The sequence below is a fragment of the Spea bombifrons genome, chromosome 2 (assembly GCF_027358695.1).
Source record: "Spea bombifrons isolate aSpeBom1 chromosome 2, aSpeBom1.2.pri, whole genome shotgun sequence".
Lineage (NCBI taxonomy): Eukaryota > Metazoa > Chordata > Amphibia > Anura > Pelobatidae > Spea > Spea bombifrons.
The window spans coordinates 60084513-60156601 of NC_071088.1; the positions used below are offsets into that span (position 1 = coordinate 60084513).

Consider the following 72089-nt stretch of genomic DNA (forward strand, 5'->3'; position numbering starts at 1 on the left):
TTTATGTATCTATGCAAGTGTGTTATAGCATATATGTGGATGTGTAACTGGGGAGGGAGGAAAGATAGCACAGACAAGATGTTTGGGTACAAAGGTTGCACAAATATGCTGTTTGGGGACAAAGATGGCAAGTCCTATGCATCGGATCTGGGTGTTGGGGGGGTCCTGTGGATGCAATCTGGGGGCAAGGACAGGCCTTCGAGGTGTGTGACATGTGATATATGTCTGCAAGTTAGGGTTTACATTAACTTCTTATTTGATCTATACCTAGGCGGACCTAAGCATTTGTGATAACATAATGAATTATTCAATGCTGCTGCTGTTATACCAATGATATTCTGCACTTTAGTTACTTTTTCATTTAATTTTACCCATCACAAGATTATTCTGTTTTACATATCTGCACCTAAATTAACAGTGCCATACATGGTTAGTAATACTGTTGTAGTGGTATAAAAAAAGTTTATTTGAAAAACAAAAGTATACATTGGAAGATCGCTACTGCTTCTAGCATATTTTGACAAGCAGAACTATGACAGATAAATTGCTTATTTGAGCCACGATATTAAGAAATATGGCTACAACCAGTACATTTGTAGGTTTAACAGAAAACTCAACCTTTCATATAAATGGTTTATGGTTGTAATTTTTTTGGTGTGTATGGGTTTAAGTATTTCCTTTAGCCAACTTCTGTTGGAACATACAACCTTTACGATTACCATGAAAGTTGATGGCCGCAACCCCACTACTGTTCACAAAAATGGCACCTGTCCTCTCTGACAGAAAGAATCCAAGCATTTATGCTGGCAATTAAATGGTTAATGTAGCTAGGGCCTAACATAGCTTTCTATATCTGTTTACACTGAGAAGTAATCAACTAAAGACTTAAAACCTTGTCTTTCAGACTGATTTAGATGTGTTTCCCCCCCATTAAATATATTTTCCTCCATTAATGGAAGCATGTTTCTTATTTGCAATGAGATGTATAAAAATGGCTGGGCAGTGTCATAAAAAAATAAAATATCAGTTCTTAAAATTGATTGATGAACAATTTCCTGGCTTAAAAATAAACATTTAAAACATGATCCAATATTCATAGACCAGGAGATGATGATGATACACTTAATCTGTAAAAGAAAAAGGAAAAAAACACTTTAAAATCCATGATTATCTTTTTAAAATGAAAACAGACGTGCCAATATTTATAATGAAAAACTACGATTGTTCTAGATATGGAACAATCACCATGGAAACTGACTATTCTAGGTTAGTGAGACATTTAGAACTACAGAAGCAAGCCATGATGAACTTTAACCAGGGTGATCTATAAGCTTATCAGAGCCAAAGACACAATTGAGCAGATTCTAAGGCTTCTTGATGCCACAGCAGAGATTGTTTGGACTAATTGAGATTGAGCAGACTGACCAATAGACAGAAAGACATGGGTGGTCCATTAGAAAAGCCTCCCTCTAAGGGCATTTATGCGTGCTAAGGGACAGTGCAGGTTCACACACTGCCCATTATGTATGCATCACGGCAGAAGAAACCTCACTATATACCGTATGTTCTCTGTAATCTCTTGCAGAGGCTTTATTGAGAACCCTGGAAAACTACCTCAAGTCCAGTAACTGGCACAGAAGATGCCATAGAAGAAACTTTGCCACTAAGATGTTGTGTTAAGGACACTTTGTGCTATACCACCTATTCCTAAGTAGGGAACAGATCACTGTCAGAGACCGTTGCAGGCTGATCTTCAGCTTGCCTAGAGACTACTCATCATTGACAACCTTGATGAGAGGGGTTAATTCCCAGCCCTGATCCCCCAACCCTTGGACTTTTGTCATACCCCACCCTGAATCCTCAGGTGTTATTCCGCAAAGCCCCTATTTCTGCACCCCTGGAACTGTTCTTTTTTTATTGTATGATGTGATTACTGTTGCTTCTCTGTTTTTGTTTGCATGACTTTCGGTTTCAGGTATACTGTTAGTTATTAACGGTATACCAATGCTATCACTGTATTGTACTGTTCTCTGCTGTGTTGCAGTTTACTTGTATGTAATATATGATCAGTTCTTGAATAAATTACCTTGTATACATATAGGTCAAGGTGTAACTGGAAAATCAATAGCATCTATCCCTAAATAAAAAGTAAATTAAAAAGGCTGATGGATAGACCCACTTACCTATCTATAATACTGTTGTTTTGCTCCAACTCGTATGTCACAGCTTTCATTTCGTCCCTGAGTTGTAAAATTCTGTAATAAATGTATTGAACAAGAATTATTTCTAATAAATAAAACTACTCTTAGCCAATGTAAAGAGCTGAATATTTTGTAATATGAGGCAAAACTAGTATAAGCGTGATGTCTTTCCATTCACCCCTGTATGCCTCCCAACTTTCACGCTTTATGAGGGACAGTCCTGATTTTTCCACTCTATCCTGCTGAGCTCTACCTCTGTCCCGCTTCTCTGGGCAGAGGTAGAGCTCAAAGGGGACAATGGAGAATGTATACTACTCATGTGCAGAATTGTGCGCATGCATGGACATTCTACCTCCCAAACACCACCCCCTGGCATCCTGATGACGGGGAGTAAAAGTCGGGAGGTATGCCAGTGTTTTAACAAGCTCTCTATTTAATATTATTCTTTTTCTCATCTTGAATTTTAGAAAATCCTAATTTTTGTTATGCTCTTCTCCTAATAGCTGCTCCTAATTAGGAGGTTGGATTATTTTCAAAGTTTTTATATGGCTCAACCATCAGCAGCAAAATGTGTATCTTGTGGCCATCTTAGTACCATGAGATGTGACGCCAGGGAATATTGCACAACAGGGATTATACCACAGAACTAGGATCTAGTTAACAGGAAGCATGCAGAGCTACCCCTGTTTGATGTAACGTACATTTGAAGAAAAAATAATGTATACCCCCATTGCAGTTAACCCATCAGGGTATAATATGAAGACATAACGGCTGTGTTTACCATAAAACTGGTTCCTACCTACCATGAATACTCTTAGTTTCTCAGCTTAGTGTTCATTGAAAGCACCCTCTATGTCTGATAGGCTCTTGTAGCGTTTTATGGGTTAGCTTATATAGGAATTAAATTGCTGATCGATCTTCCTGAGGTCGTCTGTCAATATGCGCTTTCCTGTATTAACTATGTCTCCTCTAATTATGGACTCACATGCTTTGCTATGACATATTCAGAAAAAAATAGTAAGAATAGTAAGATTTTGAGCAGAAAATACATACAAAATGATTGTAGGCACATAAAAAATCTTTCAGTCAGGCCAGATTGGGCAAGAATACGTTTGAAATGCTCTAAAACTTTTGAAGCTGAGGGACTTAAAATAGATGTGTCCAACTTAACTCAGAAAATGCTGCACTTGGACAAATGCTGCCCAGCTAATAATTCCATAATTCTCTAAATTTTTCCCTTCCTGTTGTAGAGTCAACGGTTAAATAAGGATCATGAGGGCATGAAGTTTTGAAGCAAGTTCAGAGAAGGGCTACTAAAATGGTAATGGTTTGTAGGATAAAAGTACATATGTAATCCTGTGTAAAGACATCCATAAACTGAACTAACCTAGCCGTCTTTGTAATGTTTTTTCCTAATGCTTCCATGGCCATCATATGTGAAAAATAAACTCTGATTATATATATATTTATCATGGCATTGTACAACAATGGCTGCATAGTAAACCTATTAGCTGAAAAGATGCATTTCACATTTTCCTCCACGTCAGCCCTAGTTTCTAGTAACTGAAATAAAGGATATGTGAGATGCACAGAATCCCACAGCTATAATCATTGGGTTACTGAAACATGCCGCTATATTTAACATCACTGTATATAAAAAAAGAAGAGAAATGCACATGGAAACGATATAAATAAAAGCTTTGTTGCCACTCTGTGTCTAATGCTGAGGTAACAGCCTCAGAACCACTGAGCGGCAATTTGGTGCAGCAATGAAATATGAGCATCAGTACAATCCTTGTTATATATTACAATCTTGCAAGAACATTTTCTCCTTCTATTCCAGTATGCCTTAATATAAGTCTGTTAATTTTCACAGTCTCCCTCTTTTAATAGTGTCATGGAATGTGCTGGTGCTTTATAGACAAATGTGACGTAAAGTCTTTGCAATGGAGTCTGTGTTAAATGGAGTAGTCCATATGCCTGAGAGGCGGTAGTTGGGCCCACCAGCTTGGTCTGGTAGCATACAGGTCTGCTGTATTGCATTTAGTTTTGATGAGTTATTTTATATAGGCTGGATAAAAAACCGGGACAAGTGACCAGTACGTGTAATGTTTTAGGACAAGCAAAACGCAGACATGACTACGCAGGTACACATGACACTCAACCAGGACCAGAAAAGTATAAGCAAAGGCTTGTAGCCTATCACAAGGAGATGAGATGATACGAAGTATGGGTAGTCTGTGGGACATGGTTTACCAATGTATTTAACAATCTGTACTGCTTTACTGAAATTCCCAGTTTGTAAGAACTTTTATCTTAGATGGCTCAATACAGGATCATACAATATATATCACATTTCTGTGATAGCATGGCATTGCTAACATGGGAGTGCCCTTGAACAGTATTCCTTTTACTAATCGATGGCTGTTCCCATTAATAAGTTGCCCTTCATTAGTGATAACATTTAACTGTTCATCAGGACCTGGAAAATAACAGTCATTATAACCTTGTAACCTTTCTTGCATATGTAATGCATTAAGCTAAATACATTGGTTGCAAAGCTGCTGAACAACAGCCATGACTTCCCTTATGTGAAGTAAAACAAAATAATAAACAGCCGCAATACAGAACCCATTATTGAATGTATATTTTGAATACATTTTTATAAAAATATAATACATTTACAGATTCCAAAAAGAATGCGTAATATCTCAAATATTTTGACTTTTTCACCTCCCACTGGTCTCAGTGTTCTCCACTATTGATCCTGTGCGTGACCTCGACTATTCTGTTTTCTTATCTCAGCTCTGATATAGGACTATCCTGAACTTGGCTCTGATGTCAACTACCCTCAACTCTGGCTTCCTGGCTACAGCTTGCCCTGACGATCTTCCGTGTGTACCCTTAAGGTTTGTCCCCAGTCTTGGAAAACCATCAGAAAGCCCTGAGGCCGCTGATGGTGGTGTCTTACCTACACAACCTAGGTTGACTGCCCTCACGGGAGGCCACTGCAGCTGGCAGTGGTTATGCATACTATTAGGCCTCTTATCTGCACATTAAGCCTTCTTCATGAGGAACAGGTGTTGTTTCATGTGATCCCGTCTATTCTGATTAACCTGGGCTTTCTGTAGTTCCATGCTCACAATACTGTCATCGACTGGAGCACCAGGCAAATAACATCCTGGGGATTCACAGTCTCATATCCTGGGGACTCGCGACACTGGCTACGTTAGCAGCGGCAACGTCTCCTGTTGTTCTGCATCAGCCATACAAACAGTACGCGGTTGCATTCGACAAGAAGGAGAGACTCCCACTCACAGACCCTATGACTGTCCCATAGACTTACTTCCTGGAACCGGGTCTCTCCCATTATGCGTCCCTGGCTAATGAAGCCAATGGATGCCTATATTGAGATGAACCTAAGAAGGTTCATCCGAGGTTCCACGTCACCCGTCCAATGGGGCAGCAGAGAGGGTAAACTAGCCCCGAGGCATTCAATTTGTCCCTTCTATGTGTCTCTGTTGAAGCCCTGGGTCTGCAGCTGCTTCACTGCTCTGGCTCTTGCTCCCGTTCAGGTGGAGGACGATGAGTAATACGTAGTTCAGTCTATCCTCTAAGCCTCCAGTACCTGATAAACTGGAGGGGGTTTGGTCCTGAGGAGCGTTCCTGTGTCTTGTTACAGCAGACATTTGCTTTAAAGGGATCCATGTATAAAGTGGATATGGATGCAAAAGGTGATCATTGTTAACCTTGTTTGCACAAGCTTACCCAGAATCCCTTGTAGTTGTGGCAGTACTACCAGGTTTCTGAGGGAAAAACAAGTCTTCTAACTTGTCTGGTGGGTATAGACTAGTGTTTAATAATGCCTCAGCTACCCTTGTAATTTGATTTTTATGACATTAAACAGAGGAAAGAACAAAATGAGACATATGCTAAGGTTTATTTGCTTAACATAGTAGAGTGTGTCAATGATTTTTCTGGAAAGTGGAACAGCACCTTTAATATTAACTCACCTAAGTGTAAGATCATCTTGGGTGTCATTAGGGTAAGAGGCTTGTGGACTATGGTTTGAGTGCACTGGATATACTTGCAGCATTCTTTCAGACAATCTATCCATAGCCTGTGAGAGGGAGAGGACGAACCACAGTCAATATGTTGCTTGCAAGTAATATAGCAGCACAAATAACAAAATAAATAACCACATTTATTTCATAACGTGAGCTAAGCAGGTATTCCTCGAAATTCTGGGCGGGTAGAAGGTTGGAAAATACCTTATTTACAGATTCCTCGTAACTTCGAAGTTCCCGAAAGCACTCTATCAGGTATCCATTTATAAGGCCTAAGTGGTTCTGAATCTCGTTAATTGCCCTAAAAAAAAAAAAAAAAAGTATAAAATGTACAAAATACGCACATTTCTAGTATTTTGAACATTACCAGAAATCAAATATATTTGCTTTTTTAATATAATACTACAGTTAACCAAGGTTAATGATGCAAGTTGTTGGTTCTATATATTTGCCACTAAGACAAACCAAATAATTGTTAAACATGACATATCTATGGTACTGTTCCGCATTTTCTACATCTGAATGTAAAAAAAAAAATTTGCAAATTATGAGTATGTTAACAAATGCCACTATGCATAAACCTTTAGAGGCATTACTGATGAGAAGCTTCTACTACCCTAGGTGATGAGATTCTCATGACACCATACATTGATTGGCGATTATTTGTGGGTGTGTCCTATGAACAAGGATGCATTTTCATGAGCCTTCTCACCTCATTTTGGCTGCATGTTCTGACAATGCTGTCTGATACATCAGTGCAACCTCATCTTGAAAAATAGATAGAACTTTTTTGGCCAGATTTCCTAGGTTAACCCTGTGGGCGTAGAGAATAAAAGCAATTACAAAACAAAACAGTCGCATCAGACAAGAGTGACAGAAAATTAGAACTCACACTTACTTGTCCAGTTTGTGAATTTGCTCTTCATTGTATCCAAGCCCTAAAAATAATAAAAAAATATTCTAAAACAGTCATACGTAGAGACAGGTATCCCTACCTGGGAACTTGGTAAGCTAAAGGGACCTCTCCATTTGTTGGGGGTGGCTTCATAAGGGGATAGGCTTGCTGGGCATTAAGGCAGGGATAGCCTTATGAGAGCAGGCAGCATGAGGGAGAGTGGGTGGAGTTTAGAGAAATTGAAGTATTGGGTATTAAATCTTAGTTTGTTTAACTAAGCAGTTTGTTTAAATGTAGAACATTAACATGTTAGTCAGCAAACATGTCAATTGCACAGGTAGGCTTCTATCCTGAACCAAGCCACTTAGGGTATGATGGTTCACTGATTCCAGAAGTACATTAAAAAAATCAGTAAATGGCCAATGCAAATGTTACAAAGGGAGAACAACAGCCATAACATTTGTCACAACCTATATTTTATATATATATACACACACACACACACACATATATATCATTTTCTTTGGAACTGGCAAACACAAAAACATGAAAGAGAACGGTTTACGTGTTTCTAAAAAAGTGTTTCCTGGAATGATCCACAATTTTTATCAACACTCCACATTTCGATACTATTTTTACACATATAAGGCTTTTGACTATAGGAGTTGTTTTTTGGCCAGAGATGGAAGGAATCAGTTGCATATCCTTTCTGGGAGTGCGGCAGCCGAAGAAAAAAGGGGATAAATTACATCTGCAGCATCCCTACATGATGTCTGCAAGTGTGAGAATGCAGCCATACTTTACCATGCCTGCAGAAACACGAACTATCAACAAGGCTTTACCAAAGCATTTTGGCCAAAGCGCAAAGAGCTCTTATACCATGCCAAAGCACTCGTCAAGAATCCAGTAGCCACCAGGCACCTGTAGTGTGGCTGGTTTTCCAGCCCACATTAATATATTTTATGAGAAGGAACAGACTTTATATACCTCACACACTAATCACTTTCAATTGGAGCCAGGAAGAGAGAAAGAGTGTACTACGCCGACTTAGTGTCAATATACTTTTCCAATTGTACAAAGTCTTTTTTTGCTATCTAGTGGCAGCACTGCAGGTTGTAATGCCCAAACATTCACGCGTACAGGTAGTGGGGATATGTACTCTCGATACATTCTGTCTTAGCAGCAGAATCATTGACGATCCAGCAGTTCGTTGACTAGGGAGGTAAACCTCATCCCCTTTATTCTACATGGATTGGCACCTGTAGCTTCCATGTGGGGAAATCCTGCCTTGTTAAATTTTTAGATGAGTATTTATAGCACTGAATTTGAATCTGAGACCATATCATTCAATTCACATAAGGCGGGATCTATGGAGAATAATTTGAGAATATTTATAGCACAGGCAATCTGAATTGCAGTGTAAAATGAATTATTCATGATCACCCTGTGACTGTTCCTTGAAATATATTAACATGTTTAATAACAGTTCACTACCTGGTTGGTCACACATCATACATAGTTACGTATGGAGACAGGGAGAAGGGTTCTTTACAAATCCTTGTTAAAACCACACATTTTCCTCATAATAGTGTACAGAATAGCTTGAGCGATGTGACTGCCTTTGTGCCACATGACAAATGTTCCTGGTTTGGGCATTTAACATTAATGCAAATTATGTTTCTAATTATACAGTCAGTGATATAAAAACTATTAAATCCAACAGATTATGTGGAATAGCACCTTTAAGAGGTAAATTTACCTTTTTTTTCCAAATTTCAACTTTTGTAACACAGGGAGAGCGGCTGTGAATGCACATTAAAAGGGACACTCCAGCCATTATATGCACTTTAATGCATTTGATAGATGTGTGGTCCCTTTAAATTTGTGTGGTATTGGTTTTGCAAATGCATTCCACAGGCATTCTACAGAATCATATGCATGTGCCACTTCCCCCACCGCTGACGTCAGCGGGACCGCCCACCGACAACAGTGGGACCGCCTACCGACGTCCCCAGGTATGCGGATTAAGGTCTGAGTCTTTACATCTGGAAAATGGCGGATTAGATGGGCTGAATGGTTCTTATCTGCCATCAAATTCCAAAGGGAACCTGCTTTCAAAATCTGCTTATACAGAAACTTGTGCTTACGTGGCTGCTGCCTCCTTTTCTTGAACTGTCTGAATATCAGTTGCATTTTCTGCAGACAATTTTCCATCCTATTGATACTGGATATAAAAAGACAGAAATGTAACACTAAGCAATAAGCATCACATGACAGCTTTAATGTATACTGACCATAACAGGTACAACTTTGGTGTTAACAAGTTAATGCCGCTACCCATCTTATGGTTTCTCAAATAAGTAACCTCCTTCTCTAAAGTAATTTCCCTTTCCTTCAACCATGAATTCTGTCAGAACCTCAGCAAAAAGTAATTGGGTAGCCTAATCACAATTAAAACAGGAAGTTAAGATGGCTGCTCCCATTGTATACATGAGTTACAATGAAGGTCTGTGGGCCAACAGCATACGTCTCCATTGATTTTAGCAGCAGATCTCCCATACTGGCACATGGCCACCGCTGCCCATAAAAGTGGGAGAGTGGGGCAGATATACAGGACAACAGGACAGCGTCTGAAGATCAGCACCGCCTCTCAAATATGGGAGATATGAGTACTGAACCGTGAAATGTAGGAAGTGACAGATCATCCTTAAAATCTAAAATGAAACCCAATTAAGGACCTTAAATCAATAGGTCCCTCATGCACCGAATGTTTTTTTTTTCTGGCCGTTTTACCTTGTGCCCATCCGAAACTGATCCTGCTCCTTCAGAACATCTAGCAATATCCGCCCAAGCATATTCTCTTTATCCAAACACTGGGAGAATCTGGACAGGATATTACCCATCTAAAGTGGAACAAGACAGCATGGTATTTTATGTAGTCACTTTTACAATCCTCTTTGTTAACCTCTCTAGGATTCGGCACACCATATTTTTTGATAATGCTATATGTTATACTGTAAGTAAAACTCATAATGATCTCTGAAAATGTATGGGATCAAGCACTGATAAGGTTATAATTATAAACCTGCACTGGCCCTTGCATCAGGCTCAGGCAGATGGTTGGTTCTAATTTTCCTTACTTTTGTCATCTGTTTATCTATAGATTACTTCATCTGTCATACCTCTGAGGTCAGCCAATCGCCTACCATTGTAGGTCTTACACTAGAAACTAAGAGGTATACAACCTGAACAATACTATATGTACATGATTACCCTCTGTTTTGAGGATTTGCGGCAAAGGTTTGTTTCACTCTGGCTTACAGTACATATTCTGTGCTTTGAAGGAGAGCTGTAATGGAGCTACGCAGCAAGCACTTGGGCACACAGAGTCACAGCAAGCAGAGATCAGTGGGCAGAAGAAGAAGGCTGTAGTAGCTAATAAATCCAAGCTGGGTACATAGACATATAAAGAGGTAGCTGTAAGAATAGATTCAGCTAATAACCACAATTATGTAGAAATTAGAGCTCTGAAGGGGGGTCAAATGTTCCAGTCCCAGCATTCTTAGCTTCTTAAAATAGGTATTTTAGCTACAAATAAAAATATCTATCTGGGGGCGTTTAAAACTATTACAGTATGTAATAAAAAACGCCCTCCAAATAAACATACATTGTGTTATTCCAACTTCCTGACACATATGTTCAAATTATTAACCTAAAAAAAACCATGTAAAGAAAACCCCTTTTTTACTTACAGAGTGCAACTTCCAATGACTCTCCCCTTGGTCATACATCTCTGTGGCTTCAGAATTTCCCTTCTTGCATCTGTAAAGTGGCAAAATGGTAATGTATATGCAAATACATACAGTAAATGGTAAATACATTTGACTATTGGTTTGATGATAAGATGGGGTTATTATGCTGTTTAGGACTTTTCTATATCCCTCAACCTACAATTCTGAGATCATTTACATTTCCCTCTATTTTTTTTCTCTTTGTTGGATACCTTTTTCACAAGCCAACTACAGTGGTGTCTGATAACATATTTTGTTTAGGTTTATGGAACTTTACATCATTCTCAATGTTGACCCAATAAAAGGCATGCACTTCAACTAAAGACTCATTTTTTCCAGGTTAAGACTCCATTTCAGCTGGGAGAACATCACACTGCCAAGGTAAGGGCTACCAAACTACTAGGCAAGCCAAGGCCAATGACAAAAGTCTTTATTCTCTAACCCTTACACATTCTAAATATGGGGTAACTCACAGTACATTTCAAGCAATTTGTGGGTGTTTGATTGGAATTGGATTGCAAGTCAGGACCACTCTCAGGGTTTTGCCCAGAGACTCAGAGTGAACCACTGCTTTACATGGGTCTCTGAGCCACCACAGTGAAATTCTGGGTTGCAGGAGCAGCTATGTGGCATGCCCCATTACCTCCCCTACAATAGCTTCTTCCTGCACTCCCCAATGTCAGCGCGACCCCCCCCCCACACACACACCTGTATCTCACAAGGGGAGAGCTCCGGGTAGCCAGCTATGTTGATAAACCTGCAGAGCCCGATTTGTCAGCAGCTAGATTCCCAGTAATTAAACACATATGCTTTGCCCATACTGCATTCTATAAATAGACTGTGTAGAAATCACAATAAGGAACTAAAGAATGGATCCAACCACAGTGGAATTTTAAAGTTGGAGAAAGGCCTTCTGGTAAAGTCCCCAAATTTCCATATTAGTGCTGACCAGAAGAAGATCTTTAGCAAACCCTGCTTACAGGCGTTGGGTCCTATTCTCTATGTTGGCCATGCAGTTTAGTATGGGTACCAGAGCTCCTTTCTTGTCTGCAATCCGTCTGTATTCTGTTTTCATGCTTTGACTGCAAAAGGAGAAAAAGCAGAATGTTTGCTGATTACTGCTATTGCCACTTCCCATTACAGTGTATATTAAGCAGTCTATGAGGTACATCTACATTTTTTATTAATTCAGATCTGTATTTTCTTAACATTTTACAGCACCGTTAAATAAATAAACATGTGCCATTTGTTTTATAGAATAAAATAAACATTAATGTATTAGAAGCCCACCCATGCATACCAAGGTAGCAGCCATCTTATCTTCACCTTCATTTGTCTTGCTAGGTCGGATATAAGCCTTTGGAAGTATTGGAGAATACATGTAGGGAAGAACACTACTGAACAGATAATGTATATGTATGAGGTCTGTAGATCTGTTTAAGGTGTTACCTAGGGTATGTTTGTGGTGAGGATTGTAGTTAGGGTTTTGCTGAAATATCAAAAGCCCTTTTTCCAATTATGTTTCTTCCCCTATTTGTTAATTTGCTCCTTGTTGTTGGTTTAGTCAGCCTTTGTAGGCAGGAAGAGAACTTCAGTAAGGAATTAGATATGCCAGCTTTGTCACCTTTTTCAAACTTTTCAACTAACTATTTACAGAATAGCCTGGCGGTAAAACAAAAAGTCCAAGCTATAGGTTGTTTGAATAAGATAAGCTAAAAGCTGCCATTGTGAACATTACGCTTTAACCCCTTCAGGACCGGGATTTTTAAGCTAGGGTGTCGCTAAAGGACCGGAGCCGTTTTTGTGTTTTTGCCATGTCTTTCTTCAACTGTAATTTCTCTCTTATCAATTGGTGCACCCACACAAATCATATATTGTTTTTTTCAGCACAAGTAGGGCTTTCATTTGAAACCATATTAAGCTGGGTAGTACATTGTTTTATTTGAAATAAACTGGAAAAAGTGGGGAAAAAAATGAAAAAAATGCATTTTTTTACAGTTTTGTATACATACAAATTGTACACACATTGAACCAATGGGAAAAAATTATCCCAAATATATTCATTAAGTTGTCCTGATTTGGAAACCACCCAACATGGCCAGGATTTTTATCTATTTTGACCAGTATAGGGGAAAATATTGCAAGGCATGCATTACGTTTTTGAAATGTAATTTTTTTCAAATTTGGCATGGTAGTCTAATAACTGCAATAGTTGTCACAGATACTGATTATCCCCCCAAAATTATATGTTTATGAACAGTAGATAAATCAAGGTGTACAACTAGGGTCATTTTGACACTTTTCAAACAGGGATTTTATCGCCAATTGCTGCCAAATTTTGAGGTATTTTTATATTTTTTTATTTTTTTTTGCATATGTTGCAATGTTGCTTTAGATTTTATATTATATTTTGTATAGAATATGTGCAACTGCAGAACAAAACACCAAATTGTGTTCACCAACATCCCCCGGTTCCAACAAGGCCTCACATGCATGGTTCATGCATTTTTTGAGGAAGCTATGAGGGCAAAACTGGAACATGTGCATTTTAGTTTTCACATTTGGAATTTTCAGAAATTGGTTTCCTGGGCCCATATCCCATTTGGGAGATTTTGGAAGCCCCCCAATGTAAATTACCCCATAAAAGTATACATTTATGAACAGTAGACAAGTCAAGGTGTTCAACTAGGGTAGTTTTGACAGTTTTCAGTTAGCCATTTCTTCACTGATGTCTGCCAAACTTCACAGGGAAATTATTTTATTGCGTTTTTAACGCATACATTTCAACGTTGCACTGAATTTCTTGCACACCATAAGTGCAACAGTGGAAGAAAGCACCACATTTTGTTCACCAACATCCCATGAGTCCAACAAGGCCTCACATGCATGGTTCATGCATTATTTGAGGAAGCTATGAGGGCAAAACTGGAACATGTGCATTTACATTTTTTTAAATATTTTTTATCAGATTACTTGTAAGTGACAGGTTTAGGCCGCTGACATCAATCAGGGAGACCGATCAATAATCAGCGACTTAAAATGTCACCGACAAGTGATCAGGTAATAATTATGATTTTTTCATTTATTAATAATTTGTTTTTTCATAATTACCCTAGATGACCCCTCTCTCTTTGTAGAGCAGGGTCATCCGTGGGCTGCCATAATGATCCGATCACTCCTATTGGCCAGGAGCGATCTGATCAGCCCAGCATTTGACCTGGAAGCACCCTGGACTTTCAGGTCAGTGCTGTTATTTATTTTATTATTATTATTATTTTATTAATTTTTTTTAAATTAATTTATTTTTTAAAAAAATTTTATTATTATTTTTTACATTTTTTTTTAACTCTTTCAATGCTGATGCTCCATTGAAGCACAGCATTGACTGGTATTTAGTCCCCACAAGCTTGTGGGGACTAATATTAACCCTTGCAATGCTGCGATGGGGGTCATACACAATCGCAGCATTGAAGGGGTTAATTGAGGAAGAGGAGGGTAGGGGTTAACTGAGGAAGGGTGAGGGTGGGGGGGCTGGTCTCCACACTCATGTGGAGACCAAAGAACCCTGTCTCCCTGTCCCTGAAGCTGCCTCTGGCAGCTGGGACACAATCTCCAACAGACTGGAGATTGTGGGAGAGGAGTCTCTCTGATCAGCCCTACAGGACTGATCAGAGGACTTCTGGGGGGTCGTTTTTGCTGTTGCTGGTCTGCCTGGGTTTCCAGGCAGACCACCAGCAGCAGAGCCCCCTACAAAACGGGAATTAACCCCTTCAATGCCGCGATCGCGGCATTCAATGCCGCGATTGCGGCATTGAAGGGGTTAACGCTGCACTGACGCTCTCATGGAGCGATCAGGCAGCAGGGGGGTGTTGGGTCAGGTCCCCACACTTGTGTGGGGACCCATTCAACACCCCCACCCCTTCCCTGAAGCTGCCTGTGGCAGCTGAAACCGCGATTGCAGATCTTTCTGCAATCGCTGTTTCTGCCTACAAAATCACTCCGTGGGAGTGATCGTAGGCATGGGGGCGGGCTTAGACAGGCTGTGCTGTCTGCCCAGGAGTCCTGGGCAGACAGTAGCAGCAGCGCCTCCACGATCACCGCGATCGTGGTGATGTGGGGGCGTTTTTTGGAGGAGACGTACCTGGTACGTCCCGGTCTACCGGTGACCAGTAACCAGGAAGTACCAGGTACGTCCCGGTGCTGAAGGGGTTAAAAGGTTTGTAGCAAGAATGTTATTACAAAGTCAAATCAGCTTCACCTAACAGAACAAGCTGTAACTGAAATGAGCCAATTATACTAGTAATAGAAGGAATGACGATGGCTCCAGTACCGGATTCAATGTTTTTTGTTTTTTTTTACCCTATATTCCATTAACTCACATTAGCCAGTATGTCCCACGGGGTATAAACTCTTGGCATCTTAAAAGCGACTTTGACACTCGTATTGTCTGGTAAACAGCAGCCAGGACATTCTGAAATGGAACAAATAATTATCAAAAGGCTTGGTTTTTTGGGGGTCAACACTTTTATTTGTTGTGTTTCTCACATCTTTTGTTTGGTATACTGAACTACATCTGGACTTCAGTGTTTTCTTCTAAATATGTTTCGCTTCTCATTTGGACCGTGCTGAAAGATAACATTTCCAATTTTGCCCTTGCATATTGCTCTTTACTGGTCCGCAGTCACTACTCATACTGCTGGCTCACTGGGGTTTTCCTTGGACTTTCCATCATATCACCGCTCATGTCTCTAGAGCGCGGTCACCTCACCTTCCTCCTTACTTTAATTTCCTTCTTACTATTTCCAAATAAAATGTGTCTTTTGCACCAGCTCAACATGTTCATCAAGCATAATTGTTATTGTTACTTTTTATGTTTGGTCAGTTTAATAAAAAATATTTATTAAAAAGGACACAAGGGTTAAGATTAGGACCAGTTAGTTCCACTCTGGCCCTCTAAAACTCAGCATTTTAAATACAACGCCATGGAGGGTTGACCGTTGGTGTGTTAACCTGATATTTTTAATAGAATTAGAGTTGGTGTATGGGTACCACATACTGTGGCCCTTGGATCATACCCCAGTCCGGCAACATGTTGACTTCAAAAGTATCAAAATGGTTCATATAGTGAAGCCAGAAGTTAAACATTTCCTAAGGAAACACAAACCTTTTGACTGAATAAAACGCGATCTGCGGATTAGTCAAAGTTCATTCTTTCAGTTCAGCTTTATTCTCACCTTTGCAATTGTGTAGTCCCCGACGACATTCACAGATGGCAGAAACCTGGGATAATCAGTGGCAGCTAAAAACAGAATAGAAAGAAAGAAAACAATCTGAAAAAAAGGTAGTTTGTCACAGCTGGAAGAAAGTTATGTGGGCAGGAATCCTTCCATATTGCTGCCCACCACCAATCAATACACTGTCCTAACCACAATTTTCACAAATGCATAGATATATTTAATTCTTTATTAAAAGCATGCGTGGTTATGCAAATATTCTAATGTTAAAAATAGCGTATTTTAAAAGGCCATGAATATGCAGCCTTAGCGATAATTTTGTGGAGTCTGCAATCGTGTTACCTGATTTTGAGAAACAGCTTTAGCTATTAAGACTAATATGGAGCTATTTTGGTGCAAAAGGCTATGTGGAGAATAAATTAAAGAACCATTGGAAACCTAAAAACACTGCCCTACTGCTGCAATCCCATCTTTAGAAATATGGCCCAAAATATTTACTGGAGAAACACATGTAAATGTTTGGTGTGCTTTTAAGAAGCAGTGAATTATATTTATGGATCAAAACTTACGATCTTTGTAGATGACAGATTTGGGTTCCTGAATTTCACTGCCAATTAGGATAAAAGGATTTTGCTCTGTAGTTGTAGACAAACTGCAGACCTCCATGGCGGGGTTTATGGGGAAGTGGTGGCCCTCATATAAATACCTCTGCCTTTCTGGAGGCACGAGGGTGTATATGGACACAATTTCCATGAATTTAGCCACACTGCAAGAAGAAGAGGCATATGCGAGATGAACATGAATAATCACTCCAAGATATTTTACATAAAGTGGGTTGTATATAATTACTCTATGACATGTATATGCAACAACTCTGCGTTGCTAGGGTAATGCATTAATGTAATGTAATTACATTAATGTAATTACGGTAGCACAGAATAAGGTTGCAGGTCATATATTGCTCTCATCTTTTCCATGCTCCGTAGCTGGTATTTGGTAACATTAACTATGCTACTGAACTGCACGTAATCTTGTTTTCTGTTGCACACAAAGAACTGCATGCCAAGACCCTACCACCACAATTGAAATGACTCATAGAAGCAGTCTGTAATGATATATATAGGCCATAAAGGGAAATGCAGTATGTTGTAGAGGACTGCATTGGCATTGGGATGCCACGGGTGCTGAGCTAAGGGCAGGTTGATCTTAGACACCCAGCCCGTTTTAGAGCAGGCCCAACTATCTGTAAATAAATGTATTGGAATAGAAGGTTGCAGGATTGAGCAGGAACGGACACCCATGTTGCGGGAGCGGGTGGTAATGGTCAGAAAGTCCGCGGGAGCGTGATTAAAATAACAGCCCCCTGCGGGGCTCTAGTATCTTGTACCCAAACAGCCTCACTATAAATAAATGCATACTAAGTAGTTAGTAACTATTTTTGCACATCAGTTTTGGCTGATTAAATTGAATTGAATTCAATGAGGCCACCAAGTGCCCATGCACGTGGGGGGAGAACCCCTAAAAGCTGACTACGTATGCATGCACACGGCTTAGCAGGGAGTGCATTCAATGAAAGGCAAAACATGTAGCTGGGGTGGGGAAATAGAACAAATGTGTAAAGAATACATATAATGGCTAGGGTGGACCTTTACTTTGCTAGCATTGCTACTCTACTTATTCTGTATAGTAGTTCCTTTTGCATATCCCCCCCTTGGCCATCCCTCCTCATCCTATTACATGTACCATGAACGACATACAGTATGATTGTTAAATAAATGCAGCACACATTTAGGGGAAGCATAGTTAATTTCAACTCTAAATTATGTGTAAAATGACAAATACTTTTTTAAAATGGTTATGCTACCCCCTTCTGTTCAGACATGGCATACAGCTACCTATTTCTTTCTGGGGCACATTGTAGAGTTTTCTGGTTCCATGCTTGTTAAAAACTTACGTGTCACATGGGTGTACATAGATCTTATGCATGTTGGCTTGTGGCAGGGAAAAAACATGGATTGCCATCCTTTCGAGTATTTTGTTTGTCTCTGAAAAGAACTTATCAAAGCCCCAGCATTTCTCTTGGTCAGCTTCAAGGATATTGGGAAGAATAGATTCCACATGCGTCTTTAGTGCACTGAAAAGTATATATGGGTGAGTATGGGAATAAAAAACACAGCCTACAGAGGAGCAGTGAATTGCTGGTATACAAAATAGGCATGTGCAAGCATGCCTTCAACCTTAATAACATGATAACTAAGCATTGGCCAAAACACTAGAACTATATACAGAAACACACTGTTCAAAAGTTTGAGGTCAGCTTAAATTTGTAGCTGTGCAACCATAATTGCAAAGAGGTTTTCTAATGATCAATTCGACTTTTAAACATAAACTTGGATTAGTGAACACAATGCGTCATGTGCCTCTATACTTCTATGAAGATATTCCATTAAAAAAAAACCAGCCTTTTCCAGCAACAAATAGTCATTTATTACGTTAACAACGTCTACACTTCATCTTATTTTAATGGACAAAAATGTCTTTATTTGGTATACATAAAGATGCTTTAAAGTGCAGTTAGTGAATGCTTACAAACAAATTACCGTATTTGCTCGATTATAAGACGACCCCCCAAAATGTAAATATTATTTAACGAAAAAAAGAAAAAGCCTGAATATAAGACTACCCTATAAGAAATACGTTTTACTAGTAAATATTAATTCCATGTAAACAATTTTTTCATATTTAATAAAAACTATCATTGAGAAAATAGTTTTTGTTTTGTTTTTTATTTCTTTTTATTTGCCCAGTTATGCACATCTGCCCCCCAGATATGCCACTCACCCTTCCTGATATGCCACTCTGCTGCCAGATATGCCTTATACCCCTATATGCCACTCTGCCTCTCAGATTTGCCTCTTGACCCCCTATTTGCCACTCTGCCCCCCAGATATGCCTTATATACCCCTATATGCCACTCTTGCTCCCTGATATTCCTTTAACCCCCTATATGCCACTCTGCCTCCCTGATATTAATTTTAACCCCTTATTTGCCACTCTGCCTCTAGAAAGCCCCTATACCTCCAATATGCCACTCTTACCCTCCCCCGACTTACCAGTGCTTCCCTAGACTTCTCCCCTGTGCTTCGGATTCCTTGGTGTCTAGTGGGGCAGCCGGTGGAGGTCTGTGTGCTGCACGCAGACAACCTCCGCTGCTGCTGCCAGCACTACGGCCTGGCTTCTACGAATGAGCACCGGAAGGTCATGTGACGCTGTCACTCCATTCTAGAAGTCCCGGCAGCAGCGGAGGTTGTCTGTGTGCATTGCACAGACCTCCACCGGCGGCCGGAGAGGAGGATCCAGGTCCCCTTCAGCAGCGGGGGAATCTGGATCTTAGTCTTGTAGTCAGACCTCTAGTTGAGGTCTGATTAGAAGATGGACGTTATTTTTCAGAGCATTTGCTCTGAAAAATACCTTGTCTTATAATCGAGCAAATACGGTACAATTTAAAAATTTAGGACTTCATTACATTAATTGGAACAAAATGCCTTCCCACCTATCTGTTCCATGTATATAAATCAAGCAAATTATTAATATTTATTGATTTATACATCACTATTCGGTTCTGCAGCTCTTTGCAATGGGAAGCATAGATAAATACATTATAGATTTTAGATGTGGCTACTTATGCTACTCGCTGCTTTAATTTTGAAAGAATAAATCAACAATTCTGCTGTCGATTGTTTTGTCACTACAGAATAAAGGTAGAACGCGAAGGGCATTATGCAACGGCACTGAACTGATCAAATATTTTTTCTAAAAAAAAAAAAAAAAAAAAAAATCACATTTGTTGACACACATTACAGGGCAGGTATTTTCTTACACAGACAGCTGGCAGTTAACTGGTAGTTCATAAATCCACTCAATAGCTCCATTCTCCTTCCTCTGCACCCCTGCAATGGTACCTGGTGGCTTCTCTGTAGTTATTTTATGCCTGTTAAATATAAATATGCATCAAGTACTTATGAAAAAGAATACCTTTCTGTTGTCTCAACTGCCTCTATCTTTCAGCACCTCCTGAAACCTTTATTTTAGTATTTAAACAGCGCTACGGAATTTGATGGCGCTATATAAAACAATAAATAATAATAATAAGCAATGGTGTGGTGGATTTACATAGAATACCAGCTATATGTATATATTACCACTTTGCCTACTTGCATCAGGTCCACCATCGGTACCCAAATGGGCACACAAAGAAACTAATAATATTCTGGGTTTAGCGTAATGACACATTAACAAAACATATTTAGGACTTCCTCAAAGAACTCACAACTATTGACTTGCTTTATGTGATGATTAATTAAAGGAAAGCACCAAATGACAGTACTTACAATAACAACCTATGTCGGTTAGTAGCTAATTGATTGGTACTAGGATGACAAGGTGGGTAAATATGGAGAAAACTGTAGTGTTTTTGGTAAAATTAATCAGAGCGTCTATATGAGAAGTAAAACCCTCCAGAACCTGAACAAATACAGTAAGTTACTCCTGTGTGGTTTGTTTAAGAATCCTTAAAATAAGCCAGACATAGAAACACAGAATTTGACAGCAGATAAGAATGATTCAGCCCATTTAGTCTGCCTATTTGTCCTTAATCCGTCCATGATAGCCATATGCCTATGCCACGCATATCTGGTTGCTTTTGCCTATGCAATAGAATATCCAAATATTTTGTATGTGCGATATGTATTCTCACATTGTCACCTTGTTCTTCCTAGGTCCACCAAATGGGATGAATGGGAGGTTGCCAGTAGCTGCATGGTAAAAGGTCACACCAATACTCCACAGGTCAACTGTCACACCATAACTCTTTTGCTGTGGTTTCCTTAACACTGCTCTCTCGTACATATCTGGGTGCTGGATGGAAGTGACAAATGAGGTTAACCCTAGCTTAGACAAGCAAAATACACTATATAGACAAAAGTATTGGGACACCTGACCAGTACATCAACAGGGACTTTGATGACACTGCATTCTAAATACATAGATATGAATATGTATTTGGTCTCCCCTTTTGCAGCTATAACAGCTTCCACACTTCTGGGAAGATGTCGAAGTGTTTCTGTGGGAATTCTTTCCCATTCATCCAGTAGAGCATTTGTGAGGTCAGCACTGATGTTGGACAAGAAGGTCTGTCTCTCAATCTCTGTTCCAGTTTTTCCAAAGGTATTCGATGGGGTTGAGGTTAGGGCTCTGTGCGGGCCAGTCAGGTTCTTCCAATCATGTCTTTATAGTCTAGTGGAGTCCACGCCTCAACGGGTCAGGGCTGTTTTGGCGGCAAAAGGGGAACCTACACAATATTAGGCAGGTGGTCATAATGTTATGGCTGATCGTTGTATGTATAAGTGTGTGTGAACATGGGTGTATGTGTAAGTGTGTTTGAGCATGTATGTGTAAACGTTTGTGTGTGTGTGGGCGCGGATTTGCATGTGGGCGTGGATGTGCATGTATGTAAGTGCATGTTAGCATGAAGCTGTATATGTGTTTTAGTGAACGTGTATGTGTATGTGTATTGGCTTGAAGTCTATGCCAATGTGAGAGTGTGTGTAAAAATGTCTTCCAGTCCATATGGGAGTTACCTGTGCAAGGAACTAATCAGCCATTAGCCCAGACCTCTGATGGAACTCTGAGGAGCGAAACATGTCAGGGGGCTATTTGTGTTTTTAATAAGCCCGTGTCACTGGTCATAATTCTATTATTCTTGTTGTTAGGACTGCAGCCATCAACAGTATATATGATGTGATACCATAAGTGTTATACGACTGTGGGCTTATGCCCTCATGTCACAGTGACTTATACCTTTTACGGTAGGACTGGTGACACTGGTGTTTTTAAACATCGTTTTTGGTTATACCTTTTAATAAACACGTTAATAAAAGTGATGTCTTAGGGTGGCTTAATAATAAGGGTATTTTTGATCCTGAGAACGGGATTGGTTGGTTTTAGAACTAATGGGGGAGTGCCAAATACCCTAGGTATACCCATGGCAACAGAGGAGAGAATAATAAAAGTGGAGATTAAAATACCTTTGCTTAATGTATATACATTAGGTGAGCTTTTACTACACACAGTATATTTTGATATGTTAACATCATTACATATGTTTATATATAGTTATACTGGTGTTTTTGTTGGGGGTGTGTGGGGGACTGACAGATTAACTTTAAATGGAGTGCAAGAAGCAAAGAGAGAGAGAGATGGATAACACCTACATACCAGGTACTCCTCTGTCCCATATATAGACTGGAACTTCTCATCATCATCCAGTTCTCGGGCAGCACCAAAATCTGTCAGCTTGTAAATGCTATGTCCATCTTCTCCTATTAAACGCATAATGTTCCCTGGTTTGATGTCCCGGTGCACTACCCCATTTTGCCGTAGGTGGTTCATTCCAGCAACTGGGAAAACAACAGAATAAGCTGACAAAATGCTAAATATGTATTATATATCACTTTTTACATTTGCCATTTATAATTTAAAATCTCCAAGACACCTGTTTGTTCTTCTCTTCTCAAATCTTCCCCAGTAGACCATAACGTATTCATAATCACCATCTTGATGGTACCTGATATTTTGGTCTTTGTTACTTCATCCAAAATCCAGTCTACCTCTAATTCATACTGCACCTACACTGGTTCCACCACTATAATTTACCTCTTGGGATTTAACTCCCAACCTTGTAAATAATTTATCCCAAAGAAAGCCCAACGGAGGGTGAAATGCATAGTGCGAGGAGTGGAGGAGCGTTTCTTTTGAGATTGATTTTGAGGACTCTTTTTATATGAACTCTGCATTCCAGATTTTAATAAATACAGCCACCTTAAGGGTCTCCACTAGCGCATTCTATGATCAGCTAGTGGCCATTATCTCAAATCATTGCAGCTCTTTATTTGATTTAAACATATTGTACTATATATTTGTTTCTGTTCTTTTTTTTTTTACATGTATATGGATCCTGCTTTATGAGACTGAAGGTGCCATTTTAATTTCTTTTGCACATTTTTGGTGTAATAAGCGCACAACTCACATGTTTATGCTCATTGTGCATTAAGGCCGCAGCCAAAATTGTTTGGAGAGAGCTATTGACCGCATTTAGTCCATAACAAATGTAAAGCATTTGAGAAAGATGGATAAAAACGGTATCACTGACCCAACAATACATATATAATTTAAAAAAAATCGAATCTAATAAACGTTGGCATTGTTGGTAACCACAAGATGTACTGACTGATGAAATAAATATCATTAGACAACAGCCACCATGTTTTTCCATACTTTCAAAAATTGTAACCGCTTTTTTGTGCCATAAAATCTCAGATATAATACACCCCCCACTTCAGGACTCTTGAAAAGGGGTAAATTATTATTACCCGAGATTATCTGGTAATTATCTTTTTTAAACTAAATAATCACAGCAACACTTGTATATAAAAATCCCAAACTTGCACCCCAAGAGGAACCTTGACACCTCTCAGTAACTAAGTTTGTTTCACTAATTAAATGTGAATGAGAACCAAGTTCCATTAAAACCACTGCTAAATAACACCCAGTAAATAAGTCAGTGAATAGTGCCAAGTACCTGGAGTCAGCAATAAACGCAAAGGCCCAAACACTGAAAATGCGATTATTATTCAACATAATTTAAATAATCAAGTGATAATTTAAGACTCTTGGGTTTTTGGTGTACTTAGGTATATATATGTATCATATAGGAAAAAGAAAGGCAAAAAAAATACTTTTGGATAATATCTACCACGTTCTGCCTCATTTTCAAGAATAGTCATTTTTGTAATTAATTTATTTGTATCAAACTATGGAATCAATAGTCAAATTTTCAACCAATAATATTGAACACTTGCACTTGTCGTGCCTCTTAATATCTCACCAACACATTGCATCACAATTAGGAACTCTGATTCTGACAATCCAAAGGCGTTTTCTGGCTCTTCCAAGACAGAGAGCAGACTCCCACTTGAACAGTATTCCATAACCAGCACTTTCTGCTTGGTGCTGCCCTGGGAGATCACAAGAAGAAAAACTATTTGAGAAGGTGCTCAACGGTCATATATAATATTTTTATAATATATCTGTAAAACTTTTTAAGCGAACTGAGCAGCTGAGACTTAGGGAAAAAAAATAGTCTATTAACCTGACACTCCATAAGGCATGTAAAAATGCATTTTTTGTTTTTATTTGCCAATTTGCCCCCCCTGATATGCCTTATAACCCCTATATGCCCCCCCCGACTTACCGATGCATCCCTAGACTTGTCCCCCTTGCTCCAGACTGCCTGGTGCCAAGTGGGAGCAGCCGGTGGACGTCTGCGTGATGCGCGTAGACTTCCACAGGCTGCCAGAGAGGAGGATCATGCAGTGCTGCGGGGGATCCTCCTCTCTGGCAGCCGGGGAAAAACCTACGCTGCTGGCCAGTACTTCCACTGGGGCTTCTTTGGTGGAGCACCAAAAGGTCATGTAACCCCGGAGCTCTGTCATAGAACCCCCGGCAGCAGCGGAAGTTGTCTGCACGCATCGTGCAGACATCCACCGGCTGCCAGACAGGAGGATCCAGGTCCCCTGCAGCGCTGATTGAGATCTGATTATAAGATGACATTGAATACAAGACGAGAGGTTTCAGAGCATTTGCTCTGGAAAAAAACTCATCTTATAATAGAGCAAATACATTACTACAAATGCAAAATGGGGAGGGGGTAAATTAGCAATAACAGACAAGAATGTATCTTATTTTAGATGGCCTGTATGCATGTGTGAGAGCATAAAGATCTTTAACTGAGACTCACAATTTCTTCAACAGCAAACAGCTTGACAATGTTGACATGGTTGAGTTTTCGCAACATTTCAAACTTTCTCATCTGCACCTCATGTGGTCTTTCGCAACTGAGGTTGTTAAACACCTTCACTGCTACCTCTTCCCCAGTTTTCTGAAAAGAGGCAAAACATGATTTAAATCAAAGTAAAAAAAAATTGAAGAAAAACAATGAATAATAAAGTCTTAAATAGTACCATCATATATGAAATGCTATTATACATTTGGCTTTATCATGTGTAATTAGGATGGATGTATTGATTTTATTTACTAAAATATGCATGCATTTGCCTGAGTCCTGCAATTTTGGAAGGAAGGAGAGTTGCCAGAAAAGTTGTGGTTTGCACTCCCTCACTTCACTATTCACTAAGAAGGGCCAACATTGTCAGGTCTCTAAAGTTGGGTTGGCTCTTCATAATGGATAGTTAAGTAAAACACAGTTCCTTTGTTTCTAGGTAACAGAGAGCTCAATAGAGGCCAGACTGGCAATAATGAAGGGTCTCTGTAGTCAATAGCTGAATATGCGGGGTCACATGTTAAGTTTATATGGCCACATATCCAGCCAGCAGACAAACACTGTTGTATGTGCGCTAAGCTAGTCACAGGCTCAAATAATACAAATGTATAATAAGAGGCCTCGTATTATACATTTGTATTATTTGAGCCTGTGACTAGCTTAGCGCACCGACACTTTTTCTTTTCCCTGTTTGCACATATTTGAGGTTGTTGGCTCCTCATCAGTCTGGTTGCAGCTTGCTGTCCAGGGGTTAATAGGGAGGAGGTTTAATTGCACCTCCCCCAACACATTAATAAGGTTTTGGTAGCAGTATAAACTGCTTTGTGTGCCCACTATGTAGGAGGTGAGAGTAGGTTCTCTCACCTATTGAGAGTGTGCCTTGGCGTGGCGGGTGAGCTTAATTATGCTTTGGCCAATTCATATAACCAAAACCTCTCATTTATATTATGTTTATATATTTGTTGCCAACTTTATTAGGGTAAGAAGCGCAGACGGTTTTTGTTTTTTGTATACATTGTACAGCCAAAACACTGTTGTATGGGACGCGGCTGGCAAGGGGCTTACCAGTAAGTACTGGTAGGGATAAATGCTCAATAAGAGCACCTAAAGCTTCTACCTACTGCCTACTTATAAGGTAATTCAAGAAAGAACACATATTCATTTTCTCCCTGCAAACACGTTAATCATGACATTTAAATCTTTAAACGTCACGTGTTGTGATGTCATGAACAATCACAAGATATCATGATGCAAATGAGCAGAAACATGCTTGTTTTCCCAGGATGAAAATGCAAACTATGCTAAAATGGTGTCAAAGATACACCAGGGATTTTAGACATTAGAAAGAAGCATTGGAGAACAAACAACCATCCATTCCACTGTGAAAATGAGCAGTTAACAGGGTGTGGGGTGTCATGATGTCCCTCAGCACTTACGCTATGCCCAGTAAACAACATACTGCAAGATTCTCTTTATGTAAAAAACCAAACATTATGGTGGCATATATAAACTTTAATCAGTTGTAGTTTTAAATTTAATAAAGTTAATATTGCTGATGGTATCCCTTTAAATGTTCTATTCATTGTGCTTACGATGCATTTGCTGCTGAACTACAGCTTCCATGATTCTTTGGTTGTTGGCTAGTGCTCATGAGATGTTTAGTATAACAGCTGTAGAGCAGGAACATCAAGTTTCTTAACCAATATGATCTGTGTTGTTGATAGCTTTGTGTTCTGTTGTGTCTTGTGGCCACACCCACACTGCAATATATATATATTTTTTATTTTATATACAAACAATATACACACACACACAGGTATATTATTCTTTAATTTACTGAGAATATAGAGAAAATCAAGTGTAATATATATTCATAGCTTTGTGTTTTTGTGGCTAAACCCACATACATAGACATATACACACACGTACAGGGGCAGGCGAGCCTGGAGGGCAGGGGATCAGACTGGCACAATTTTGTACTGGCACAGGGACGCAGGAACACAGAAGTTTCACATAACGCGAGATTACGTCAGCTTGCAGTGAAAGCAAGGCTGCTCACACAGTGTGCAGGTAGCCAGAGAGAAAGCTGTCAGTGAGGTTATAGGGAGGAAGTGAGTGAGTGAGAGAGAGAGAGGGTAAGAGAGGGAGTGTGTATGTTAGAATGAGGCTGTATGTTTAAGTGTGTTAAAAGGAATGTAAATGTATATGAGCATGAATGTGTATCTCTAAGTGTTTGTATATGTGAGCATTAATGTGAAAGTGTGTTAGCACGGATGTGTATGTGCAAGTGTTTATGTGCCACCAGAGCCGGCCTTAGGTGTTCTGGCGCCCTGTGCGGTCTACTCTTCTGGCGCCCCCCATCCCCAAAAAAGAAAGGAATAAAAACTTGTAACAAAACTTGTAACAAAACCCCAATCACTATATACTACGCCAAACATTGATGTGGTGGAGGCCTACCACTTCATTGTCTGGCTTAGTAGTAGGGATGCACCGAAACAAATTCTGGACTGAAACCGAAAGTGCAGCATTTACCTGGCCAAAACCGAATATGACCCCCCCACACCATAAAAAAACACTTTTATTTAAAGTAAGTAACACACCAAAATAGGACAAAACAATTAAATAACAATATTTATATATATATATATATATATATATATATATATATAATTAACAGCAATCACATTCCTATCATGCCCAGGCATACCCAGATTCCAGGATGTACTCGCAGACTTGGCATGATAGGAGTATGATTGCCCTATCTACTCCTTCTCACTCCCTTCTGCCCTATCTACCCCTTCTCACTCCCTTCTCCCCATCTACCCCCTTTCCCCTGTCTCAGTCCCTTCTCCCTATCTACCCCATCTAACTATCTACCCTTTCCCTCTTTGAAGTTCACTTACCTTTCAGGAGTCCTTTCAGAACCGGCCTAAAATCACTCAAGGGAGCCGGAGGTCTGTTAAAGACCTCAGATACCGCTCCCTTGCGAGCCTGCTCCTCCAGCGGCGGACATTACTGTCTGTCTCTGAAGGGGTGCCGGGTGCCCCCCTGATGAGGGGCACCCGTTGCGGACAGCCCCCCCCTGCTAGGTACGCTACTGGCGGCAGCAGTATGCTACGGTGGCGTCGGACCGCGCGGAGCCCCGTGGAGTGTGGCGCCCTGTGCGGTCCCACAGGTCGCACACCCCAAAGGCCGGCCCTGTGTGCCACCATACATGCAGGGGCGGGCTGGGCAATTGCCCCCCAGGCCACCATCAACATTAATAAAACGGCCGACTGAGTGGCTGATGCGGCCGCACGAGCGCCATGGCCGTCTTTAATGCGGGAAAAAAGCCTGCATTAACCGTGATCACAGGGGTCACAACCCCCGTGATCACTTCCACAGAGGCCCTGCCACTTACCTGTGCGTAGCTTGCTGTGCGAGCAGCGTCTCTTGTTCCACCCAGGACAAGCAGGAAAACAGCGGAGTCGCGTGACTTTGCGCCACGTCACATGACTCCGTTCCTGCTTTCCCGGGCGGTACAAGAGAAGAACGCAGAGGGATGCAGCCGCTCCTGCAGAAGTCTGCAAGTGACACAGAGTGATCTGCAGTTCAGGTAAGGGGGTGCCGGAGGTGGTATGAATGAATATGCGTGATTCAGGAACTGAATGAGTGTCTGTCAATGAGTGAATGAATGAGTATCTGTAAATGATTAGTATCTGTAAATGAGGAAATGAATATATTAACGAGTGAATGAATGTTTGTGTTTGTTCTATTCCGGGTGTTGGGCAGATCCTGTGAGTGAAATCTGGGTGCTAAATCAATACTAAAGGGGGGGCATTAGGTGGGATAAATATACAATGTGGGGCTAGCTGGGGGCAATACACAAGGGTGTGGGCGCATTAGGGTGATTGCATTGGCCATGTTTTCCAGGACAAATATAGCTTTTACATTCCGCTGTCCAGCCCAGATAAAATGCTGCCCTGCAGTATGGGTGATTTATAGACTCATGGAAGGAACAAACTAGTCGGGTATACATCCCCCATACTGCAGGACAGCATTTTATCTATGCTGGTGGCATCAATACACAAGAGTAGCAACTGGGGCCATTACACAAAAGGGGGCAAAAACACTAAAAGGGGGGGTGAACGACAAAGCAGTGTGGAAAATACTTTTTTTTTTATTATTATTGTTATAGCTTAGCCCGTCTGGTGGGTGTCAGAGCCTGTCCTGGTGCCTGGGTGTCAGGGCATGTCCTTGTGTGCGTGTGTCTGTCTGTGTGTGAGAGCCTGTCCTGGTGTGTGCGTGTGTGTGTGTGTTTGGGTGTCAGTGTGGCAGAGCCTGTCCTGGTGTGTGTTTGGGTGTCGGTGAGGCAGAGCTTGTCCTGGTGTGTGTGTGTTTGGTGTGTCAGTGTGGCAGAGCCTGTCCTGGTGTGTATTTGATCATCTGTTTCCTAGCACTTTACTTTCTGTAGGAATAAATTGAACTATAGTCACTTTAAAGGACAAGATTTTCCAGGCCAAGAAACCAGTGAGCAAAAAAGTGAAGGCTTTGTGTTATTTAATCTATTTCAATCTGCATAGTTTATTAAAAAGGATTAGTTGTGTTCAATTGTGGCTTCAGGCATCCCGTGTAGGACTTTTTTTTAGTGTACTGACGTACTCCCAATCCCATCACATTACATCAACATGCGTTAGAAAATCAGGAAAAGATGGGCATGGATGGTAGGCTGATTCGGTGGCGCAATTGGCCACTTGACTAGACTTGCCCCCCAGGCCGTAGGCAGCCAGCCCTCCCCTGCATACATGTGTATGTGTGTTACCCTGAGTGTAAGTGCCAGCCCTCCCCTGTGGCTAATCAATCATTAGAAAACCCTTTTGCAATTATGTTACATAAATGTTTTTGTTTTCCATAAAAAGCAGCTAAGTGAACACAAACCCTTGGATGTCATATGCTGTATGTGTGTGTGGTTGGAAAGATTTTCTTATCCCTTTGATCTTCGAAACAGTGTGTTGACTTTACTACCATGTAATCTCACTCAAGGCTGTGTAAATCTGTGTACAATATATTTTTTTTTTTATTATTATTTTTTTTGGAGCCATGAAACTGCAAGCTATTTATGACTTTATAATTAATTAATTAATTTATACCCAGTTAAATTTTGAACTCATGATAAATGCTTCTTTCAAGTCATCTGCCTTATTCATTATAAATTGTACTGAAGCCATAGGTTCCTAAACTTTTACGGCTGCACCTATTTCTCTTTACTATTTGATATTGATTTATGAATGTACAGTATACACTGAAATATATACTGTATACCATGTTTAGTAAAAAATACATACTGTATATAAACCAATTGATTTGAAGCGAGCCAGGTGCTCTAGAGTGGTCAGTTTATATTGAAATGTTTGAGTAGCGCCCAATCTTGTGGACCATACCTTGTTCCGTGCTTTGTACACACTGGCAGTGGCTCCTTGACCTAAAAGGTTTTCCAGCTCCCACAGGTAATTCGGAGTGCTCTGCATTTTTAACAGTATAACGTCTCTCTATGTTGTATGGCATCTGTGCAAGAAACGAAAAATCTTTATCAGGCACCTTAACTGACATCATTCAATTTAGAACAAAAGTCTATAGAAGGTTTTTTTACAGCATTTCAGAGCAAAGAAGAACATGTTATGTAATCTGTAAGGCACACTAGGCAGAAGCATAAGGTGTCATATTTGTTTTGCACTGGAGTTATAGAAACTACCTACAACTTTTGCTGTCTGTCAGCCAGATATTTAATTTGTCTTTTTTAGAATCATTTAACAACTGTATCAGACTGTCCCGTATACCAGAGTTTCAATACCAGTATAACTGTATAACTAAAAGACACACACTGTGTTTGAAAGACAATTTACACAGCCTGTCAAGCCACTATTAGAGCAACAATCCATTTTGGGTCGACTACAAGGAAGTAAGAAAACATTTAAAACTGAAGAATGATCAGGGCCTTGGCCATCATTTGGAACACATGTCCATTACTAAAGCACTGGGTTACTTAAAACTGTATCTTAATGCCAGAACACTGAAGGGTGGGTTACCCATATTCCTGCCTGGTCTGTAAGTTAGGGAGATGTTAGGGCTCAGTATATAGTGGTGGGTGTTATGCTGTACCCTTGTCTGTGTCTGGCTTGCTATGAAATGATAGAAGCCTTGCTGTACCACAGTCTGTGTCTGAATCACTATGTAATGATAGGAATCATGCTGTGCCTCCATCTAAGCCTGGGTCACTGAATAATGATATGAGTTATACTGTACCGCCCTCACTTTCTGGATCGCTATATACTAATAGGAGACTGTATCACTGTCTGGCTTATAGTGATGGGAGTTGTGTCAGGGAGTACCTGTACCGAGGAGGCAGAAGCTCAATGTCTTAAGGTCATGCAACATTGAGTGCCTACTTCCCTTTTGTGGCACCAATCCCCCCTGACCCACAACTATGACTGGGTGTTTATTATGAGGAAAAGGTGGAAACCCTAGAAACAGGCATTCAGATACAGGGTGACCGCTCCACTGATCAGCCTAAAACTAAGTAGATGTCCCAGACAAAAAACCCAATGATGGTTCTAGCAGGAAATACACAGAAGAAGGAAGTGCAGCCAAAATTGTAATCCATTAGTAACACTGCTGTCAATTTTCACTGCTGAGAAAAGAAAAATCTAATTTTTGAACACACATAGGAAGATTGCAACAGTGTAAAATCACTAACAAAACAATGTAGATACACGTGGCAAAAGAGAAAAGCTGGAACCTTTAGTGCTGCACTACGTCATAGGACTCGTCAGCATGAGGTTGTGATACTGGCTTAATACTTGAGGCTTGAGTAGCCAAGAAATACCTACCTGCTTGTCTTGTGTCTGTGGGTGAGTGTTTAATAATGCTTCTACTACCCCCTTAATTTTAGTGGAAGGGTTTTGCATCACCTTTACCCACCATAACTTATGTAATGGTTTATGTATATATACATACATATCGTTTCATCTTACACATACCAAATATATACTTTTTGGTATTGTAGTGTTTATAACTGGGAGCATACAGTGTCCTATGGCAATTTAGCCCTGACTTTACATTTAGCATTAAGCCACATGCATATATTATTTGTGTCTAGTGTTTAGTGACTTTTTCATATATATAGGGAGTGATTACTTCATTTCATTTATAGCTTTATGGAAAAAAAACCTCTCCTACCATGGAGCAGAGTGGGGCAATTGCCCCAGGCGGCACTGTTGAAGAGGGGGAAAGCGCCTTTTCAACAGCCCCAAGCGCAGGAGAGAGAGGGGCGCCTCTCTAATGTCTTGACCCAATAAGCTTAAACAAAGACACATTATACACAAAATATAAACACATAGGCCAAGAGCTCAGAGATGAACCTGGGTCACCAAGTAACTAGACATGCAAAATCTTGGGGCTTAATTGTCCTTGAGTTTCAACCAGTTACATTAACAATTAAACTTAAATGTACCTAAATTTGATGACTAAATAGATACGTTGACTAAATAGAGAGCTGTGGTGAGACAAATCTCATTGCTGTGTCTTATCTATGAATAAGGACACTTATTTGGCCATTTACAATACATAAACTATTCAGTAAGATGATTGCATAGATTAGGAACAGTCTGCAGTGTGTCCAAGCTCAGGGTGGACAGTCCCCTTTGGGACCAATCCCTCTCTTTATATCATTCTTTCATAGGCGTTCAGAATGTTCATTGTCCATGAATGCATCACATTGTTCAAACAAATGTTTATATGCAAACTCTGAAATGTGCTGTCTTATGACCTATTGTAGTGTGGGGGACTATGCCATGGGCCACTGTCAGTTCTACAAAATGTAATAATACAAGGGTATGCACATTACTGTGACCCCTTGGTTTATGGTATAGGTTGATTTCTCTGTGCCCTCGATCAATTAGGGATCTGACCTATTAGTAGCACTAACTGGTGCCATCACTTACTTGTACTAGATTTAGGATGCTTCTTACCTTTCCTTATCCACAACATATGTATCATAAATAAGGGGGTTGCTAAAATTTTACGAACACAGAATATGATTATATTTATTAGTGTGTGCCATTAGTCTGTCTAGGAGCCTACACAGAGCAGAGGTTTAAATGGACAGGTTACTGTCACTGACAGCCACATGGAGACCTCCATGGTCTGATGATCACATGCACTGTGCAGTTTAGCCGAACGCATCTCCTGAATGGCATTTAGTTAGGTGGTGAACAGGTGAAGAGAGTGGCAAATGCATGTGGGGGGATTCTAAAAGGGGCAATGCCACAAAAATTAAAGGGACCACCATGCATTAAAGCGCATTTAATGGCTGGAGTGTCCCTTTAATGCTTTACTAATACAATACCTGCTTATCATATAGATTGCCTACCACATTAGACAATACAGAAGCACAGTTTGCCAGAAAGCGACAATCATGCCGTAGGTAAAATATCTGAAGTACTGAGGGCAAGTCTGTGTTACCGTTATGAAGCATTTATTATTTCCGTCAACTAAAAAAAAAGTACAAAAAAGGAACTATGATTATATTACATTTTATTTCTAAAGCCTGCATGTTCTGTAGTGATGCTACAATAGGGGAAAGTGAAAAGCAACAATAAACATTAAAAATAACAACATACAAGACTAAAACTAACACAATAACAATATTAATACATCTTAAGGCATACTGGTACAGAAGGAGATGAGGGACCTGCCCTAGGGATCTAATAAATATATAGAGCTTGCTTGCACTCTATTAGTATATCAGTATGTTTATGTGTGTCAACTAAGTGATATTCACATCTAACAAGGATATTAATAGATGAAACAGGTTATGGGGTGAATATGCATATACACAGAGTGTGAGATAGATAGCCTTTGTCATACCGACCTGTTTAATGCTGCAGTAACCTCATCTGTGTTCAGATCCCTACTCAATCACTTCTTTCTCCTGGCTCTGACAGTCAACTTAGTTTCACGCACGTAATAACTACTTCCTCGTTTCCCTTGTTTGTATGCATTGGCGTGCCTTTTAAAGAGACAGAGCACCTATTTAGCAACGTCGGGCATTATATGTGACTTCCCTTTCCCAGTTTTAGACGAACTAGCTAGGCTCGATCTTCTTTTGATGGTGTCATTGATGTGGATGATTCCATACGTTTGGGATGTTTAAAAGGTACATGCGATATGGCACTCAAAGAGTTAAGTATAATGCCATATGCATTTACAAGGCATCATGCAAATATGTCCTGCTGTCTGGTTATACATATATCAGGGCTGGTACTTTCTGGCCATGGGGAAGATAAAGCCAAGTGGTCCCCGCACCCCCCTAACTCACATTCACTAGCACACGTATTACACACACATACCCTCTAACACACATTTACACATCCTAACACACACTTAAATTCATGCTAACACACCTACCCTCTCACATACACTTACACATTCATGCTAAGACAAAATCACTTACGCATACATATTCATTCTAACACACTCCCTTTCACACACACTTAGACATTTATGCAGGTATTATTATTATTATTATTATTGTTTTATATAGCGCCATCAAATTCCATAGCGCTGTACAATGGGTAAACAGGACATAAGAAGTAGTATGTAATATAACAAATTAAATAACAGAGACAACGCTGGCTGTTCGCCAAGTGTTGTGTTACTGAACCCTACTGCGTTCCTGTCTTTCTGGCTGGTCTGAACTTCTTCATAAAGGGCCAGTCTGGATCACCCGGTCCTGGCCGATCCTGGTTTTTAAGTATTTATCATAAATTAAAAAAATGGCACAGCAGTCAGCCTTAGTGTTAAACTTACATGGCGAGCACAAGCAGCAGACCCTTCAAATGTCATAAAACATTAGAGATTGTGGGCTGACATTTAAGCCAACTCTGAAACTCCTGTGGCAGCTGTTAAAAGTTCAAAGAAGGTTAAAAACGAATATTATTATTTGTCTGCGCCAGATTACGCAGTGTTTCCAGTGATATTATGGTCCTGGTGCTGGTATTTAGACAGTTAATTGGGCTTTTATTTGCCTGCTAACTTAACATCTGATCTAGCATTGGGGGATCATGAACGGGTCATGATTTCCAATGCTGCAGTCAGAGGCAAGAGGAGGGCTGCCACCTTTCAACTTGAAGGGGTGCAAGCCATGCCAAAAGGCCCGAAACATGTGTGTTATTTACTCCTGTCCAAAATGTATTCACCAAATGATGTGTCGAAGCCCAAAATGGAAGCATAGGAAGGACCTGGTTCTGGAGTAAAAGCAGTACGTTTTTAAATTGGATTGGCAGTCACCAGCTGGGCTTCTTCCTGTTTTCAGTTTTACACTGAAAGGTCCAACCAGTGATATATGTCAGAAAGAATGTGGCATTATGTTAAATGAAAGTAATTTAAATGCCAAAATGCTAAGATTTTAGGAACCCCCCTTATCTATGATATATATGACGTGGATAGTGAAAGGTAAGAAGCAAACTAAATCTAGTACAAGTAAGTGATGGCAAATTCAAACTGAGTACTACTAATAGGCCAGATCAATAATTGATCAAGGGTACAGAGGAATCAACCTATAACAAAGTCCATGGGCCACAGTAATGTGCATGCCCTTGTATTGTTATTACGGTATATTGTTTTTGAAGACCCACAGTGGCCCATGGCACCCCCCCCCCATATTACAATAAGTCAACATTTTCTTTTGAACACTGTGATGCATCCTGGACACTTAGAAAGTAGGGATTATATTATTGTTTTTTTACACAACACAGCAGTAAAAGGATTGTTATATATTGTGTGTAATCTCTGTAATGACATTTTACCCCAGGAATGATGCGCCCTTCCCTTACAAAAAATTACTGCAGTTTTTCTGCAGTTTTTTGGACATGAAAAAACTGCAATACTGTACTTTTACTGCAGTATTACTGCACGTTTACTGCAGTTTTACTGCATTTGTACTTCACTGTACTGCATTATTACTGCACATTTACTGCGCTTTTTTTTTTACTGCAATTATACTGCATTGTACTTCAATGTACTGCAGCTTTATTGCAATTGTACTTCCGTACAAAAATAACTGCAGTACAACTGCAGTACAGTGAAGTACAAATGCAGTAAAACTGCAGTAAATGTGCAGTAATACTGCAGTAAAAGTGCAGTATTGCAGTTTTTTCATGTCCAAAAAACTGCAGTATTACTTCAGAAAAACTGCAGTATTACTTCAGAAAAACTGCAGTAATTTTTTCGTAAGGGTTGCACTAGTGCTAAAATGTTGCACACGTGGCTGCACAATAAACAGGTATAGTGAGATCCTTCAACGACATGTCCTAACAGACAGGAAAGAATCTTTGCTAAATATTTCCTCACAATGCGACGACAACCGAACAGCGGGTTAGGTGAAGCCTACAAATCACATCCTGGGGAAATTCCCATTGTAAGAGTACTACCGCTTATAGTCATGTGACTGGTGCTCTTAACCCTTACTCAACCAAGTATAATAGAACATAATAGACAAACAAGGAGAATGTTTTACTGCATGGCATGGTTGTAACAATTTAAATGATAAACTTTTTAGTTTAACCATGTTAGAGGAGCAGCTGGTCAGGGTGTTCCATAATGCATAGCAAAATCAGTGAGGTGAGTTTTAATCTGCCATTACCTCTGCACTAACTCATCCCTTTTGGTATAGAAATCTGCCGGGGGATGCCATTTTTAATACATAGTGGTATCCAGAAAAAATAAGGTTAGCCTACGCATGTTAGAACCTGAATATCCAATGTATGTAATTTGTACAAAACCCGCTTGACTTAGATTAATCATTTAGTTGCCGTTTGAAAATAGGCTATAATTCATTATCATTTAAAGTTTAACTTTAGCAGCAGGACAAGCTCAACTAAACTAATTCATTTAAACTAACACAGATGCTGCTGCTTGATCCTGTTCTAAAGAGAGTATGAGGTGACATGCCAACTGAGGCCTGTAGAGTCTGCAATGGGTGTTTTTCAATTTCTCTGAGCATTGCACGGTCTGACCTTGGGGTGAATTTGCTGGGAAGTCCACTCCCGGGAAGATCCACAATTTGAAAGTTTTCCACTTTTGAATAATCTCACTGTAGAATGATGGACTTTATAACCCCTCCCAGATTGATGTACAGCAGCAATTGCTTCTCTAAGATCATTGCTGATGTCTTTCCTCCATGGCATTGGGCTAACACACACAAACCGCTAAAACTTTCGCCTTTATAGAGGAGGTCACATCAAGGGCATTTGATTAACTGAATTCTGCTAACTTCATTGATTCCTACAAAGCCCCGAAAAATCAAGCAAAAAGCTCTGAATTTTTCACCGACATTCGTGGGTCCACATTCACCCTACTTTTCCTGCTGACCACTTCCACATCTACTTCTGATATCTTCTCCCTCCTCTTCAATCCTTAACCTTCTTTCCTTGTATGCATCTCCACAGACATAACCTGGCAACTTATGCCAAAATGGCCGCGCCGCACTGACATCCTCCACGATCCTCCAATCGGGACACTGCAAGCACCACCATATTGTCTTCAGTTCACGTGAGGGCAAAATGACGACACAAGCAGGAAAGTCCTCTCCACCAATTGGAGGATCAGAGGGTTGACATCACCAAAGCACCGCCGTAAAGAGCTCTGTTCACCTTAGGGCAATATATGGCGGTCCTTGCAGTTCCGTCCTACCCTCCGATTGGAGGATCGGGGAGATGATCTCACTGCAAACCCACCACTTGTTTGCAGTGGCATCTTCTCTCCCAATTGGAAGATCAAGGCGAAATTTGGCGGTTTATGTCCACGGAGATGTGGACAAAGAAAGAAGATTAAAGGATTAAAAAGAGAGAAGTGAAGAAAGAAGAAGATCCGGAAGCAGAAGTGGTTGGTGGGAGTGGTTTGCACAGAAGGTAGGGAAACATCTAGAGAAGGCGAGAGAGTGAATGAGAGCGTGGGTAAGAATGAAAGAGTGAATGTGGGCATCAGGCAACTAATTTCGTTCCTGAATTAGAAATAACTACCGCATCGCAAAAGTTATTCCGAACCGTTTATTGACTCATTTGCACATGTTTAATTAGCAGCACCTGTCGGCTACTTACCATGTCAATTCCTATTAAAGCAATAAGGATGTACTTAAGTTTTTCAGATATGGCTTCTCCATTTTGGCTTTTTTTGTTGTTGAATTCAAAGAGGATGTGCTTTCATTTTTCACAGGACTGTATGTTCATAGATCTACTCAAGGTAATATTAGGTAGAGGTGTAAATTCCAGGGCTTTGCTTTTGATCATAGCCCAAGACTCAGATAGTTATGCCAACCACAGTACAGAACTTAGCTTTGATTCTTTTGCACATCAAAGATCATCCAGTGTCACCCTGTGTATATCAAACAAAAGCAAGCATTCCTTACTAAAGTCTTCCAATAGTTACCATGCATTAATCAGTCAATAATTTGATCCAAGCGAGAATGGAATGGCCTCTTAGGTTGGGTTTTTTTGCTGCTCTCTCCTGTATTTCATCTCTCCCTCTCAAATGTTCTTCCATTACCTTGGATGATTTAAATGATGTATGTGCAGCCGCCTGCTGAAATACATGTGATGGCCCAGGATGCGCTTACACTTTTGCAGTGTGTGTCTAGTCGGAAGCCACAAAGCAAAGTACAGGATCTGCTGCATTAGTGTCGATAAAGTGATCAAACTTAAAGAGCCACTCTCACCAAATATAAGATACAATTTAACTTATTTGCCAACTCATTGTGTACCCTAATCTATAAAACATATTACTAAATCATTACCCATCATTGTACTTTTTCCATAAATTATTTGTTGGTTTCCAGGTGCTACACAAAAAAAGCAAGGCAGCAAATTAGTTTTATGGTTCACGTCCAGCATTTGATGTGGTCACAAAACACACAATCCCCTTATTTAAAAACACAATTTATTGAGGAGGTTTCACATTAAATTCTCCTCCCCTTAGTCTGGGAATTTGGAGAATACAAAGCACAAAACGGACATACATTATTCCAGTTGTGAAAACGTTGCTTACGTCTGCTCATAGAGTTAAAGGGGGTGGGGGTGAGGAGACCATTTTAATCTTACACATGGTGTGTTACATACATGACAAAAACATTCTCCTGGACAGAAGCAGTTTTAATATGACATAGCTCCCAGAGAACAGTGTCCAAGAACATTGACTTTTGTTTTAAGTGGTTGAAGTGCCATAAACATTATTTAGAAAGAAAGAAGAAAAAAACATTGCTATTGTGCTGGCTTATTGCAAGAGAGCATCTTAGTAAGATGCATGCTTTGTTTCTCCTAAAATACACGCACAACAAATAAAACTGTTACATTTAACCTTTTTTGCTGCCAGTGTAGGTAATTTAGAAAAATATCATTCACTTCCATGCAGCAGAGAATAAAAAAAAATACAACTAATAGTACTGGTTTATGAAGGAGGATGATTTGCAACCCGTATGTTGTCAGAGGGAGCTTCCAATAATGACTCCCCTCCAGAAGTAGATAGTGACAAATGATCACAAACCCCTGAAGCCTTGCACATGTGACTTTAAAGTTCGATCCACAACAGCAGAGGTCTCTACCACCTTAACTGGTCAGATGTTCACCATGTCTGTACATATGGGACAGATAACAGGATGATCCTTAAAAAAACAATTATTTGTACACTTAAAGTCGCGATATTGCTTAAAAAAACTTGCTGGTTGTGTTGGACAATATGGGCCTGACCCCTCTTTGTAGCAGTCTCATGGCAGAAGTTGCATGCTTTGTGATGTAAAGAGATTAAAACACTTCCGTGCTTCATGTCAGAGGAAGCTCACATTTATCATTGCACATAATAAAGGTTACATTATTCTATTACTATTTTTCCGATAAAGGCTAGTCTTCAACAACTAGCAGTAAAACCCACTGGTCCCACCTAAGTAAACCATAGTGTCACATCTCTTTATAATATGGCCACTTCGTGTTTGCTGCCCAAGTTTTGCTGCCATGTTCTGTTCTCCACTTAAAATAATTCTACATGTCAGGTGCCAACATGGGATGGCGAAGATTGCCTAGTTGAAGCACACAGTGTTTCATCTTGGGGTAGGATGCTACACATACACATTCAAATTGCAGCTTTAATTCCTTGGCATCTACAAGTGCCCATAGAGGCATTCAAAGCAGCACCTAATAAATTTAACATAGAAAGTAGTTATTTAACCTAGAGCCTTGATATGATCTACAACCATTATGTCCTACTTTTTGATAAGACTTAACTCCCCTTACGTGTTGTGTACTGTATATAAAACATACATACTGTAAAATGTAGCATAATATTTATAATGAAGTATAAGACCTATTTAACCAAGTCACCTTTGGTTCCTGCCAAAGCCAAAAGGAATATATTGACCAGATTTCAATTCCATTACACAGGGTTAACACCCTATGTGCATTACAGACTTCAAATCTCTTATCTCCTTCCCTCAACAAGGACCCTAACCAAATGTACCTTGACAGAAGACTCAATCAAAGCTTTTTTTTTTTTTCATTTTGCTGTGCGTTGAATTGTTAAGAGCTGTTAAAAACAGTCCCTCGTTTCTCTGTGATGTAGGATGCAGTGGAATGTAAAATAAAAAAAACAAAACACCTCATTTATATATATATAAAAATAATAATTAAAAAAAAACCCTATGCTTTCCCCAAACCAAGATGGCAGATTGGGAAAGGGTGACATTCTCTACTTCCTATATGGGAAACAGGAAGCAAACCACCCCACCCAACTCTCCAAGTGCAAAGGGGATTACTGAGTCAGCGTAATGTTCCACGTAGGATCAATTCAATTTAGAACACTGTTTGAAAGCACCATAATGTGCTCATGTCACCCCTAGAAGAGCAACAGTTAATAGCAGTGACATGCTTAACGCCTATATAGATAAGAGATTGATAGCCTCGTAGAAATATTTGGATATTTTATTTATTTGACCTACTTTATAATCTGAAATTATCACCTAATCAGATAACTATCTGTCAGACAGGAAAGATGCATGAATAAATTAGAACTAAACTAAAACAAAGGCAACAGTACGGTGAGTTCCACAGGAATATATTCAGACTTTCAGCAATATTTTCAATGCAGGTTGATAAGCCACTGCAGATGACTGACCCTGGAATTCATTAACCATGTCACTGTCAGTAGATCACCTTGTCTCTTTTGGGGTTGATCATGCCCATCATTGGCTCAATTTGATCCTACATGAGAAGGTCATTTTCAGTTTGTTCCCAGTGTAGCTGTCCATTTATAGGCAGGCCTTTAAATCCATCGCCCCCCCCAACTCCCCTGAACACTTTAGTCACTATGTACACACTGACTGTAACATTTAATTCACAGTGATGACCCCTATCGCAGTCTATCACACAGGACATGACTTGTCAGGAGGCTGCTGACCAGATGTAGACCCAGCTGCTCCGGAGTTTTGGGGTCCAGATTTAGTGAACATAGTAGGCTTAGGGCGTGTGGCTGGGGGCCTCGATGGTGGCAGGCGCACAGATTTGGCGGTACGGAAAGGACAGGAGATGTCACTTGCAGAGCTCGAGCTGCGCTGGAAGCCAGGTTCCACATCCCTCAAGGATTGAGCATGAAGGGGACTGGAAGGCTCAGAATTGGGGGCAGCCACTGGAGAGGTCTTGAGGGGCTCCAGGGTGTCAAGTACCACATCAGGGGCATGTTTTGCACTGCTTTGGCGCTCTAACTCCCGAAGCTCATTAAGGGCAGAGTTCATGGTGGCTTCAATATCCTGTATGGATAAGAGACGTGTTATTAAGATAATAATCAAATGCTCGTTCACATGCGTTGTCAAATTTCTCCAATCCCAAAATACTGATAAATATATTGGTATTTTGTACACACATTATAACGATACTTGACACTAAAGAAAGTTTAGTCACCTGAGCAATGACCTCTGGGTCCAATGGACGATGATTATTGAAGCTCTTTGACCTTCCTGCAATCATTGCTTTACGTATTTGGGGACTATCCACTCTGTTCTTAAGAGACGAGTGCCTGCTTATGCTGCTGACTGTGCCATGGCCACTGATAGAGCAGCGGTCTGGAGCCTCCCTGGAGAAGCTTTGGCTCATGGTTGGCTGAGATGCTGGTCGTACTGCTCCACCTGGAGATGCTGGTTCCGAGGTGTCAGAACTTGAGACACTATCACTCTGGCGAAAAGTTCTCCGGATGCTACCAGACTCAGGCCTCTTCCTTTGTCTAGCAAAAGGGGAGAGTTGAGTTTGTAACATTTAAGATCCACCATAAGAAGACACAATGAGTATAAAAAACAAAACAAAAGAAAAAAAACCCCAAAACACTAAACCAGGTTTGGGACAAGGGTATTTAAGGGAGAAGTGCTCAGTGCTGCCATCTGAGGAAAGGAAAGGAAAAAAAAGAGGAAGAGGTAGAGAGAAATGGGTAGCTTTAGAAATAAAGAAAAGAGACAAAGAGAATGGAAAAGCAGAGAGAAAAAGAAAGAAGGGAAAAAGCGTACGTAATTTTAATGTCAGGAACATATTCTAGTGTATACACACAGACACATATACATATATTAATATGCAGATGTAATATGGCTGTGGTTTCACTAATTTGATGTTTGATAAATGCAAAATTAAGGACCAGATGGGGCCAGAGATGTAAACTTACTTGTTAATATTAGCAAGGTAAATATCTGCTACATGACTCCCAGTGGGGCAGCTGAGGCTAGCTCTAGCCATGATCTTCTCCTCTTGTAATGACTCTGTATTTTGCTCTGGCTCAGATCGGGGGCTAGATCTCTCGCTGGGAGGGTCTTCACTGCAAGAGAAATAAAAATGGTTACCATAATGTAAATTGCACCCTGCAGGTGGTAACATGTAACACGTACCAAGAAAGAACTTCACTGTGCCGTACTGCATTAAAGTATATAAAAGCCAAGGTCTAGATGCCTAACCTCAGCCTTAGACAGTGGCACATACAATGCAGCCACTGATCATTCTGGGAAACTAAAGTGAACAGAATATAAACTGCTAAGGTGATCCACTCACCTAAAGGATGACTACTGGGCCACAGCAGCCATTATGGCAATGAACCATGATTAATGGCATCTCTGCAATACCAATCCCTGTAGATCCAGCATCGCAAGATAAACACGGTAATCAAATGTACTGTATTTTTTAGTCATGGACATATTTGCTTTATTAAAGCAATACATTAAACAAGCAGACAAATTGCCTTGGATGATACCTAGCTGAAAGCTGAAACTAGTCTTTAAACCATGTTCAAGAAATAATTGTATTTATAAACTTAAGGGTTAAAATTAGTAACCAAATGCATAGTCAAAGAGGCTGTAATCCAGCATACAATGAAAACATGAGTTTTAAGGGCTGTAGATGACTCATTTTTGTATTGCTCACACAATGTTTCTATAGAGGACAGCTTTGAGGCTAAACACCTGCTCATTCATAAGCTTTGGAAGACACTGGTTATGTGGAAAATGTTACGCCGGAAACCTTGGGCAAGTGTTTTAATAATTCACCAATCACACTGAGAGCAGAGTTTGGGTTCAACATGGCAGCACAAGTCTCTAAACCATTGGGAATATGGTACTGGTGTAGAAGATGATGTGGTATCTGCTCACTATGCAGTAGTTATAGGCATAGCAGGTCGCACGTAATGTTAAACGATGTAACCTTATCTGTCAAAATGATAGATTGTTACAGGAAAACTCTGGCATATAGGTTGTTAAAAGGCATATCATTGGACAGAGTGGCATATAGGGGGGTATATGGCTTTTCTGGAGGCAGAGTGGCATATAGGGGTTAAAAGGCATATCATGGGGCAGAGTGGCATATAGGGGGTTAAAAGGGCATATCAGGGAGGCAGAGTGGCATAGGGGGTTAAAAGGGCATATCTGGAGGCAGAGTGGCATATAGGGGTTAAAAAGGAATTTCTGGAGGCAGGGTGGCATATAGGGGTTAAAAAGGCATTTTTGGCGGCAGAGAGGCATATATGGGGTTAAAAGGCATTTCTGGAGGCAGAGTGGCATACAGGGGGTTAAAAAGGCATTTTTGGAGGCAGAGAGGCATATATGAGGTTAAAAAGGCATTTCTGTAGGCAGAGTGGCACATAGGGGGTTAAAAAGGTATTTTTGGAGGCAGAAAGGCATATATGGTGTTAAAAGGCATTTCTGGAGGCAGAGTGGCATAAAGGGGGTTAAAAGGCATATCATGGGGCACTCTGCCTCCAGAAAAGCCTTTTGCCCCCCCATGTAACCCCCCCCGGACTTACCAGTGCTTCTGCCTCTGGTGTCTAGTGTGGACAGCGGGTGGCATAGAAGCCCTGGCGGCAGCGGGGGTTGTCTGCGTCCATCGCGCAGACGGTTGCCGGCTGCCAGAGAACAGAGTTCTTCGCAGCGCTGCAGGGAATTCTCCTCTCTGGCAGCCGGGGAAGGTATGCGCGATGCGCGTAGACAACCTCCGCTGCTGCCCACGCTTTCGCCGGCGCTCGGTGATAGAAGCCCCGGTGGAAGTGCCGGCAGCAGGTGAGGTTACCAGACAGGAGGATCCAGGTCCCCTGCAGCGCTACGGGGGATCCGGATCTCAGTCTCATAGTCAGACCTTTATTTTAGGTCTGTTTATAAGACAACCTCGATTATAAGACGAGGGGTATTTTTCAGAGCATTTGTCTTATAACTTTGTCTTATAATCGAGCAAATACGGTAATAGGCTTCTTTGTGAGCAGGGATAATAAAAACAATGACCTTCATTAAGGAAAAGAATACGACCAAAATCAAATGGTATTAGGCTAGCAATGCTGAGGGCCTAGTAAAATAACCGTAATAGTTTACTCTAGTGACCCTTAGTGGTGAATTGGCAAATTTGTTCAGATTCTGTCATCAAAGGAAAAAATAAAACTACATAAAAATACAGATAAAACCTTGTTCAGCCAACATATATATATCACATATATGTCAGCACTTGTTTAACCCCTTAAGGACAATGGGCGGTCCCTAAACCCATTGAAAACAATGCATTTTGGGGTTAATGTATGATTAATATGCGTTGTGAGGTCAGAGAGGCAGCAAAATGCCTATTTTCACCCACTTACAACTCATTGATGCTTTTGCTTTAGTGCAATGAAGCAAATGGTAAACAAACAAAAAAAAAACCCTGCATGATAACACCTCCAAATGCATAGCCTAAATTTACGAGCTTGTGTAAGAGGCCAGGGCGGACATCACCTGAAGCATCGTCACCATAAATGTAGATTACTATAACTAATTGGAAATATTTTATCATTGATGTAGCCACCCTATCAAAGGATTGCGCATTGCAGTACTTGATGATGAAGTAAAGACCACAAGTGGCAAACGCTAGGAAATTGCTAGTGATTTCTGCTACTAGAGGAACAGTCATATTATTTTATATTAAAACAGATCCACCACCAGCACCATTTTCTCTGTGAAGGACCTGGCTTCAAGTCTTTCAGACTTCAGTTCAATCTTGAACTATGCTACTAGGAAATAAAGCATTGTGCAAAATACCTGCAGTGCTGCCTGCCAGGATGTGACCAGTGGCCATCTGGAACTTTAACAAGCTGTGTCCAGTTGTACTACAATGTGTAAGGTTCTTTAATTTCAACAACATTTTTCTATGCACTTTTTGAGATCAGATCCCACCCCAACACTCCTCAATGGATATACCTTCCAGTTGCAGTAATCCGTCTGCTGCCGTATCCACTTCCTGTGCTGTTGGGATGACACCCTGAATGCGAAGACAGAAGAATAAATTACGGTGGTGATGGAAAGGCCAGACGACAGAAACTTGATTTTTTGGAGTGAGTTATAAGAATACCAGCTATACAAAATATCCTACACAGAGGAAGACAATGCTGGGAACACACAAAAATGCTGTATTAATTCACCTTGTATCCAGCTATTATTTTAGTATAATTGCTCTAGCTTTTCTAATAGATTAGGGAAGTGGAAGTTGAACTACACAATGTATATTGTGTAGTTAGTGTGGTGGGGTTTAGCTAGTGGAGAATTAGATAGATAGGGTTAGATTTAGGTAGGGGTTAAAATACATTTAAAAAAAAAAAAAAAAAAAAAAACTTAGAAAACTTAAAAAAAAATGAAAGTTATACTAGCGGTGTATAATTTATATACCTGTAAAACTGAATAAATGTTTTTACTACCATTTTTTTCATAAAAAATTGAATATATGAGTGTGTTTAAAAATAAATAAAACCTTACGTGTCTTGAAAAAAAAAAAAAAAAGTACAATCTGTGTGCATACACTAACATAGCAAAAATATCAAATTGCTCTCTTCCTGTAGCATAAAATAGCCTAATAGGGTTAATGATTGTCTGAGAAATCAGATCTAAAGAGGAGAGACATACAGTAATTACGCAAATAAATTCTTACCATCTTCTGAGCTGTGTGTCTCGGCTGTGATATCCAGTGCCGAGTCTTCTACTGAGATTGGTTCACTATGAGAACTCTCACTGCAGAGGAAGACAGACGAGACAGGTAAAGTTTGGGACTCAGACAAAATGCAAAAATACAATGGTGACTGGGCAGGGAAAAGGAGGCACCTTTACTGGGTCCTACAGTGCTGCTGTTGGTCCTTTTTGGTCTCTGCAACATTGAGTGAAGCAGAGTGCTAAGATATCATAATATCAAAGCCTTTTGCTTCCTTCAGTGATGATGCAGAAACCACAAGCGTATGCAAGTGAGAACAGAACTCTGCTTGTCACTTCCCAAGGACAAAGCTGTCCCGAAAACCCTGAGGTATGGTTGCATTGGGGTCAACAAACTAAGATGTGACAAGGGTAAAAACTCCAAAAAGGCTAAAAGATGCAGGTAGACAGTATCTGAGATTAGGAATACTAAGAATTCTAAATAAAATAGATCAGATGTGAGACATCAGAGAGAAAGCCACTTATCTGAAAGGACACAACAATAATATGGAACGGAGGTGTAAAAACAGAATTCCACAGAAACACTTGATATTTGACCCAAAGCGTTGTCAGACATTTGGGATTGAATACGGCCATTTTGACCATCCTTAGGGAAAAAGGACTGAGGTATTACCAAAAGGACAGTGTCCCTCAAATAATGCAAAACCATTAGAATCAAAAGCCATATTGTGCAGTATGAGTTTGTCTGCAAATATCCATTCAAGTGATTGATACAGTGTCTTCTGAAGATTTTGTTTTTAATGGATTTAATTAGAGAAACAGCATCCTCCAGCTTCTATGGAACGCTGTCTGATACATATGGTGACAGATTCAAAATATCTTACACAATTGTGAAATGGGTAACCACTGAAGGCTACTAAGCAGAAAAGTTAGGTTGGCCAACAAATGGTCAGTACTGCTGTATGGGTTGTAGAGCTTGGTCATTAAAGTTTAACCACTGCATTTTTGACTACTAAATTATTGAATCTTAGTACCAGTCTTCACTTATTGTTCCTGGCACATAGGTAGGTCCTTCCAGTTCACGTGCCCCAGGAAAGATGCTTTCATGCTGCATGATAATTGTCTTGATCAGCTCGTTGACGTGTGACTGGCAGGAAACCTGGTCTTGATTGTCAGGTACGCACATCAGGGTGGGACCAAAGCAGATGGCCAGGTTGTAGGGGTCCATCATGTTATCATCACTAAACTGAGAGAGGCTGTGTGAAATGAAGATATAAAAGAAACTGAGTTATCAAACAGTTGAGCCAGGGTATGCAAAGTGACAGGGATAGTGGAGATATGATAATTTATGATGAAACAAGGGTGGACCTAGAAAAGACCTAGGCAAAATGAAGCAACAGAGAAAATAATAGAAGAGCAAAGTGACAGGGATAGTGAAGATTTAATCATTCATGACGAAACAAGGGTGGACCTAGAACAAAGATGCAGACACAGATAATATCTTATAATGGTAAAATGCCACATGGTTTGACCAAAAGGTAAGAGTTGAAAGCCAGGAAGCCACATGCTGAACAGTCAGAGTCCTGTGCTCAGTCACCACGTGGAACACTCACTGATTAAGGAAGGCAAAGAGGTATCTCATAAGAACCAGAGTGGGAGAAGGAAGGCAGAGCAGGACCCTGCGGATGTGGGAAGCACGTTCTTGCATATTCTCCATTGCTGCAATATAGAAAATACTATGGATATCATATCAAAGTATGGGTTGAAGTGTATATTTTCCTTATAAAACAAATTATTCTATCACAGCAAGTTATTTATGGAATGAATTACAGAAAGTCTTCTATGGCAAGAAATATGTAGAAGTAATCTACATCAAAGCATTTCCTAGTGGTTTCCTAGTGGTTCTCAAAGTCAGAGGATTTTCTTAAGTCACCCAATGTAAATGTACAGAGAACCATACATTCCATGTATCTCACAAACAACTATAGGGTCTTACTACATTACTTATAAAAGGCCAACCACAGTGAGTATTTTCTGCAAGAATGACTGTGCTTGCTTTGCATAATGCATTAGTTCAATCAGCAAGACATGCAAGGAATCTTAATGACTTAACTATGCAGGCCCAACCTTTCTGGGGAAGCTCACTAGGGTTGGCCCTTCAGGATACATAGATAAGTCAATGACATGAAGATCTCAAGGTGTGTACAAGTATAAATTTACAGTAATCTATGGTTCCCAAAGATTGTGGATGCGGGTTCTACAATCCATCTCTCCTTTTCCCTTGTAAAGACAGGGACATAAAATATGTCCCTATACTGGGTTTTTGAAACAGACAATGGTGTAAATGCAGACATAAATAATAAATAGGACATTTGCATATTCTTGAAGGTGCACAAGTGGTCAATAAAATGTCTAAAACTGATTTAACTCCATGGCCAAGCTTCGATATCCTGAAGTCCTGGTTAATGTCTGGAATTCAACACCCCTTGTTCCAGAGTATAATTTGGACAGAACAATGCTCAACCCATGCTATAGGCACACCTTTTAGTTCTTCTGATGGCCTGGAAGTACAATATCTGTTTCATTTCAAATGTATGGAACGACATCAGTAGAGGTATTTATTTATAGATATGGTGGTACAAGGTGTACTTGGTTTGGAAAAAATGTTCAGAATGGTAATAGGAGGTATAAAAGTATAACCAAGCGTAATAGCATAATGATATAAATACTCCAGAGGGAAAGTAAATGGTGTATGGGCCAGCTGCACAGAAAAAGCAATAATGATGCAAACGCCCTGCTACACCCAGTATCCATATCCCTAGTAGACCGGGACACAAATAACTGTCCGCACAGTGAATTAGCGTTGGTGGCCCCCGCACACAAAGCATAATTATAAATTAGCAGTATACTGTATTTTAATGAAAAACAGACCAGAACACTCCGTTCTATACAGGAGGAATGTGTCTTTAATCCCCAGAGGACTGACAAGAAACCACACAAATTACGTCAGTATGGAGGACTGTGACTCTGTATAAATAATCTAATAAAAAAAATAACCACCACCTTAGGTCTGTTTTTATTTACTTGTATGTATTAGAGTAATAACAGTCTGGATACCAAACATAATCCAGGCACTTCTCTTTTTTATCAAAATGAGCTTAAAGGACAACTTATAATAAATATAATAAATCTACAATTTGTCTTCTTGTCTGATATGATGATATTCTGCACTCACAACCCAAACAGGTTCACAACATGAGTGGATGTTATATTATTGCAGGTTTTGGCGTTATATATGAGTAACTGTCCCGTGATGACATGCAGAAGAACACAAAACTTAGCCAAAAAAAAAATCACTGCCTTTGAAGTATCAAAGCTAAATTGAGGACTCCTTGAGCGACAGGCATAATTGCAAAGAGCTAAAGTAGACTTGCTGAGTAGTGAAAATTCCCCTTTAGAAAAGAATATTTGTCAAGCCAAAGGTTATTTATGGCACTGAATTCAACATGTGCAAGCACTGAAAAGGTTAACTACACCCATTGCAAAATGGATTGTCCCAAGGAATGATGATGATGATACTTAACCACTTCAAAAGGGCAGCAACTATTGCTAGAAGACAAGCTTGCTTCTTTGGTAGCTTAGTCATCATTTGGCATGATTTGTTCAAAGACCAAACCGCACCAGAATTTGATTTAACCCTTCACGCACCATAAAGCTTATGATAGCCATGTGGTCCTTTTCCATTTGTTGCTTTTACAAATGCTCAGGAGAATTCTGCAGAATCTCATGTGCATTTTCTCCTTTGCCCATCCCCCAGCTAAACGCCACGCAGGAGATATATTTTGGCCAGACATCTCTCCATCAAAGTGAAATACTTACTGCCAGTCTGCCACATCGCTATTATAACCAGAATTTCCATTTAAATACACTGCATTACTATAAAATGTATATTAATTCATGTTATATGTCACACTCAGTTTCTTACAGACACAGCTTAGGAGGTCATGGAAGATTTCCTTTGGAAAGAGTGGAGTTGTGAGCCCCCTAAAATAGAGTTTGAGGACCCCAGCAACAGAGTCCAAATCATGATCATTCTGATCTTCCTCTAGTGGGTCTTCCCCTGTAAAAAAAAACAAAAACATAACATGAAAACACAGTGACTAAAGGCAACCTTTATCCATTCAATGTCCATTGAGCTGAGAATTCCCCTAATGTTGGTATATAACCCCTTCTCCTACTATGTACTTCATAAAAAGATATTACACACACCCAAACATCTGCAAATATCAATCTCTGACATACAGACATACATCATAGCCTACATGCCTACTGTTTTACACCAGGACCTTACAGTTGATGAGACATTTTCTGCCTTTCTTTAAAATGTGCTTGAGTTTAGACTGTTAGCCCCCTTTAAAGAAAACTTGTCTAATTTGTATCCAACTACATTGTGAAACCAACAGTATAAAGCTTAGGCTTAATCCCATTGACGCCACATTGCTTATTTGAGCCACCATCTGAATGATTAACTCATCCCCAAGAACATCCTGCAAGAGCAGTTATGGAGCAGGACCTGGCTTCTAAAAAAAGTTATCCAATTTGCCGCCTAAACACATTTTTCCCTGAAAATTTCCATTTTGATGAATATAGCATACCTCGTTCAAAAGCATTCTTTATATCATTCACTTCCACCTGAGAACCAGACACTCGAAATATCCCCTCATGCTGGAGACCTGAAGAATGGATAGAGAAAGGATAGGTTAGCTTCTATATAGAATGAAGCAGTTGTTGAGGTACAGCAACATCTCAACTGAGGGATCAGTAGATACCATGACGGCTGAGAAATCGTATGCAGCTTTCTACCATAAGTGGGATAGGTTGCTTTGAATCCTGCAACACAATAAAAAAAATCATTACAATATGTCTGACCAGATGTTTCTTTTTCAACCAATCCCTCCATATTTAAAGGGATACTGTTAATTAAAAATGGGCCTATGTTTTCAAGGAAAATGACTGACAATGGCCTCCAACACCACCACATATGTTAATTTGCAGTTGCCACTGTGGTTATGGACCCAAAAAACATACAGCTAATTTTTGAAGACAAGCAAAGATGATTGAAAAAAAACTATATTAATTCCTGATATAAATCACGCTAAAGTCACTAGAAGGTCAACTCCACCCACTGTCTATAGCATTAGATAAAACATAACACACGTATCAGATATTTGGGCTTACAGACTTGAAACGCTTACCTGTTTCCGTAGGGTGGACATTCTACGACCACTAGAGAGGGGGAAAAAAAATCATTAGAGAGTACACTAAAGGCACACGCATATTATATGCTGATAATAATTAGTCCCACTGTGGTCTCTCTCCTATCAATAATTTGTTGATTGTTGTGGATTGGTTCAGGCAACGTTTGTAATGGTGGTAGAGAATAAGGGAGATCAGTTCAGGACATGAAATTGATTAGTCAATGAGACATAAAGCTCAGTGGGAGGTAAACACTGATTGCCAAGCGTAAAAGAACAAACTTCTAGTAGTTTACAATAAATGAAAATATTATACTAAAATGTGGGATTGTAACAGTTCCTCTTTAAGGTCTTTTCTTCTGCCCAGGTACACATGCTTAGGCCTCAGGATAAGGATGAACCAGTAAACTATTAAGGGGACACCGATGTCCAACTGGCTATGTGCAAAGGGTAACAGTATAGCAACAGGTCAATTTAAGCTAGAAATAACCTACTACCAGAGACATTTCTTGGGGGCAGTTCCCCTACCTACCACTTACCTCCATAACAACCGTCTACCATATTGAGGGCCAGAATATGAAGGCTGGCCACAGTACTCCACAGTGTGCATGAGCCAGTTACAAAGTAGATCTCTGATCTTCCCACAAGTCCAAGGAGAAGCAGCATGTTGGAGAGCCTGATTGCACAACAGACACCCCTCTGCCACATAAATGGGTGTAGGTCACCCAATGTAGAACGATCTGCTGACACAGCAGAGGCTGCGGACCCCAAACCTATGTTTTAGTTCTCTCGTTTTTTGGTTTTTTTTTTGTTTCCCATGGAACTGCCGCCCTAGGCTTAGTCAGCCTAGGCAAGATTATGACTGCTTGCTACACACCATAACGAAAATTATAGCAACCCTGTGTAATGATTTTTAGAATTGTAATCATCCAGAACAACAACTTCTAATTTAGGTGAAAAATTGTTGCAGTTCTGTCGCTTACCTGGCAAGAGAACAATCTGTCCGCTGACCTGTAAAAAGAACCATAAAGCTACATAAATAACAAAGGAAATAAATTTGCTTCATAAACACTTGGGGCGGTACTCTGGAAAAGCTATGGTCTACGAGAATTTTTATTACTAATATACATTGCATGTTTATAGCGTACCAGAAGATTCAGTGGCACTATACCAAGCCAATAACAAAACAATTCAGTGAACACAATATCAACAATGTGCTCATGCCAGAATCAGCATTTTTTATCTATAACGTTTTTCCAAGCACAGACACAAAGTAGATTACTCATTCAGTCATATTCCTATGCATAAAAAAAAAAAAAATCACAAACCACCACCAACTGGTACAAAGGGAGAGAGAGCTCTGCTCTTGTGAGCTTAAAATCTATATAAACGAGATTGTAAAAGTATCAGTATATGGAACACCAGGCTTGTGGAAGTCAATGGTGCATGATCATATGTCCAACACAAAGCCTTTTGTTAACCAACCCTGATTGAATCCACTACAGATGATTCTCATTTGAGATAATTATTGACCTTGTCAAGGTGTCCTACAAAGATCACCTCCTTCAAACCTTGTCCCTGGCAGCAGATGAGAAATGACTTTTCTCCACCCCCTGCTCCCAAACTCACACTCTCCCAGGCTCTTCTGCAGCATGTCATGCTTGGCTTTCAGTTTGGTAATCAGATTTCGCCCCTCCAGGAATTCCTTCATCTTCTGCAGAGAATAAAAAAAGGGAAATTGTTTAATCAGCAAAAGCCCAGCGTTATTCCCAGAACACATAGCTATTATACCTGACCTAGAAAATTCTAATTAATTTCTGTGCTTTAATATAATTGAAGGGATGTTTCTTGCGGCCATCTATTACAATTTGTCATTTATCATGTCAGAAACATTGTGCGTTAAATGGAGAAGAAGCCATATTGATAGGACATCCTGAGATGTATAGTGGTTTCAAGAAATAGCAGCTTCTCAGTAAAGCAAGAATGAGTCGTGCTCAGAGGTACAGAAGTCCATCTGAAAGTCTATACAGAGGGTGCAAGTTCTTAACATTTCCATCATATTCAGCAGATTATTGCTTTTATTGTTCAAGGAAAATAAAGACATGATGGATATCAGCCAGCACTTTTATTCTGTCTTCCTTTCATACCTCAGTCTACCTATGTGGAGTCAGACCATTATATAATACATTTAATTCAATGTTGCTATAAGGTGCTCTGCGTGATATACCATTAGAATTGGTAAATTGCCAATTGTTCAGATGACATAACCTTTCCATCAATGTCTGTGTGTCTTGGAACGCCTCTTAAAACAGTAACTTGTTCAGCATATTAACATTTTAAGCAACATAAAACTATTAGGTCACTTGTGTTGAATAATGACTTCAGTCTTCTTCAAATGGCTCATCTGTATGGCCATTGTGAACTATGTTATTTAAAAAAAAATGTTTGCTACTTACAATATATGATAAGAGTGCAGGTAAATATTTGTTTTTTTTCCCATAGCCATGTACAGTTATTATTTGGTTGTTCCCTACATAAAAAGCCAATAATATATGGTGCTACTCATGTGTGGCCAAAGCTACTTGGCACAGATACCATCAGTGTTCCTTTGGCAGGCGGTGACCATTGATAACATATCAAATATCTAGAGAAGTGTCCATGTCTTTCAGTTTGAAGATTAGTTTTGCAGAATAACTTTTTGCATCCCTTTGAATATTACATATGACATTTTAAGATAACTATTTTATGGCTACAAAGAAAAGGCTACCATTCCAGACTGTAGTTAATCCTTAACTCACTGTGAAATAGAACTGTTCGGTCTCCTGCTGGTTGGCACGGCGCTTGGCAATGCTGGGTTTGCTCATGTAGGTCTCCGATACTGTGGACTTTACAGATTCCATGGAGTTGCTATATTGAAAGCAGTCTGATACATCAAAGTCCTCTACGGTCACCATGTCCTGTATAGTCTGCAGCGTGGCTTCCATGGTCTTTTTAACCTAAAAGATGGGAATAAATATGGGTTAAAGTGCGGATGACCAGATTAACAACATGTAGAAAAGGAAAATTAATAATGTAAAACAGAAAACAGAATTACAGTGGAAGACCAAAATAAAAAAGAGAGGCATGGATACAAAGTAACATAATTAAAAACAATGAAGGGAGACAAATTGGAGAACTACTGAATGAAGAGAAAAATAAACACAACAAGAAATCCTTCATCTAAAACGAGTAAGAGGGAAGGCGCAGCGAGGGCAAAAGCAAGAGCGAGAGGCATTAAATTGGGAAGAATCGGGGCAATTGAGAGACATGGCTACTGTGCAGTCAGAACATGAGAGCAGAGTGAAAATGGAAAATGGAATGAATGCCATGAGCACAGCATGCGGGCTTCGTACCTCCTCATTCTCTATCTGCAGAGTGGACAGACGGCACTGCAGCTGCTGACACCTTTGAGCCAGCTCCCCCTGCAGAGGCTGCTGAGCACAGAGCTGAGACATCTACGGGATACAGAGAGATAATGAGGTTAGGGAACCACCTCGGGGCTCACAATATAATAGCAAATGTCTAATATTCATATAATTTGTTTTGTTTTAATCGATTTAAGATATATTAAAGCACCACAATGATGACAAACCAAAATCTGTTCAAAACTGTTTTCTTTCTGATTCAAAGGCAATATAGTATTTATTTTTTAAATAATTATATATATAATGAAGTATATGCATTATACATTTAAATGTATTTGCACAGTAAACAGTAATGTGTTTGAATAAACATGGCAATAGAGTCCATGATCTGATAAATACTAGCATTAGCAGCTTACTTGTTAGTATTTTATATTCTGATAATAAACATTCTTAGCAGACCTAACAAATATCTTCAAAACTTATAAAGGAAACATTAATGTATTGGTCAGGTGTTTTTGCATCCAAATTTTACTAACATTATTATTGGTAAAGCATCCCAACCATTAACAGCCTAACATTTTGTGGTGTTTGACTAATTACAAATTATTGTTAAGTTAAGGTTCTGCTTAACACCAAAGCAACGGATAACAAATGAAAATATTTCATTAAATCATATATTTGTGTTTCTCACGTATTGGAGGACATTGCTCTAAAAGATATTGTGAGTAAGGTGACCACACGTGGGTCATTTTTTCCCAGACACATGTGCTGCCCTGCAGTATGCGGGATGTATAACCCCACAAAAGGGAATCGGTTACACAGTTATACATCCCACAACAAATGAAACGCGTACATGTGCTGGTAAAGAATAGCTGATGAGATCACCCTTCAAAATCAAAATGCAGTGTAGATCAAAGAGTCAGATACACAAGACACATACTGGCGTACATACACACGCACACGCAAAACATAGTACATGTGATCATACAGTCAAAAGAAGAGGTAACACAGAAAAGTTTAACATATTGGGATGACATTGTATAGTCCATGAAGAAAGATAGATGGCATTTCTCATTTCTGCTTTACAAATCGTAAACCAGACACAAAATTGCTACATTAAACTGTATCACAACACACCATTACTATAAAGAAACACACTTGACAGCTTACATTTTGTTTAAATAAAGGTTTGTTTTTTCCCCCCATAAATTTAAATATAATTTTGGCCTACAAATGACAATACAGATTTGTCTTTCATGCAAGCATGTGATGTAACAAGCATTAATTATTCATATATGACTGACCGTATCACCCATGTGTGGTTGGAACTCGAACCTCACAGGAGGGCAGAAGACAGTATTGGAGGACTCCATTAGGCGCTGCTTGTCTGCTGAGGCATCTAGATTTTCCGTGGCATTCTCTAAAGTTTCTAGTCCCTCCTGTTTGGAGTGCTGCAGATTAAACTCGGCAGAGAGGAAGGTGCGTAGAGCACGATGAAGACTGGAGTGGTAACCCAAGTCACAGCACTGTGGAAAACACCCAGAACATGTAAACATAAAAAAGGAACATGTGGTGCACCATAACAATAATCAGATTTCGAAAGTCCCTTCCAAAAGGTTCCACCCACCCGCGACCACTCACTAAAAACTGCTTTTTGTGCATTGAGTGGCACCAGTGGTAGTGTGAAGCTTTCAAGAGTTAAGTCGCCCTGGGACCTGCATCCCCTAGGGACAGCATTTTACCTAGGCCACAATCCCTGATGGTCACCACCAAGATCTTTGCCTCACTGACCACTGATATCAGTCCCTCTACTCCCGTAGACATGGAGACCAGGGTTTATCAACCTAGGGTATGTATAACCCAAAGGACCAAGAAAAGGATATATTATGGGTGCCTCCATACATAACATACTCGGTACACATATATAGAAATCAACAGTAACCTACACCTAAGAATTATGGTTTGTTTTCACAGATACCAGAGGCACTTACATCAATGAGGTCTGATAAGTCGTGGATATAGTATTTGAAGACCGACGCGTTGGTGGCTTCCAGTGCCAGCACATACTCATTCCTGGCCTTGATAGCCTTGACTTTGTTCTCTGTGTATTTTGCCTGACGCTAGGGGATGATAAAAAGGAGGTATTAGAACATAAAGTGTTACAAAAGACAAATCTTTTACAATTGTTAATTGGCAAGTATTGCTTAATATTAAGACTTTCCAAGCCACCATCTTTAAAACGTCTGAATCTTGGCTATAAACATCTTTCCCTTAAATATACCGGATTTATTGTTCCTCTGGTATTAGCTCTCCCTTTCTTATTTCAGAGACGCTTACCTATGTAAATTATATTTAACACTTATCACTTATTTTAACACCTATGCCTTATACAGATGGAACAGCTTATAGTCGGTAGTAAATTATTTTTAACACGGAGCTCATGGTATAGCTCATATCTCAGGATTGTAACATAAATAATAAAGACACGCATATGTACGCAACAGATTCATTATCAGGAAATATAAATATTATATATGTATATACTGTATGCACACATATACGTGCTAGTACGTTTCTAAATCTGCAGCGTGGTCCCCATCTTATGTTGCATTATTTGATTACACATTATACTCATCAAGAATACATTGTGCAATTACCCACAATCCAGCACTGACATATGACATCTGTACACATGCTGTCCCCTCCCCACTGGTGTATCAAATGATGCAACATTGCAAGATCTATGCTGAAGACAGATTAAAAAAAAAGGAAAGGAAACCCTGTAATATTTCCATATATATGTATTATGTAAGAGAGAGGCAATGGATGATATTTAATAACAGACAGGCCTTCCGAAATCCACCCTGTTTGAGATTACAAGAATTGAACAGGTCACTGTGAAACAATACAGAGCGGACAAAGCGATAGGATCAAACAGAAAGGGAGGATTAAAGAGGGATCGAGGAAAGGGCATACATGAAAACGGAAAGATTAAGAAAAAACGAAAAGAAGTGAATTTGATCATGCAGAAAAAAAAGACGAAAGCAATAAGGAAGGCTTAAAAGGCATAGAGACCACAAACAATGCAAGTCCTGTTTCTCCCCAGTAATGATGGCTGTTATCAGCAGTTAATGATACTAGGTCGTGTTCACAAACAGAAATTCTGGGACAGTGCTACATGGGGAGACATATTAATGGGCATTTCACTGGCAGCCATGGTGATAACTCTGCATTTAGAAAGTTTGGAACCCATTCACTCTTTATAATATGACTACTAAGCTCTTAATGATTCAAAGCCATCACTACCTTTGAACCATTCCATCAGTATTATCCGAATCTTATTATAATAATATAATTATCTTATTAAAACTATAGCTTGTGTTTTTTTTTTAATCAGCATTGGAGATACTAACTTAAAATAGATCGGTGTGGCAGGGTCATCATTATCTAATCAATTTGCCTCTACTGAAACTATCTCTCCATTCTTCTCACTTACCCTAAATAGGTCAGAGATAACATAGCAAGGAAAAGTATATTGTTTATTTTCATCTGTAAACACCATAACATGGTTTATTTTGTGTACAGAACTCTAAACGTTAACACTTGAGAAACATTACTGACCCACTTTAACAAGTAGGCCAGAATACGTACCAGAATCGAGTAACAAAGACTTACCAAAATTAAAAGTAAATAACAAAAAAAAAAAAAAACACGTCTCACCTTCTCCTTCATCTTCTCAATCTTCCTAACAGAGCTGCGCCTTATGTGTTTCTCTTCTAATCGAACAGTGGCTGCAGTGTCAGGGGAACGAGGTGTTTGACGATCCTCTTGTTTCACCGACCGGCTCATCTGCTTCTCCTCCTGCTTTTCTGCCTCTTTCAGCTTGCTCTGGGCGCTGATGCTGTCAGCATTATACATGTGATAAGTCTTCATCACCTACAGCAAAGACAACAAGCGATCAAACCACAGTGGCTGATTACATTTTAACTCAGAAGCATGAACTATTAGCCTGCCCATTAAAATGAATCAATCATTTATTATAATAAATCATGATGTGGTTGTAATGATTCTTATATCTCAACATTGTGTTTGTGATCTCCTGCAAAGGTAATCAATAAAATATATAATCAAATAAGCATCAATCTACAGCCAAAGCTGGGATTTTTTTTCATTCACTCGCAAGAAAGCAGATGTGCGCAATAAGCTGGTGCCTTGTTCACAAGGATATTGAGGTTATTACCATGCATATGGGCAGGGCGGCCAGGGCCTTCAAACGGAATTAAAGTTGTGCGATATTCTTTATTCAATGTTTCTACCTCTGACGATATAGAAGTATACAAGTAAAAGCCACTTACTGTGTAAAGCTCATTTAACACTTTCATAAGGTCCTCGTGAAGCTGCAGGCCGATTTCTTTACTCTGTAGAAGCAAAAAAACATTTAATTGACACAAGTAGCAAACCATCAATATGCAGGTGTAGCGTCACACATACAGAGTAGAAAAGGGAAATCAATGAGATCAGTGATGAAAATGCTGGCCATAGGCATTAAAGGATTCACGCCCATTTTTCCTCTTGGGCTTTAGTGACACACTCTCTTGCCTCACTGATGATATTGAACTATTTGACAAAGCCATCAATAGAAAGTGACATTTAATATGAATGAATTAACAATGGATCCACTTCATCACTTAAGAACACAAAAGATAAAAACCATTTGATGATAAGGCTCCCAATAATAACTACGCACCAGCCAAAACGTGTTTTAAAAATGGTGAATATCTACATAATAATCATGTACTTAAGCCATTTTTTTAAATAACATACTAAAAAGGGGCATGAATGAGAAACAAAATTCCTAACATATTAGCTGACAACGATGTTTATTTTTATAACAGTAGTGTTTTTACATCTTGTTGATGACAATTGTATACTGTATAATGTTTTGCCAACGTACGCCCATTAATATGTAAAAAAAAAAATTTTTCCCCCCTTAAACACTAACACGCCTTGTCATAATTTGTTAATCAAACTAAAGTTAACTGATAAATATAGTATATGTAGTGATTTTTTTTTTGTTTTTAACAAGTTAGCAGGAAGGCAACAGAGTCTTCCCTGTAACTTTAATATGCATTGTGAAGGACCAGTAAATTTGTAGTTTGGTTAGCCCTGCATAAAGCATATTTAAATCAGTGAGAGTTGTGCTGAACTATGCATAACACAGACCCAGATCAGGCCTTCTTGGAAAAAAATGTTACCTAAAAACTTCCACTTTAGTTCTATAGGCAGGCTCGGACGGGCCATCTAGCATGCCCGGCTGCACTCTACGTAAGCATAAAAACATAGCGCGTTCCTACGTCATCATGCGGCCTCTAGACTTAGAGGACCGCCTTGTGATTGTCAGCCTGGTCCTAGTTATATGCGTCACCAAATACTCCGCCATTTATTAATACTGTCCCCTAATGCACAGCTGTAAAAACACAGCTGGAAGTCACAAGGAAATGCATGTTACTGAAGAATTTAAATATGGCTTTATTTTTTACATCACGGACCCCAAGATTTATTTTTCTCCCCAAGTGCAACTCAACAGAATGCACAATTTGTGTGAAAGGGCTGTAATTAATTAATTATGCGCTACATAAAATGTAATATTTGTATTTTTTATTTTTATGTATTCTGATCACAGAAAACCTTTTTTAAGCTACAGGGCAAATTAATCTGAGGTGCTAGTTAATGAATTTTCAATAGCGGATCAGTGGAAATGTTAGGGAGACATCAAGAGAGCGTGCACCAGTGATAGCGATTTCCAGGAGACTTCTGGGACTTCAATGGCAGTGCTACTGAGCATCCGCAAGAGGTTTATATACTATTGCTTGTTTTTTTTCAGCAAAGGATGTCACAGTAGGCTCATTTACCATGCAAAACAGACTAACATCCATTAGATAAGACTGGTCCTCTAATTTATTTTTTTTTGTCAGTAGGATTGGTGGCATAACTGCAAAGCTGTCACAATGATGACACTTCAGCCCCTGATGTCCCCTGTATTGTGCAGGATATATCCCCCCTGCACAATTCATGGTACTCTAAGTACTTTAATATGCATTATTCAAACCTAGATTAAAGAATAAGCACTTATCTTTAATAGAAGATGCAGCTGCAGAAAAACACACTGACTGGCGGCTTCAACCAGGAACGCGTTCTCATTGAAATCAATTGGAGAGCTTTTCGTGCATGTTCAAAAGGACCCTCGTTAGATTACCCACCCACCCCCACACACACGGTAAAGGGACACCCCCAGCCCACCGAGACAGTTTGCGGAGATAGCAGAAGTAGATCTCTAGGTAGGGGGTCAAATCAAAACAAGCATTTGCAACAGAGACCACACACACACGGTTGAGGGACCACTAAACTTTCATATACATTATAATGCATATGATGGCTTGAATGTCCCTTTAAAATATGTGATGTGGCAGCAAGACGAAGATCTGTTAAGGTCACTGTAGCACAACACTCTGCTTGCGTTCTATAGACAAAACCCAATAGAATTGAAAACTGGTTCATTGGCACATTTCAGTTTACTGGCCTTTTGTTTTTCTTTCAATTGGGAGAAATAAATAAAATGTGTTATTACTGTTACACTAAGTTACACTTATTAATGCAATTATATACATTATGTACTCGTTGAGGTGGAATTGAAATCTTAAGTGTGCAAAGCGTCTCTTACAATTAGCAGTCAAACGCATTTATTCACTGTCTATGCTTGTGCATGGTCACCATCACATTTTTTTTGCTTCAGATGGTAAGGTTAAGCTGGCATAATGGGCAACATAAGAGAGCTCTAAGAGATGACGAGGGATGCTGGCAAGATGAAGACGTGACAGACGGAGACTGGAGGAAAGATTCTTGGAGGGCGTGTGGTGAGGAGAGAAGGACTCGTTGGGTAATGGGGGTTTAAGAGAGAGCAGGATGAGGAGATACCCTCCGGAGGTCTGGCAACAGATGGGCATGGGACAGGCGGGTGAACACGCACTGTATTAGCTGGATCACATCCTGATCCCCTGTAGGTCTGGCAAGCCAGCCACTTACTGTGTGAATATCAACAATTATTCAAAATATTACAGGTTTATGAATATCTGTACCTATATCTATATAACAATATCCATGTCTAATTTATATATACAAACAGACCTGTATCAGTTTATCTATATGTGGCTATATTGCAACACTTTGTATTGTTTTATTAAATAATGCACGGAAAATAAAAAAATAAATAACAAATAGGCACGTTCCCCACAAATATATAACAGAGAAAGAGTTTGGGCAAGTGCTTTACACAGGAAGAACGTCCTTTAAGGTCCAATACATTTAACCCATGAAGAACCACTTCCTCAAAAGCAAGCAGTTATGGCCCTCACAAATTATTGTTCAGTACCAGACAAGGGAGAAAGCCAGAACTCAGACGGACTCCCCTCTGCCAACTCGGGGGACTGGTGTTATTAATTAATGATGTTGTTTTTTCTAAAGGCTTCTAACACAGGAGGGGGTAGTTGCCTGCAATCCTATTAATTGTTAATATGTTCCCTTCCACTGCCTCTCTCCCCACAGGACCTTTTAATGTGGCCCCACTACAAAGGCAGGGAAAAGACCACAAGCTACGTTGTATCTTTAACCCTTTCCAACCCCTAGGATACGTAACGAGAGCAGGGTGGACCGGAGGTTAAAGATGCAGTCCCATCTACAGTAGCTGGCCACAAATCAAGCCTTTGTGTGGTATTGTACAATTCAACTGGTTTAATTAAAAATAGATCCAACTATCCTAGAAGCAATCTACTCATTTTCAACGTTGGCATAAAAGTTGTGTACTAATTTTCTTCTTAGTGGTAAGTGGCTGTCACATACCTCTATTACTAACCTACTGTATTGCAACCCAACTGTATTTGCCCTTTATACAACAAAAATAGCATGTGTTTAACCTATTCTGTTGGATGTAACACTTTATGTAAAACAAAAAATTGTCCCCAGAGTCCCCAAATCCTTCCAAAAATATTCAAATTTTACTTAATTCCAAATTATGGCAGGTCACAGGCGTCACAGGTAAGTTTAAAAATGGAAAAAGTGCCTGGTTTGATATGATTAAAGCTCCAAAGGAAATAATAAGGTGGCACATTTAACCTGTCTGCCACTGTTGTTCATACCTCAAGTCAAGTATGAAGAGCAGAGTCCAGGAGGAGGACATGGCATGAGGACACTGGATAAATAAATAATGAATGTTTGAGGCGACTCAACTTGTATACACCCAATATTTCAGGTGTCAACATTGCAGAAACCGCAGGTGGCAGCTCACCAGGAAATCGCAGGAGTTTACACTGTTTGAGAGCTGCACTGAAGACAGTCAGAGTCTTCACAGAATAAGTGAGTTGCATGTGTGTTAGTGCGAGGGTGTGTATGTGCGTTTTAGCGTGTCTGGGTACATTAGTGTGTGTGGCTTCAGGTTGCTTCCGTTATGTGTTTATGTACTTAAGCATTTATCAACTTTGTTTAATAAACTGAATTGAATTTTCTCCAATTATTTCATGTATTTCTAAATTTAGAATTTGATTTACCAGTAATTTAATTTAATGTAGTAATGTATCAGCTTCTTAAATGGATTAATGTTTTCACTAATTTATAAAGTGTTTAGTAAATGGATTATCAATATATATTTGCCAAATATTTCATGTATCGATCAATACTTTAGTAAAAATGTTTTCGATTATCTATTACATATATTTTGTGAGATATATTAATTATCTTTATAGTGGGACACATTTCATAATTATGATATATAATATTTGATATATTATATTAAGGGGACATATGATGGGAGAGAAGGGAGATATGACTGAAAAGGTAAATATATGAAGGGATTAAACAGTCCAAGAAAGGAGCATTTCAACAAAAAAAGGTGATGGGGGGGCCAAATTTTATGGCCAGCTCCTTGATCCAAACCAAATTTGTCAACTCTTGCCTTGGAGGACACAGATTTTGCCACACTGTCCACCAATTTCCGTGCATAAAAAGTGGACTTCTACAGTTTTAGGTTTACAGTGTGGAATTGTTCATGTTAAATCTTCCAAAGCATGGAATTTACAATTACTATTGCTCTAGACTCTTTACAATTGTGGGTTCACTGGGCAATGAGATCATCACTCAGTATTCAAAGGATGACTTAGTCACACTATAACTCAAAAACAGCAATTGCCAAACAGAAAAACCCAAAGACTGGGGGGAAAAATGGTTCAATTACTTTTTGAGTAAGAGTCTTAGGAAGGAATTTTAGGCTACTTAAACTGTATTTGTTGCTTGTGTATGGTTCACTGAGCTTGCTGACATCGGCACTCATGGGAATAGACTTGTCATTTATATAAGCGTAGAAAGAACAATGGCATTTTACAGCTGCTGGAGGAAAAAGCACACTGGTCGACATGCTGCAATGCAACACTTATTATTATTATTATTATTATTAACCTATTTGCATTCTGTGGCTGCATTGTATCCCACAGCAATGCAATACGTATTCTTTGAAAGTTAGAAAGTAGTGTGCTGTAGTGACACAGAAGTATTCAATATTGCTATAACACCCCAATATAAGGGATTTATACCACACTATTGACTGACTGATATACAACTACGTGTCCCACCTCCACTAATAACTCCCTGTATGGTATTACCAGTAATTGCTATATATATATATATATATATATATATATATATTTATTTAATACAGAACCTATATAAAAGAATTTAAATAGCCATCACTTAATACATATACCAATATATGCCTTAATATGTAGGTTCCTATTTACGTCAAATAAAACAGATTTTTCCAGTAATTTAATAAGTATGCATGAGGGAGGCAATACTGCTGCATAATGCAGACAGCAAATAAACCTTAAACCGATAAACTCTGACACTACATCACTCAGGAAGATGCAGAACCTTTTTAAATGGGTTGCCTATTGAGACCAGCATGTGGAGGTTTTGTATGTAGCGAGCATAACTAACTTTCTATTAGAACATATTACAGGCCTCAGAATGTCTGATATAGATATAAATTATAGATATTGCTGAAGCCAAGTACTACTTCTCACCTATCCTCCTCTGTCAATTCAGTAAATTAAACACACACACACACACACACACACACACATATATATATATATATATAATAGAAAAACATACATTCCATTTACTTATGTGGGGCATAGGTGGATATTTGGAGAAACGTGGTCGAACATGCGTATCTTTACATCTGAAGGCTAAAGTCAGACAGGCAATGTAACAAAAAAGGCAGAAAACGCAAATAAGGTTGTCAAGAACAGGGCTGCAGGACTTCAGCCCTCAAGGACTGAAATAAGGCCGGAAATTCTGTGAATTCTTGTCTGAAAGCAAATAAGTTTAATTTTTCATTTGAGATGCCTGTGCTCAAGTAGGGATATCCAAAAATTGAGGCCTGTTTGCAGCCCTCGATGACTGGAGGTTTGCAGCTCTGATCTAGAAGCATGAACAGCAGAAAGGAGGTAGTTATGCCGCTTCACTGACCTCCGGGCATATATCTTTTGTCATTAGTGCTTTTATAAATGTATTTACATTTTACAAAAGTATAAGAGCATATTACAAGTGTCAGGTATCCTATTGAGATTGATCAGCCAAACAGAAGAAGGTTTATGAACCTGCAAATGGATGCGATAGGAAATTAAATGTTGAGGGCAACTCACCTTCTTGAAGAGCCGTCCAGAGTCCTCTCCAACTTGGCCAAAACGAGGAATAATATTGTTCAGATAAATATCACTTAAGGTGGCATGGTCCCGGCTCTCCCTCTTCACCTGGGTGAGAAGAAGGTTCCAACAGTTCACTGGAGACAGGACATTCTGATCCTTCCTGTAGAGGGTTGAGATGAGCAGGTCAGAAAGGACCATAGATCAATAATTTTCAGAAAATAAATCCCACAGCAACGTATGTTTCCTTCAAGTAGTGAAAAGAGTACTGTTCGTTTTGCAGTTAGTAATAATACAAAAAACTAAGTTACACTGAAGGACATTAAAGCAAAAAAGAGTTTTCATGTCAGAGATTAAGTATTATTAAATAGAATGAAATATTATGGTCCCATAAGTTTAGTGCCTTAATAGCCAGTTTTATTTTATATATTTAATAATATTAATATATAAATAAATATAATATAGAGTAGTACAAGCTTGCTCACAGTGCCTGTACATGTGCAGAAGAAAGGTGGTCGGGTAAGTAACCAAATATCGTTTCTCATTGAAACATTAATTGCACTAAACAATGACAAACCGAGCACACAACACTTTTCTGCCGAAAAAGTTATGTCCCTTTTATGATAACATAAAAACCAAACGGTGGACTTCCACTGAAGTGCTAAATCATTTCTTTCAAGAGTATGCTGGGAAACCTTATTTGTAAGAAACATTGGGTCATAATTTGATACAATTCCTCTGGTTTTCATGGTAACTCAGACCCAGAACTTCCTTTAAAAACGATGTATTTGTAGCTGGTGTTATTTTGTGTGCTCTTTATTAAAAACAGCAGTCTACTATTATTATATTTTATTTATATAGCGCCAACAGTTTAAGCCGCGCTTAATACAATACATATATTCAAGGCGTATGACAACATGAGAATCGATAGACTAAAGACAAACCGATACATTAGGTGGGGAGCTCTACTAAATTCCTGCATTAATTTAACACGCAAGCATCAACAGGTATGAGTTTCATACACAGTTCACATACCATACGCCTGTATGATAAAAGATTCTAAACAGGCTTCAGGCTCCATAATATATGTACACGCACACCTACGCACACACGGACAAAAGTATTGGAAACCTAACCATTACACTAACAGGGACTTTTTAGACATTACATTCTAAATACATAGACAATATTTAGCTGGCCCCCACTTAACAACCATAACAGCTTCCAATCTTCTGGGAAGGTTTTCCACAAGATTTTGCAGTGTTTTTGTGGGAATTTTCACCCATTAATTTACTAGAGCATTTGTGAGGTCAGACACTGATGTTGGATGAGAAGGCCTGAATCTTCATTCCAGTTCATCGAAAAGGTGTTAGATGAGGTTGAGGTCAGGGCTCTGTGCATACCAGTCAAGGTCTTTCACACCAAATTCATCAAACAATGTCTTTATGAACCTTGCTTTGTAAACAGGGGAACAGTCATGCTGGAATAGAAAGGGGTCTTCCTCAAACTGTTCCCACAAAGTTAGAACCACATAATTGTCTAAAATGTCTGTATGCTGTGGCATTAACATTACCCTTCACTGGAATTGAGAAGCCTAGCCCAGCCCCTGAAAAACAGCCCCACACCATTATCCTTCTTCCACCAAAGTTTGCAGTAGTCACTATGCATTCCATCAGGTACAGTTCTCCTGGTATCTGCCAAACCCAGATTCGTCCATCAGACTACCAGATTGTGAAGCTTGAGTGATCATTCAAGAGAACACATTTCCACTGTTCCAGTGGCGGTGTCCTTTAAACCACTCCAGATGACTGCTGGAAACCCATGTCATGATGCTCCTGACACACAGTGCTTGTGCCGAAGTCACTTCCAGAGGTAGTTTGGAACTCTATATTGAGTGATGCTTCAGAGGACAGGTCATTTTTACACACTAAGCTCCTCAGCACTCAGCTTTGTGAGTATGCGTGGTCTACTGCTTTGTGGCGGAGTTGTTACCTTTACTAGACATTTCCACTTCATAATAATAGCACTACAATACAGAGGACCAGGGCAGATCTAGCACGGCAGAAATTTAACCAATTGACTTGTGGAAAAAAGGTGGCATCCTATGACACTGCCATGTTTAAAGTAACTGAGCTCTTCAGTACAACCCATTCTACTGTTTGTCTATGGAAATGACCATCGGTGTGCTTTATTTTATACGCCTCTTACCAATGGGTGTGGCTGAAACACCCTATTAATTATGAGGGGTGCCACAATACTTTTGTATGTATATCCCCCATACACACACACACACATTATATACACACATACACAAACAATTTTTAAAACATCTATTAAAGGTAAGTGAGAATACATCATTAAGGAGATTAGTTCACCTATACAAGGCCTAATAAGTCATATGATTTTTCACAATATTCTCCTATCTATCCCTCACAAGTCCAAGCAACTGGGATTTATGGGGCCCTGAATTGGGTCTCAATAGTCAATCCATCACCCAAAAGCTTCCACTGATTGGCTGGAGATCTTCTCCCTAAGGTAATTTATTATTTTTTTTTTTTTATGAATATATTCATAAAGGTCCTTTTTACATTAACTTTTCTTTCGTGAGGCCACCTGTCCCTTTGGTGTTTTAAACAGTATATATCCAGGCAGTTGGACAAAAGAGATGTGGTTTTCTATTAAGTAAAACCAGCATTCCATAAAGAGGTATTATAGTGTTTAAACTCTGCTAGATGTTAATTTAGGACTCTGTATGACACATTCTAATAGAATAGATTAATTGTAGCAATTTGCAAAACAGACAATCTGAGTCATCACTTAATTGTTTAAATGGGTTTCACAGATACCATTTATTTTTTTTAGGAAACCATTGTACAACACCTTATAATGGTAATTCACTAATTTGTTTTTTCCTTTTTAACAGTAAATCCATTAATAAGAACATTCCACATACATAACCACCCTCAAAGTGGTTTCTATCCAGGCTTGGCGTCAAGGGTTTCACTTGCTGGACACATGAATCTTCTACAACCAGCTGGGAGCTCAGATGGGTCACACAGAGACCCCACAGTAAAAGCTCCTGGCATCAAACAAAAGTTTGTGTAAATGTGTATGTGTGGGTCTACAAAAACAAACTACCCGTTGCTCAGAAATTTATAGGTACCGAGAATGGTAAATAAAACCCATAATTGGTCCATGTATTATCTGTATCTGTGCCATTCCCAATGTAGCAGTCTACAACCAATTTCATTGACAATAAAATGTATTTGTGGTACAAGTAGAGCTTCAATAGCCGTGAAATCAACTATTTAAGATAATATACATATTTGAAAAAATAAATATGACCTTTAGTTTAACAGATATTTCCATGCACCAAGATACACACACCCTTTAGTTTCATTCAAAATGTAATCTATTTAATTACTAGGAACCAAATATCAATTAAATATTTACAAAGTACCGTAGTGGAAACTGGACACGCCTAGAGTACCCTACAGCGGATTTGTCACTTTCTCAAATCCAACATTTCACGGTTCGGTTCACTAAATAAACTACAAACTGTAATTAAAATAATCAATATTAATGTATTAGACACCCACTTTATGTGTATAACTTTGGTGGAGCCATCTTAACTTCCAGGTCGGAGGAATTGTATTATTATTCCTCTCCTTTTGTTAAGTGAATGCTGTCTTTTGACAGCTTTTTCCATCTGTCATGTTCTGAAAGCGTATATTATTCTGTGTTGTCTTAAACAAAATACTCTATTTATTCTTGGGATAATCTGGCTATATCTCTCTTTAAGCCAAAATATTCCCCGAAGCAAGGAAAGCATGAGCTTTAGATAAATGAATTTAGTTAGGTTAGAAGGTGTAGTTCTACTTAAAACACAAAAGGTCTACCCAACATTTTCTTTCTTCAACGATGCCCTTGCTCTCCACCATAGCCTTTTCACACCTGCAAGTCCTCTTTATCCGATATATCGGTTTTCTATTACTCTTGTCATAACCCTTGAATATGTCTATTGTAAGAAGCACTGTGTAAAATTGTTGGCGCTATAAAGGGACAATAATAACTTGCCAACAAATGTTACACTGTTCATGTACCTAGAAATAAAGGACAATTCTACTGAATGCTCAAATACATACTCCTGGGGGGGTGAAATGTGTAATCGATCATCAGTAAAAATAACAAAGTCTCTAAAACAGATATTAGATAGCACAAAAAAGCTAGAATTCCGTTCTTGGCTTTCCAAGGGTTACATGTATTTCAATTCACCTCTGGCAAGTAAAGGCCAAGTTGACACTGAGTACTTGGGGGGTGGGGGGGGGGGATTAATGCATCCCTGCTGTTAAAGAGATGCGATATTCTCCAACCCCCACACCAAGTGCACAGAGTGAATTAAACTGCCTGGGATTTATCCCGACTGTTGAGAGAATGGATTTAAGGGTCATTTGTAGGATGCAGATTAGGCTGAGCAGTGAAAGGTTCAGGATACATTATCTAAAACGTACATCATGCCTGTTTTTGGACAAATATTTCCAGAAGAAGAATTTCTGAATGAAGACCATTTTCAATGCAATATATGGATTTGTTTGATCCCGCTCGTGTTCCTGGAAATATGCCTGTACATAAGAGAATTAAAAAGGTCTTCCGTATTTTTTTTTATAGAAGCGTTTCAGTGACTATGCTGCTTCATTACTCAATTCTGTATTTCGCTGGCAAATACATTTGTTAGAGACCCCCAAAGACTGGCCTTTCCTCCCTTAAGATATTACAACCTTAGATTTCTTCCTCCCTCGTTACTCATTTAATGCATGTTAACGGCCAATAATGTTTAAGAATTGATTCAAGCGAGAGGTACCACAAAAGAGAGGAATTTGGTTAATTACCATGCTTGACATTATGTCATTTATGCGACATGTATGCCACTATTAATGAGGTTTCAAAAAAAAAAAAAAAAGGTAGCCGGTTATTTATTCTTCTTAAAAAAACTGCTTAATCAGTTTTAACAATACCATTTCTAAACCACTGATTAGTGTAAAGAATTCTTATTATGTTCAGATTACAGTTGTATTATCCCTCAAGGTCTGTTTTACACAGCTCCCATTCTCAAAAAACACTAACAAATGAGAGAGAGAGAGAGAAATTGTGCGAGCTGTCAATGCATAAAAGAATACAGACAATTAGACCAGCGGTCTGTGCTTTATCATGAAATAAAAAGCGGTGATGTTTAGACAGTTCCTATTACAATATATATCACTGATTCTTGCCAAGACTCTCCTCTGGATGTAGCACTTTTTCTTAATCAAAAAGGGGGAACTAAAAGTTTTGTTCAGGATTATGTCAGTGATTTAAATATTTTGTGCGGCACTGATTTTGGTTCGGAATAGGGTAACTCCATACCTCTTTAACCAGGGGCACATAAAAATAATGCATTACCATGCAGCATATATATGTCATGTGTTTAAGCCAAGCAGAGATCTGGCTTGGTTCCTCGGGTCATGGCTTTCAAGGACCAAAATATTAAAAACATTAAGAGGAGCTTGATCCTGCTTGGCTTGGCTCCTGCTGATACTTCTTCAGGCTTGTGGAGCCAGGCTGAGGCAGGCATCCACAGCTAAAAGGAAACCTGGTCATACTTGTCTTTGAATCAAATATGTAGGAGCGAGATCTGAAATCTGACTCCATACATACTATTGTCAAATCATTGAAGAAGGCAGCTGTGCGTAAACTGTACATTCGCATTAATCCTTTGTAAAATAACGCACGCATCCTGCCCTGTAATGTTTTACGACCCCATACTCGTACTTCAACTCACACAGCAGGGTTATATCCTGCACCTTTTCCTCTTCCACCCAGGTCACGCTACACTTTCACTAGTTATTTTGATACCTCCTACTTCCTTTATTTACATCAATACACCAATAGTCTTGGACAAGTATCAGTCAAAATAACACTGGCAGAGCTTCCATGGTTCATAGGAAACATAATACAATCAATTTGATTGCTATTGGCTACTCACATGGATTTTCAAAGTGGTACGGCAGTAAAAATACTGGCTAGGTGGCTACTGTACTTTTGGCGAGGACTCCTTGGACCATCAATAAA

The 72089-nt window shown here is 39.4% G+C and overlaps 2 protein-coding genes across 2 annotated transcripts in view; both read right to left on the reverse strand.

Annotated features, from left to right (window-relative positions):
* Positions 1-967: 967 nt before the first annotated feature.
* On the reverse strand, positions 968-34066 carry IKBKE (inhibitor of nuclear factor kappa B kinase subunit epsilon). The gene is made up of 21 exons (XM_053454422.1): positions 33996-34066; positions 30508-30631; positions 25046-25186; positions 24134-24263; positions 22465-22646; positions 20945-21105; positions 20069-20179; positions 18143-18322; positions 16758-16954; positions 16189-16253; positions 15334-15425; positions 11935-12036; positions 10916-10985; positions 9957-10066; positions 9311-9387; positions 7167-7206; positions 6981-7082; positions 6473-6569; positions 6215-6321; positions 2184-2255; positions 968-1127 (listed from the first exon to the last, which is right to left on the reverse strand). Exons 2-21 carry the CDS (start codon positions 30592-30594, stop codon positions 1094-1096), a joined length of 2157 nt encoding a protein of 718 aa, XP_053310397.1. The 5' UTR covers positions 30595-30631; positions 33996-34066; the 3' UTR covers positions 968-1093.
* Positions 34067-41067: 7001 nt separating this feature from the next.
* Positions 41068-72089, reverse strand: part of SRGAP2 (SLIT-ROBO Rho GTPase activating protein 2) — a 32927-nt gene continuing 1905 nt past the window's right edge. The window contains exons 2-21 of the mRNA XM_053454426.1: positions 65982-66144; positions 59583-59645; positions 58948-59163; positions 57219-57347; positions 56532-56753; positions 55216-55317; positions 54622-54819; positions 53453-53537; positions 52807-52834; positions 51824-51854; positions 51398-51458; positions 51224-51301; positions 50554-50688; positions 48182-48287; positions 47603-47824; positions 46573-46652; positions 45849-45909; positions 42812-42961; positions 42064-42382; positions 41068-41912 (exon numbers count right to left, since the gene is read on the reverse strand). Of these exons, the coding sequence (XP_053310401.1) occupies positions 41529-41912; positions 42064-42382; positions 42812-42961; positions 45849-45909; positions 46573-46652; positions 47603-47824; positions 48182-48287; positions 50554-50688; positions 51224-51301; positions 51398-51458; positions 51824-51854; positions 52807-52834; positions 53453-53537; positions 54622-54819; positions 55216-55317; positions 56532-56753; positions 57219-57347; positions 58948-59163; positions 59583-59645; positions 65982-66144 (2833 nt within the window). The 3' untranslated portion in view covers positions 41068-41528. The remainder of the gene's footprint in view (positions 41913-42063; positions 42383-42811; positions 42962-45848; positions 45910-46572; positions 46653-47602; positions 47825-48181; positions 48288-50553; positions 50689-51223; positions 51302-51397; positions 51459-51823; positions 51855-52806; positions 52835-53452; positions 53538-54621; positions 54820-55215; positions 55318-56531; positions 56754-57218; positions 57348-58947; positions 59164-59582; positions 59646-65981; positions 66145-72089) is intronic.

Excerpts from the sequence above, each read along its gene's own strand:
- IKBKE (XM_053454422.1), bottom strand. The coding sequence starts at position 30,594 with ATGCAGAGCACTCCGAATTACCTGTGGGAGCTGGAAAACCTTTTAGGT. Across the intron at positions 20,180-20,944 it reads AGGAAGAACAAGGTGACAAT|GCATAAAATAACTACAGAGA; the intron begins GTGAGAATACAT and ends TATATTTAACAG. Across the intron at positions 6,322-6,472 it reads ACGAGGAATCTGTAAATAAG|GCTATGGATAGATTGTCTGA; the intron begins GTATTTTCCAAC and ends TCCCTCTCACAG.